Genomic DNA, 70,490 nt, shown 5'->3' with positions numbered 1-70,490 from the left:
TCTCCGGCTTTTCAGGTAACTGCAGGTTCCTTTGCCCCGAGTTCGAATCCGAAAACTCTGTCAATTGCTTGTCTGACACCGGGACCTTAGTAGGGGGATCCCGCCACGTCGCAGCGGAACCAGCTACGTGATGCGTCTCCATGGCGATTGGGGCGGGGCCGCTTTTCCGAGTGACACAAAGACGGAAGTCCCGCCCCTGGCTCCAGGATGCTTTGCGGCGGTAACGTAGCCGGAAGCTGGTGGCGGCGGGGTGGGCGGCCCGCGCGTCCTCAGTGTAGCGCGGATAGGTGCGACCCCCGCCCGACCCGTCCTACCCTCCTAGCCCGGCCCGCCGGATACGACCCGACCGGCGCGACCCTCTCCTGACGGGTAAGCGTCCCCGAAGCTGCGCTCTCCATACTCGGAGGCGCCCCCGTTGTCCCCGCTGGTCTGCGGGTCCCCTCTGCGGTCGCCCCCGCAGAGCCCCCGCTTCTCGGCTGCTCACTCCCGGCTCTACCCGTGCACGCCTCCCACTCTGCCGCACCCCCAGCTTCTCCAGCGCCAATGATGCACCCCTACTTAGGGTCCTGCATCCTCATCCCTCCGCGAGGCGAGCTTGCCCTGCAGCTCTTTCCCTCCAGAGCCCCCTGGGCCCAGACCAGCCTGGACGCAAGGTGCGGTCGTGTAAGGAGAGGGTTCCAATCAGGAGGGTTTTGGGGGGGGGGCTGTCTCACCAGAAACCATGTACTCAGCTTCAGTCACCTTCCTTCTCACCCTTTGACGTGGACAATATCCTGGGGAAGAAAAAACCCAGAGGCGACTTAACAGTGGTTCCCTGTGCACCCCCACCCCCATTGGTGTCGTTTTCGGGAGCACTGTCCTTTGTGATTGCCCCCTTAAACGGCTGAATTGCAAACCTCCAGTTTTTAAAAAATGTGCTCATTTAGTGTATAGGCCTAACATCACCGTTATCCCATCTATGACATGCCAGCAGGGGCTGCGATAATGGCCCAAGTAGTAGCGGTCCCCCCCCCCCCCTTCCTAAGACTACAGAAACCAGAGGTGATCTGTTCTTTGGGAGCGGGATACCGCCGACCTCTGAGTGCTTCACCTCATTTCTGAGAAAATCAGTTACTGTTTGTACCTGCCAATTGTATAATAGCCCTGGGGACTTTGGCCACCCCTTTTAATAACCTTAGGTGTAGAGAAAGCACTGGAGGGCTGGGAGACACCATAATGGTTATGCAAAGAGACTCATATCTGAAACTCCAAAGCCCTAGTACGCAGAGGTCGGGGGTACCTGGCATAACGGTCTACACACTAAATGAGCACATTTTTCAGTTCCCTGCACCACCATAAGCCAGAGCTGATCAGTGTTTTGGTAAATAAATAAATAAAAATAAAGACAAACCCTGGCTAGCAGTGGCTTAGTGAATCTAGAAGCAGCACCCTGCTGGGGTCAATATTGACTGGAAAATGTCATCCAAAGGTACTGCTTCTGACTGTGTTTTCGAGCGTTAACACAGGAGTTCTTGGACAAGTTGTCAAGATAAACCATACTTGCAGTTTTGAAAGTTAAGGCTTTGTTTTCAAGACTTAAGTATAGCGTTTCAGAGAACCACAAACTTCTCATATCCAAAAGTGCTCCAGGAGGGGAATTCCTTTTAAATCTTTTCACAGATTTCTTGGTGGATCTCCAGGTGTCCCCTCTGTTTCGTAGGCTTACTCTGTTTCTGACCCTTGTTTGTGTCTTGTTTCCTGAACTTGAACCTGTGCTGGCAGCTCAGTTCTTTCTTTAGCAGGACACAGGATTGCAGAAAAGCTCCAATGAGCTCCGCTTCCCCAGAGCCCTTCCCCACTAGGGAAAGAGAGAGACAGACAGGCTGGGAGTATGGATCAACCTGTCAATGCCCATGTTCAGTGGGGAAGCAATTACAGAAGCCAGACCTTCCACATTCTGCATCCCACAAAGGCCTTGGGTCCATACTCCCAGAGGGATAAAGAATAGGAAAGCTATCAGGGAGGGGAGGGGTTGGTATACAGAGGTCTGGTGGTGGGAATTGTGCAAAGCTGTACCCCTCTTATCCTATGGTTTTGTCATAGTTTCCTTTTTATAAATAGAAAATTTAAAAAAGAAAAGCTCCACTGGGGCAGGAGGTGGCTGTGAGCCCTTTGGCCTCATGACACAAGTATGTGAGCTTAGGACCACCTCTCAACCCCATGCCTCTCTAAAAGTATTTGTCTGCACACCATCTTCAGTACTGTGGGGCAGGAGATGTTCAGGGCAAGGACAGTCACTTGTGACAGGTGGTTTTTGTGTCTTCTCACTCAGTGCAGACAGCTCAGGGTGGGGGTGAGGGTAAGAACTCTTGGTTTTGTTTGTATTACTACAAAAGACAAAGACTTATTTCTGTAATTACAAGTATTGTAAATCAACATCTGCCCAGTAAAGTGATCTAAATAAAATAAAAACAGGCACTAGGGAAATGTTAGGAGCTAAGGACTTCAGGTTTACGAGGTGCTTCTTAGTAGGTCACTCAATTCTGCATGTAGGACTAAAGGTGACACTCAGGGCAGAGTCCTCTATAGGTTTGAACTACATCAGTTGCACCACTAAAACCAAAACTCATGGAAACAGTTTCTTAAGCACAGCAGTGAAGGTGCAAAGTGGGCAGTGTGGATGTGCCCCACAGAAGGGTGAGAGCCTCAGGTGTTCTCAGGGGACTCGTCTGCCATGTGAGTCAGGAAGTGCCTCATAAGAGGAGAGGAACAATGCTTAGTGCTTGGCTGGTAAGGGAGACCAGTCAGCAGTGGTGTGTTCAGAAATGAGGGAGTCACTCACGGCAGTGTCATAACTTGGCACTCACCCCTGCTCCAGCTTCAGTCATTATCTTCATCTTCCGGCCACACTGTGGCCATACTATTCTGTCACCTTCATCCTTCACATTGGTTCCACAAAGGACCTGCTGTGCCTGCAGACTTTTCCTCCGGTCTCTTCATACATCAGCCAGGGATCTCCCTTCACTGAACTGGGGACCAGGGAGTGGAGCCCTGGGAACACGAGTCCCTGTTTGTGGAGGTTTCCTGTCCACATCTGCTGTGGGGTCCTCTTGGGTGTCTGTTCTGTACAGTCCACTCCTTGTTCTGATTGCCATTAAAAGGACTTTTTCTAGATTTTGCAATCTGGGAGGTATGAAGTGCTTAAGTGAAGGACACCAGTAGTTACATATTACCCCTGTTAATTGTGTTGCCACTGGCCTGGGGACCCCAACCCTCTTGTTCTTAGAGTGGAGGATAGGCTGCAGTCAGCAACAGCACCATGTGTCTTCGAGCAACTCAGCAGATTGCTCGCAAACCTGACTTCTGCACATTCTCCTAAGGTGATTTTATGAAGTTTGTTTCCTCCTCTGCAGTACCATGGCCAGCCCAAGGACCAGGAAAGTTCTTAAGGAAGTCAGAGTGCAGGATGAAAACAATGTAAGCACTGTCGCTTGATACTTTTTGGTGAGGGGAGTGGGAGTTTCCTGGAGTTATATATTCCCCCTATCTCTGTGGGTCTCCCAGTAACTTCACCCCTGGGCACTACTCTGTGGGGCTCATCTGTCTGAGCTGTGTGTGGCCCTCTTTGCAGGTGTGCTTTGAATGCGGTGCCTTCAACCCCCAGTGGGTGAGTGTGACGTATGGCATCTGGATCTGCTTGGAATGCTCGGGAAAGCACCGTGGGCTTGGAGTACATCTCAGGTGAGTGCTGCTGTCCTGCCATGTGGCATGTGTGAGAGCATCCGGTTCACATTTGATGAGACACCACAGGTTCCTTGGTCTTCCAGACACCACACAGGTTCATTGGTCTGCTCCCTAACTTCTAGCTTTGTGCGGTCTGTTACCATGGACAAGTGGAAGGACATCGAGCTGGAGAAGATGAAAGCTGGTGGAAACGGCAAGTTCCGAGAGTTCCTAGAGTCCCAGGAGGACTATGATCCCTGCTGGTCTCTGCAGGACAAGTACAACAGCAAGGCTGCAGCCCTCTTTAGGGACCAGGTAGAGATGGGCCACCCCATCAAGATTCGTCTGTGGGTCCCAGTATACCCCTGAGGCTTGGAGCCCACCACAGTCAGGACATTCAACTCAATTGCATTCTGCCTGGAGGGAGACACGGTCTGTAGTTGACAGGAGTGAAGACTAGGCCTTTCTCCACAACCCAGGGAGAATGTGGAGTCCAAGCACTTCTAATACATCTTGTCAAAACACTCCTGAGAGCCACACCAAAAGAGGTGTCCTGTCTGAACCTACAGGTTCTCTGGCATTTGGAGTTGAGGCCACACTTGTCCAGGGGCTCACTGACACTACAGGTCACATGATCAGATTGGGACTTCTGAGCCAGGAGCTATGTGGGGATGTCCTGGAGCATGCTTGTAGATGGTCCCCACAACTGTGTCTCTGGCTCTTGTGTCCTTGAGACTCTTATTGCACTCTCACTTCTGCCCCTTTGCCAGGTAGCCACTTTGGCTGAAGGCAGAGAATGGTCTCTGGAGTCATCACCTGCACAGAACTGGACCCCACCCCAACCCAGGACTCTGACATCCACAGCCCACCGGTAGCTGCCCCTCCCATCTGTTCCTGCTGTGTACTCCCCAATTTTAGCTATAGCTCAGGGTCCTTGCACTCTTAGGTGCCAGCTCTAGTTGTGAATTGGTATCCAAAGTCATTTGGGAAAACATCTTTTTTACTTGCTGAAACAGTACAAACCTGAGACAGAAATTTATCTGGTAAGCATAGATGTGGGGTCGAGGGCTTGTCTCCCATATGAGACAGCCTGTGTACCCATGTCCAGCCAAGCCCCATATTAGATACTCTGTCCTACTGGGTGTTGCAGTGTGACAGCCATAGAGGAGGACTGTGTTAAATGTGGTGCCCAGCCACCTAGTCCTCATAGATCCCTACTGTTATTGCTTTGTCTGCGCCCCTAGACCACTGTCCACTATTCTTGTCTCAGCCTCCTGGGCTAGTGTGACACTCCTGTGACCTCCAAGAGGTGAAGGGTGTCTGTATGCTGGCTTCTGGGAGGAGCTACAGGCTAGTCTGGCCTCATCAGTTTTATACTGGAGGTGCCCAGATATGACAAGAAGTTACCTGAGGCCTACCCAGCTCCCTGGATCTCTGTTCCCTACACTGACCCTTGATTCTGTTTTAGGGCCTCTGGCCAGCCACAGAACTCTACTGCCTCCTCCGACAAGGCTTTTGAGGACTGGCTGAATGATGACCTGGGCTCCTACCAGGGGTGAGGCCTGGAGTGACCTGATGTATGGGGAGACAGTCCCTGAGGCAGGGTTGCCCAAGGAGTGGGGGACTGGGCCACCACCTCTCTGTGAGCAAATTCTGCAGAGCTGTGGGTGATCTGGAATAGGAATGTTGACTGGAGGGAAACCCTAATGCTCGGAAGAATATAGTCACCTTCCTAGAATCTGCCTGACCCATCAGTGCCTTTGTTTTACTTGTTCTGCGTAGGGCCTTGCAGTACATGGCTCCATCACTTTCAGGCTGACTTTCTCATTCATTTTTTAATTTCACATGGTGGGGTGCATCACCATTACACCATTCTACCATACATGGTACTGTCATGTTGTACCAGGACTCAGACCCATGGCCTTAGATATAATTAAGCACAGGCTCTACTGGGTGAGCTCTCTCCTGGCCCCTGTGAATGGCTTTTTGTCCCCAAAGCTCACATTAAACACTTGGAATGTTTCCTGCAGTAACCTATTGTTGGTTGCTGGGGGTCTTTGTCATGAGGACAAAGCCTGACCCTTTGCTGTGACCTCCCCCCCACCCTGTTCTTACTGTGTTCTGGCCTGTCCTAGAGGTTTTCTGAAGCTACTGCTTATATTTCCCCATTAGGGCCCAAGAGAACCGCTACATAGGGTTTGGGAATACTGTGCCACCTCAGAAGAGAGAGGACGACTTCCTCAACAACGCCATGTCGTCTCTTTACTCGGTGAGGGTTATCGCAAGGCTCCTGCAGGCAGGATTGGGGCTCTAGTGCCTCTACTTGCAGATGCTTTAAGTTTTCTTCACCCTGAGACACTCTGGGTCCAGTGCATTGAACAGATCTGGCACACCTGGTTAAGCACTCACATTACAGTGCACAAGGACCCAGGCTCAAGCCTCTGGTCCCCACCCGCAGAGGGAAAGCTTCACCAGTGGTGAGGCAGGGCTGCAGGTGTCTGTCTGTCTCTCTTCCTTCTCTGTCTCCCCTCTCAATTTCTCTGTCTCTGTCCAGAAATAAATAAATATTTTAAAAATCCAAATTTATATAAAAAAAGATCTAGTGAGCAAGGGTACATAGCGTAATGGTTATGCAAAGAGACAGTCACGTCTGAGGCTCCAAAGTCCCTGGTCCAATCCCTACACTACCGTAAACCAGAGCTAAGCAGGTTTCTGGTATGATAATGACAACAGTGACGATGACGATGATGATGATATTATCTGGTGAATGTGGGGAGGCTGCTCTCACTTCCTATTATTGAAGGGGTTTATTGTGACTCCTTCAGGGAGAAAAGCACAGTTTTAGCCTGAAGACTGCTGAATAGGAATTCATTTAGCTCCAAGTCCCCACTAGGAATGTGGTGTTTTCATGTCTTCATGTGCCCCCTTCTGCAACGTTCATTCTCAGCAAAAGGAGAAATTCTCACTGAGTCATTTCCAAAAGGACCTGATTCTGGTTTAGGTCCCCTGACCAATCAAATCAGAGTTTACATGGTGTCAGAGATCAGACTCAAGAGTCTCTAGCATATTTGCTCTCCTGTTGAACTACCTCCCTGGCTCTGTCTTTTATTTTACTCTTTCATGAGAGAGGAGAGAGAACATGCATAAGCACAAAGCATCATTCCACCAGTCACAGAGTTTTGACTCATTTTGCCTTTGTTGATTTCATGTAGTGCCTAGGATTGAGCCCAGGGCTTCATTGGTGGAAGATGGAAAGTCTACTACTGAGCCTGCACGGGGCCTTTTTCTTCCAAGATAGCTTTACCCCATGTTGGTGGCCGGGGGGGGGGGGGGGGGGATGGCAGCCTCTAGCTTAAGCTAGAGAGAAAGGCCCACCCACCCCAGCTAGCCAGCCTTGGTTCAGAGTGGGTGTCAGGCTCCAGATGGGAAGCAGGTTAGCAGGAGGACCAGACTGTGGTCCCAGCCTGCTACAGGTCTGACTCTTTTGAGTCCTGTGAGGGAGGTGGAACCAGCCTCCATGTGACAGGCACCCATTACAGGAACGAACATGCTAGAAAACAAGGTTATGGGCTTCAGAATGGGCCACTATAAAAATGTCTTTTCTTGGGAGTTGGGCGGTAGTGCAGCGGGTTAAGTGCATGTAGCATAAACCCCAAGGACTGGCGTAAGGATCCCAGTTCACGCCCCCAGCTCCTCACTTGCAGAGGAGTCACTTCACAAGTGGTGAAGCAGGCCTGCAGGTGTCTTATCTTTCTCTCCCCCTCTCTGTTTTCCCCTCCTCTCTCCATTGCTCTCTGTCCTATCTAACAACGACGACATCAATAACAACAGTAACAACTATAGCAACAATAAAAAACAAGGGTAACAAAAGGGAAAATAAATAAATATTAAAAAAAATATTTTTAAAAAATGTCTTTCCTTATGAACTTGGTGCAGAAGTAGATCTGAAAGCGCCTGAGTCTTCTGGCTGATGTAACCATTTCTCTGCTTCCTTCTAGGGCTGGAGCAGCTTCACTTCTGGAGCCAGCAAGTTTGCGTCTGCAGCCAAGGAGGGTGTAAGTTGCCTCCCTACCTGCACCTGCCAGGCTAAACTGTGGTCCAGAGAGGGTCCCAGCTACAGGGGCAGTGGGCCTACACAGACCAGGGGCTGCCCGCCCATGACCCAGGCCTTATCTTGTCTCTTTGGCATTCTGGATTTCCTCTTTCATGCCTGGATTTGGGGATTTTTGTCAGGACCTCCAGTGGAGAGTGGGAATGGGCTTGAGCTCCTGTTGGAGATTTGGGCAAGTGCCAGGGGAAAAAACAACAACAAAAACCATCCAGAACGAGGGGAGAGGTTGACCTGGGTGCTGGGGGGGAGGGTTGTGACTGCCAAAGCTCATGTGATAGAGGTTGTTTTGGGGCAGGCCATAGCTGGTATGGTGAGCACAAATGCTTTGCCGCATCAAGAGCCCACTTAGACCTGAGCATTCTTCTGCTCCCTTGAAGCACAGACTGGGCTGCAGGAAGGGCACTTATTTGAAAAGCCTTCTTTTTGTGTTTCAGGCAACGAAGTTTGGAACCCAAGCAAGTCAAAAGGTAACAGGCAACTTTTGGGTCCCCATGTTCTCACAGCCAGTCTGAGGCCAGGTGGGTGCTGGGATGGCCTGGATTGCCCTCTCATGTGGCCCTCCCTGTTGACAGGCCTGTCCTGAGCTCACATGTCAGCTATGTCTCTTCAGGTACTTCAGGTTTGGCAGGTGGGGTGAAAGGCAGCTGCCACTTAGGACCTCTAGGGAAGAATCGAGACGCCCCTAACCCAACAGTGGGGAGACTGTACAGCTGGTCCTCCTGCTGAGGGAGAGATGCCCAGCTGCTGGGAAGCTCAGTGTTGCTGAGGACCTGACACCTTTCTGCAGTGGGCTCTGGGTTCTGCCCCTGGTTGGTACTTCTCTCTTTATGGAGACAGTCTTGGACCTCAGGTGCCTTTCTTTCTTTAAACCAGGGTCAGAAGCCCCAGTAGGCCCATATGGTGTGAGTCTTCAGACAACTGTCCTGGTGCTGGAAGTGGAGACTCCTACAGGAGACAGTGCCACAGAGTTATCCCAGGCCAGGCTCATGCCCAGATGGGTGGTGGGGGGTGGGTAGGACGATGGGACACATTCACTGCCCAAGGGATGCTTCCTGCAGAAGTAATTTGCCCCTACCTTGGGGAGCTCTCTGTATTTGTTTTTAAATTCCTGTTTTGGAGTCCTGCCTCACATAGTTCTGAAAACGTAGTAAATTGGGAGTGGATAGTGGTCAGGTTCAGTGGCCCCAAGTCATTTCCAAGGGCTCCTGTCAGAATGGCATCATAAGAAAGGGCTAATTGATGTATCTCAGAGGCTTCTCTGTTGCCCAATGCTGCTCCTATGCCTTGCTCTCTCCTCTCTTCTCACCCATCTCCCTGTGCTGTCTGGATAAAGTTTTGGGGTTCCAAGCAGCAGCCAGAGATGGTAAGGCGTGTGTCTTGTTCCATGCATGCTTATCCTGTGCTGAGCACTGTGTCTGAGCTGCCCGTCTCGTGCTGGTGCATTTACATGCTCAGGGACCATCAGCACATCCATGGTGCTCTGTGGCTACCATGATCCTTCCACAGTGCTTGGGAGACCCTCTCATGGGTGCTCAGAGACCAGTGACCTGTCCAGACTGCTCAGTAACCTGGTCATGGTGCTCAGAGCCCCATACCTCAGCTGATCCGCCCATGATGCTCAGGGAACTGATCATGGTACTTGGTCCTTTGTGCACTCAGCTTGGGGACCACTCAGTGGGCACGAGGTGTGCAACCACAGCTTTCCTTTGTGATCTGGAACTTGAGGTGCTGTTCACCCAGGGCTGAACCCTAAATCTTAGTGCTATTTGACAAGATCTGCATTTCCTGGTTTAACTACCTTGGATCTAATGACCCAGAGGAACCTGTTCACAGTGGTCAAGTCCTTCCTGTGTTATGCAGCTGTTCCCTCAAACTATTCATTAGTGCTTGTCTTGTCTGTGGTAGCTCTGGCCTGAAGACTGTTACCATGACACTCCCTCATCCTACCTTGCTTCAATCTGAGTGCCATGTCCCTTCCTCTGAGCCAGCAGTTTATCTGCATCTGGGGATCAAGGGGGCACTCATTTGTGGCCTGTTGTCAGTACTGGAACTCGGGGCTCTGCTACAAGACCCTGGTGCTGACTGCTGGTCAGGTGGACTTGCTGCACACCTGGCCCTTCTTGTGAGCTTGCAGCCGGTGCAGCTGGCTTCGAGTTTCTGTGGGGACTCTGCAGTGCCGTTACCCTGGCGCAGGGCACCGTGTTCAGGTGGAGCTGTGCCTATCAGCCTGAGGACAAAGCTGGAGTTTGCATGTTGGCCTGTGTCCTGGGGTAGGAGTGCTGCCTAGGAATGCCCATTGACACCCCACTTCTTTCTCACACAGGCCTCTGAATTGGGCCACAGTCTGAATGAAAATGTCCTTAAACCTGCCCAGGAGAAGGTAATGTTGTGCCCCCTCCCCTGCCCATGGGACCTTCATACTGGGGAGCAGCCTTCACTCCTTGGCATCCCTGTCTCTAGCTGCTGCTACACCTTTCCCCCAGACCCTCATGGGCTGGGACTGGGGGGCAGTACTAGTTGTTCTTGAAAGGTGGGGGATGCAGTAATCACCAGGGAGGATCACACGTGGGACTAGCCTGGGTAGGATACCCTTACCATGCTCTCCCTAGCTTTGGGATGGGGGTCCTGGAGGGCTCAGGTCCTTCCTGCAGTGGCTCAGTGGGTCACTTGCCAGTGCTGGTGGCCATGGGTCTGCACCTCTGTCTGACGAGGCTGTTCCCTTCACGCAGGTGAAGGAGGGAAGAATTCTTGACGATGTGTCCACTGGGGTTTCTCAGTTGGCATTCAAGGTAGGGCAGGCTTCCTGTCACAGCCACACTGAAAGCCAGTCTCCATATTCCTGGCACTGGCACTGGAGTGGGCAGTGCCCCGCTGCCTCCTAGGCCTAAACCCAGCCATGACCCCCAAGACTGAGGGGCTCCAGTGAATGACAGTAAGGAATATGGAAACAGCTAGAAAGTAGACCTGTCTTGGCCACTAACCTGTCGTTTCTTTTCCTTCTGTTCTTGCGCCACTGACTGTCGTTGCTGGTGAGTGTCACCAATCTTGATGTGTGGGGCTGTTGTGGCTTAGAGCCAAGTGCGCGTGTGTGTTGCCTGCTCCCCAGCAGCGCGCACTCAGGGCAGGTGATGGGAGGGGTGGCACTGACAGAGGTGGGGCTCTGCTACTGTCTGGCCTCCATCTGCTCTTGGCTTTGCTGGTCTCCCTCAGGACCATGGTCAGTGCCTGTCTTTGCAGGTCCAGGGTGTTGGTAGTCGGGGATGGCGGGACGTTACCACCTTCTTTTCTGGAAGAGCAGAGGACCCCTCAGACAGGTATGTTGGTCCACTGTCCTGATGTGGACCCCTCCTTCCTGAAGCTCTTTGCACGACACTGGGGTGCGTGTGGGGTGGGCAGGCAGATCCAGCAGCAGGCTGCACTCAGGAGGGGAGAGGGATGAGTGGGCACAGCCCTTTTAGCCTTTTAAATGGTTGCCCCAAGGGTCACAATGCACAGACCTCCACAGCCCTAGAAAGGCAGTGGGTCCAAACCCTCTCATGGGCAGGTGGCACATTTGCTTGCTGCTTGGTGTTTTACCTGGTGACAGGTTTCAGCAGAGGTAGCTTGTCAAGGGACTCACTGGGGCAGCCACTGGTCTAGCCTTGTTGAACTAACTATCTGGTGGTCAGCAAGAGGCCTGATATGCTGAGTTTTCTTTTGTTCTCAGTCACGTGTTCTCTCCAAATGCCCCCATATGGGGGTGGCTGTAGGGGAGGCCTGGTAACAGCAGAGTGATGAGACTCCCTCCAACAGGTCTCCTGCTTGGCTCCAAGGTGGAGCCACTGAAACCATGTGTCTTCTGCTCTAGAGCAAAGTGGGATTGTGGGTAGGATAGTTGGAGGTCGCTAGGGGCATGTGGGGTGCTCAAGGGTAGGGGTAGGGTTCTGGCTTGGAGAAGGGCCAAGGACCATTCTTTGGAGATGCAGAAGGCCTCACCATGACCTTGGTTTTGTGAGCCCCTCAGAATCTCTTCTCTCTTGTAAAGACCCCCAGAGGGCCAGAGCTACCAGAACAGTGGTGGAGACAACTCCCAGAACAGCACCATCGACCAGAGCTTCTGGGAGACATTTGGGGGTACTGACCCCTCCAGGGCCCGCAAGTCCCCAAGCAGCGACAGCTGGACCTGTGCAGACGCTTCAGCTGAGAAGAGGAGCTCAGACAGCTGGGATGTATGGGGCTCGGGCTCTGCATCCAACAACAAGAACAGCGACCACAGTGATGGGGGAGAGGCCTGGGGTGGTGGTGGGGAGGGCAGAGCCAAGGCCACTAAGAAGTCAGCGCCACCACCTGCACCAGTCGATGACGGCTGGGATGCCCAGGACTGGTAACCAGAGCCCAGGCAGTATGTCTGCACTTTATCCTGGCTCTTCCACTTGACCTGAGAGACTCAGCTTACAGCATACAGGACAATGCTGGAGTGACCCTGGGATTGGGGGCATCTGCTCTCTAAGGCTTGTGGGTGGGTGGTGGCCCAGCTGCAGTTCTGGATTTTGGGCACAGGGGTGAGGTTCCCAGTGCTGTGAGAGCCACCCATCCCCATCCCCCCCCTCAATAAACACCCCAGACCCACCACAGCCCCAGTGACCAGTTTGTCCCCAAGTGTCATTCTGAGGTTTGGTGTCTTATTTCCTTTCTGAAGAAAACGGGGATTATGGGATGGTCCTGCTACAGGCCATATACTGGCTTCTCTGCAGGAACCAGGCCAGCAAGCAGCCGATACACTTGGGCTAGAGGTGAGAAGCTTAAGGTGACGAGAAGCCACAGTGTATATGGCCTAGCACCAGCCTGGGCACTGCCTTGCAGGTCAAACAGGAGTGGGACTGATGCTGCCTTCATTTGGTACTGGAGCCCTAGCCTTTTTAGAAGGGATATGGAGGGCATGGAGCGTAGAGCTGTATCCTTTGTTTCTGGCACAGGGCCCCCTGGGATGCCAAGTGCAGTAAGGACTGAGGTGGTGAGTGAGTTCTGGTGGGTACTGACCAGTGTGATTACTCCGGGCCATTTCTGGGCTGTGGATCAGGCCTGCAGGACATACGTACTGCACAGGAGGTGCTGATGAGTTGGTGCTGGTGCTTATGGGGTACTGTGTGCAGATCTGTCTGGGTCCCTTCTGCACAGGTCGCCCATTAGGTCACACAGGCCCAGGGTGGTCTGTGAAGTCCCAATGACCATTTCTAATGCATGTGCTGCTGGAGGACTGGTTAGGTACTTGGGCTTCTGGAGGCACAGAAGGGATGCCGGCAGGAAGGCCGAGCCCCAAGCTGGGCCAGCATCTCTACCACAACCTGGTGGCCTGCACAGGAAGGATGCTAGTGGGAGGAGGGATTTCTTCCTCTGCCAACTCAGGCCCAGACGCCAGCTGATCTTAGCTGGCCTTGCTGCCTGCTCATCCTGGACCCCTGCCCAAGGCACCTATTGCCCAAACCCCTCTACCTCTGCTCCCTCCTGGAACTTTTGGTCTGTTCTCTGCTTCTGCCCACCCCTCACCCACCTCCTCACCTTCATTGCCACCTTGCTCCTCACCTGTGAGCCCAGGTGGGTGGAGGGGGTGGCACGTAGTAACTAAGACAACAGAATTCACCCAGCAGGAGCTGGCGCCTTACTCTGCCCTGACCTTTCTCAGCCTTGAACCTGGGTGACTCAGCCACTCTGAGCCCCAACTGCAGGGGTTACAGCATCAAGCACAGCTGGTGCAGTGGGCATTTAGAGTGGACAGAGCAGCTCTAGCGCAGGATTCTGAGGACTTGACCTGGTGTTGGTTGGTGATGACACCTTCACCCTATTGTGAGTGTATTCACTGTGTCCCAAGTGTCTGAGTTGTGGACAGAATTCGTGTGGTTGTCTGCAGCCACCCGGCTGGCGCCCTCTGCCGGCTCCCATAGGATCTGCAAGGCCTGGGGTGTAGCACTGGCTGTGCCTGAGGCCCTTCTCGAGCCTCCTGAATATATTTTACTTATTCTAGTTGTGGGGAGGGGGCTGAGGCCTTTCCTGTCCACAGATGCCATCAGGGCACGAGCTGGGCTGGTAAGATAAGGTCTGCTTTCCTTCAAGGCTGGGACTTCGGGTGTCCCAGCAGCAGTGTCTTCAGGTCTCCTAGCTAGATCCGGTGAACTGGCTGGCAGGGCTGAAACAATGGTGTTGGCCCAGGGCCAGTTACTGAGAAGGCTGCCCTGCCCCGAGGGGTATCCAGCCCTCCTGCCTCCAGGCCTGAGAGTGTCCCTCCTCTGCCCTGCACTCTGGCTGCCAGACCCAGGGCCGGTGCTGTGCCCACCCCCATTGCACCCCTGAAGTTACTCTAAATAATCCCAGCAGTGGAACACTCACCCCTCCGGGGCTGCTGAAGCCAGGGCCTAGATCTGCCCACCTCTTTGCTACCTGATGGGGGCATTGCTGACTGGCCCTCCTGCAGGGAGCCTGGTGGGCCCTGTGGCTAGCAGAGAAGTGCAGAGAGCTTCAGGCTGACACTGTGTGAGCCTGGGCACTGGGACAGTTGGGTCAAGTTTGGGGTCCTGTGATCTCAGGGTGATGCAGGTAGGTGGGGGATAGCTTCCTTGGTCCAGTTGTGGTCTAGACCTCCCGACACCCCCCACCTTCAACACAGACAGCTGTCACCCACAGATAGCCCTGTCCCTGAGTGTGTGAGCCTCCCTTACTGTACAGTAAGGATGGCCGCCTCTCCCTGATGGGAGCTCCCACCTATGATGTGACAGGACCCTTCTTGTGAATCCCCCTAGAGATTTTTCTGAATAGTAGATGGGCAGTGGGGGCAGTGACACCCCCAGGAAGGGGCCTTTATAAGCTGGTCTTTCCTGTGACGGCAGCAGGAACTAAGGACCTAGGTAGAATGGGGACAAGGTGGAGACACCACCCTCAGCAGAAGCTGGTGAGGCCTGAGGCAGTAGACTGGGTGCAAGAAGGGCCCCAGGTCTGTGAGCTCAGTGACCCTGAGTCAGGTCAGGAAGAGGTGGGCTCCTGGGGGTCACAGGGGTGCAACAGTGGGGCATCTAAAACCACCCAGAGCAGGGAAGGGTATGTATGAGAAGCTTCTGGTGTGCGCCCAGACTTGAAGCAGTCTGCCACCACTTTGGTGCTCTGCTCTCCCTCTCCCAATTATTGACTTAGAGGGAGAAAGAGACCAGCGAATCACTGACACATGCAATGTTGCAGACTGAACCTGAGACCTCATGCCCTAGTGTTCAATGCTTTATCCACTGTGCCAGCTCCCAGGCCTCTGTATCACTGAAAAACAATGTCAGCCTAAGTAGTGAAGGCCTGGAGATATGTCCACAGCCAGACCTGTGTGGGCGTGCTCTAAGTCAGGCCATGTTTCTGATGACTCAGCATCACCCCTCCACTGCCCTGTGAGCCCAAGAGTTGCATGGAGTATGACTGAGTAGGGGTGTTGACAGCTTTACTGGCAAAAGATGTGGCAAAGGATCCAATGTCCCCTCTGAACTGTCAGTTGAGTCTCACGCTATGCAATGGGGTAAGGCTATAAAACAAGGCTGGGCTGGGTAGGCTGCTCACTGGTATTGCACAAACGTAAAAAAAAAAAAAAATCAGGAGTCGGGCGGTAGCGCAGCAGGTTAAGTGCACATGGTGCGAAGCGCAAGGACCAGCATAAGGATCCTGGTTCGAGCCCCCGGCTCCCCACCTGCAGGGGAGTTGCTTCACAGGTGGTGAAGCAGGTCTGCAGGTGTCTGTCTTTCTCTCCCCGTCTTCCCCTCCTCTCTCCATTTCTCTCCTAGCCAACAATGATGACATCAACAACAACAATAACTACAACAAAAAAAAGGGAAAAAATTTAATTGTATGGTTATACATATTAAGGCTTATAGACTATAAGAAAATACCAGGGTGGTCCTGGAAGTGGTACAGTGGCTTAAGCAAAGGATTGAAAATCATGAGGCCTGGGAGTCAGGTGGTAGGTAGCGCAGCGGGTTAAGCACATGTGGTGCAAAGCACAAGGATCAGCGTAATGATCCTGGTTTGAGCCCCCGGCTCCCCACATGTAGGGGAGTTGCTACACAGGTGGTGAAGCAGGTCTGCAGGTGTCTTTCTCTCTCCGTCTTCCCCTCCTCTCTCCATTTCTCTGTCCTATCCAACTACAACGACATCAATAACAATTATAACTACAAATAAAACAAGGGCAACAAAAGGGAAAATAATTATTAAAAAAAAATTTTTTTTTAAATCATGAGGCCCTAAATTTGACCCATGGCACTGTATACACTGCAGAAATGGCTGTGGTTCTCATAAAAAAATCTTTAAAAGAACACCAATTTCCTCCCTGCTTCCCCGTCCCATCTCTACACAAAGCCACTCACTTCCCCTATCAGTCCTACACCCTAGTCTACCCCACCCAGCCCAGTCAAATGGTCGACCTCTTTGGAGGAAATAAATGCCAGAGATACCTGGGCGGAGCGTGAGGATCAGGGGTTCTCTGCTCAGAGCAGGTGAGAGGCACCCATGCAGTGGAGTAAAGGGCAAGGGGAGGTGACTTGGAAATGTAACAAAATACCTGGTAAGGGCTGAGAGATAGCTCACCTTGTAAATGGAGTTAACTATAGCTTTTTTTTTTTTGCCTCCAGGGTTATCTGCTCCTGGAGCCTATTTTTCCCCTTTTGTTGCCCTTGTTATTATTTTGTTGTTGTTGTAGGATAGGACAGAGAGAAATCAAGAGAGGAGGGAAGATAGGGGTAGAGAAAGATAAGACACCTGCAGACCTGCTTCACTGCTTATGAAGCGACTCCCTGCAGGTGGGGAACTGGGGACTTGAACCGGGATCCTTATGCTGGTCTTTGTGCTTCACGCCTTGTGTGCTTAACCTGCTGTGCTACCGCCCAGCTCCCGAGTTAGCTATATTTTATCCTATCATGTATCTTAACTCTATTACCCTAGTGTATTGCATTTGCCCATGCTACAGTTGGACCCATGTCTTTCTCTGTAGGAGTAAGGTTGTGTCTTAACCTCCTAGCATATCTCTTGGCACTTTGACATATTTTCACTGGATTATAATTAATATTTACTATTTCCTCAATTAAAATTTTTATCACTGGGAGCCAGGTGGTGGTGCAACTGGCTAAGTGCACATAGTACAAAGTACAAGGATCTGAGTAAGGATCTCAGTTTGAGCCCCCAGCTACAGGAGGGAAGGTTCACAAGCATCGAAGCAGGTGTCTATCTTCTCTCTCTTTGTCTCTGCCAATAAAATAGAAAAATTGACCGCCAGAAGCAGTGGATTCATAGTGCCCCAGCAATAACTCTGGAGGCAAAAAATTAAAGTTTTTATCAGTTATTTATGTCACCAGGGCTTTGCAGGGGTTTCATGCCTGTGCAATTCCACTGTTGATGGCAGACTCCCTCCTCTCCCACCCCCACCCTCCAAATAGAGGTTGAGTAACAGAAAGAAGAAACACTAAGGTACTACTCCACTACCTGAAGCCCACATGTGGTGGCCAGGAGATGGAGCCCACTTCTGTCTTTCTTTCCCCATCACTGTCTTCCCCTCCTCTCTCGATTTCTCTCTGTCCTATCCAACAGCAACAAAAATGGAAAAAATGGCCTCCAGGAGCAGTGGATTCATACTGCAGGCACTGAGCCCCAGCAATAACCCTGAAGGCAATATGTATATATTTCATAAATTATATATATATATATCTTTCATAAATTACAATTTATTAATGATACATATATAGATATGTATATCTTTCATAAATTATAATTTATTAATGAGAGAAAGAAAAGAACCACATCATCACTCTGGAACATACAGCACCAGGAACTGAACTCAGGACCTTATACTTAAGCATACAATGCTTTGGGAGTCGGGCTGTAGCGCAGTGGGTTAAGCGCAGGTGGTGCAAAGCACAAGGACCAGCCTAAGGATCCTGGTTCGAGCCCCGGCTCCCCACCTGCAGGGGAGTTGCTTCACAGGTGGTGAAGCAGGTCTGCAGGTGTCTTTTTCTCGCCCTCTCTGTCTTCCCCTCTTCTCTCCATTTCTCTCTGTCCTATCCAGCAACAATGACAGCAATGATAACTACAACAATAAAAACAAGAACGGCAACAAAAGTGAATAAATATTTTTAAAAAAAGAATACAATGCTTTACCCACTTTCACATCACTCATAAAACAGTTCCACTTGATCTCAGGGCGGGGTGTTAGCACACCTTGTTAAGCACACACATTACCATGTGCAAGAAGCTGGTTTTGAGCCCTGTTCCCCACCTGCAGGGAGGATGCTTCACGAGTAATGAAAAAAGTTGGCAGGTGTCTTCCTCTCTGTGTTCCCCATCTCTCTCCATTTCTCTCTGTCCTGTCCAACAATGATGACAGTAATTACAACAATAAAACAATAAGAGCAACAAAAGGGAGTAAATATTTTTTTAAAAGGAAAAAAAGGGAGTCGGGCAGTAGCACAGCAGGTTAAGCACACGTGGTGCAAAGTGCAGAGACCGGTGTAAGGATCCCGGTTCGAGCCCCTGGTTCCCCACCTGCTTCACAGGCGGTGAAGCAGGTCTGCAGGTGTCTGTTTTTCCCTCCCCCTCTCTGTCTTCCCCTCCTCTCTCCATTTCTCTCTGTCCTATCCAGTAACGACGACATCAATAACTACAACAATAAAAACAAGGTCAATAAAAGGGAAAATAAATAAAATAAATATTTTAAAAAGGGAAAAACAACTAAAAACTTTTCATTGAGGGTATAATAAAAACCTGCAGACATAAAAAAAGTTCTGTGAATTTCATGCATATAAATATCTAGTTCCTGGCCATCCTATTCGCCACTTGAGAAAAACTGGTCCTGAAGTTGAATGCAGCCTAGAATGTTCCCGGCTGTGACCGTGAACTGCAAGCTCAGACTGACAAGGACTTGGAGGTTACACAGGCTCCTGTGCTAAATACGAATACATATGGGCCCTGGGTCAGATTGATGTGGTAAATAGTTCATTTTGTGTGTGTGTGTGTGTATTTTTTTCTTCAAGTTTGGGAGCTACTTTCTGCCCTGATCAACATTTCTAGTTTTTTTTTTTTTTTAATAATTTATTTATCTATGAGAAAGACAGGCAGAGAGAGAAAGAACCAGACATCACTCTGGTACATGTGCTGCCGGGGATTGAACTCAGGACCTCACGGTTGAGAAACCAGTGCTTTATCCACTGTGCCACTTCCCGAACCACAACATTTCTAGTTCTATTCTTAGATCTGACACCATCTTCCCAGACAATATTTTTACTTGCAGGTTAGCTATCAAGTTCCAGCAACAATTATCACAGCCATGGGTCCCTAAGAACATACCTAAAATAAATTTCCTAGCTTCTATCTACCCTAAAATTCCTATTCTCCTGTGCTCTATCCCTACTTTATGGCTCCTGTTTATTAAACATTTTGTCCTGCTTTGTATCTTATTGAATTTCAGCCACCAAGTTGCAGATGCTACTACGATTTCATTCTGAACTCCCTGGACAGACGACCTCACCAATGTGTCCTGGAAACTAACCTCTTCAGAGACCTGCTCCACTAGGGAAAGACAGAAACAGGATAGGGGTATGAATCGACCACCCAAGGCCCAAGTCTAGCAGAGAAGCAATTACAGAAACCAGGCCTCCCACGTTTTGCACCCCATAAAGAATTTTGGTTCATATTCCCAGAAGGTAAGTGTTAGGGGAGATGATCAGGGAAGCTTCGAACTCCAATTCCATCAGAACCCAGAGAGAGAAAACAAAAAACAAAGAATTTATCTGTGAAAGTTGATAAATTAGAAAACTGGTACCTTGGCTGTAGCACAGCGGGTTAAGCACAGGTGGCACTAAGCACAAGGACCGGCATAAGGATCCTGGTTCAAGCCCTGGCTCCCCACCTGCAGGGGTGTCGCTTCACAAGCGGTGAAACAGGTCTGCAGGTGTCTATCTTTCTCTCCCTCTCTCTGTCTTCCCCCTCCCCTCTCCATTTCTCTCTGTCCTATCCAACAACAATGACAACAATAATAACTACAACAATAAAACAAGAGCAACAAAAGGGAATAAATAAATATAAAAAAAAGAAAACTGGTACCTTAACATTAATAAAAGTAGATTTATCTACTACTAGTAATGCTAATCCATTTTCTTTCTTTTTTTGCCTCCATGGTTATCAGTGGGGCTTGGTGCGGGCATTATGACTCCACTGTTCCTAAAGGCCATTTTTCTTCATTTTATTGGCTAAGACAGAGAGAAATAGAGAGAGGAAGGGAAGATAGAGAAAGAGAAACAGAGACACCTGCAGATCTGCTTCACTGCTTGTGAAGTGACGCCCTTGTAGGTGGGGAGCCGGGGGCTTGAACAGAGAATAGTTGGGCTGAACTTGGTGGTATGCTACTGCGCAGCCCCTGATAATCTATTTTCTATGTGAAAGGTTTAGTGCTTATCAATAAAGAATATCAATTCATGTAAAAATGACATGTGAATCTCTCTTCTAAGTCAAAGAGCTGAATTTTGACACAATACTAAGTATATACAATGGACCAAGTATGACTGCAAGACAATTTTCAGCAACCTTTTCTTTTTCTTTCTTTCTTTTTTTTTGATTCTTTTTTTAAATATTTATTTATTCCCTTTTGTTGCCCTTGTTTTATTGTTTTTGTAGTTATTGTTATTGATGTTGTCATTGTTGGCTAGAACAGAGAGAAATGGAGAGAGGAGGGGAAGACAGAGAGGGGGAGAGAAAGTCAGACACCTGCAGACCTGCTTCACCGCCTGTGAAGTGACTCCCCTGCAGGTGGGGAGCCGGAGGCTCGAACTGGGATCCTTCAGCTGGTCCTTGCACTTTGCGCCACGTGCACTTAACCTGCTGCGCTACCACTGACTCCCTCTTTCTCTCTCTCTCTTTCTTTCTTTCTACCACATCCTTGTGCCTGTATGATCCCATTGCTCCCAGAGGACTTTTTTTTTCTTTCTCAATTTCAGTTCATTCAGTTTCATTCTATTTCAGTTAGAGGATATGAGAGCGATCTGGCCACCACATCTGCCACCCCATTGCTTGCCAGGGTTGATTCGACTGACTAGCTGGCTAGGCGTAGGCAGGTGTCCCCTTCCTCCCTCACTGTTCCATGTGCTTCCCCCCGAAAGCTGATGACTTTCTCCAGATAGAGGCAGACTGGTCTTTGATAGAGGGAATACGAATAACTGGGCTTCTCTGCTAAAATCTCCAAACTAGCTCTCAATTTTAGTTAGAAAGAGACAGAGAGAGGAAAAGGGAGAGGGGAAAAGAGACATCACAGCACTGTTCCACCATTCATGGAACTTCTCCTTGGCTCTGGGCACACTGCCCCCTGGGATCTTACCCACAACAAAGTGATAGTTCTGGGTGACCTATCTCCCAGTCCAATAACTTAAAAAATTATTTTAATTTATTACATATGAGAGAGAGAATTTCACATAAGGAGGAATGGGGAAGGGAGGAAAGGGACAAGCAGTAGCACCACTCTGGTTCATGTGGTGCTGGAGATCAGACCCTGAACCTCAGGCATGTAACGCTGATGCTTTGCCAGTTAAGCTATTTCCCCAGACAACCTGAAACAAGCTTTTGAAAAGTTTAATATTATTACACAGAATCTGAAATTGGTTTGATTTTTATTCAATTTCATACCCACATTAGAAGAAGAATATGAGAACTACACTTTACAAACACTATACTAATACTATGTTAGTGTGGTGTGGTTTAACATTGATTGTATATAAAGAAAAAAAATCACATTGGAATTAAGGCAATAACCACATGTGCAGACCAAGCACAATACCCTGACACAGTTCTTTAGTAAAAAATGCTATTGGTTTGATTAGATGGCTGACATTGCAGCATGCAGGTCAACCACTGCTTTGAAGGATAAGCTTTGAATACCTTCATTCATTTCAGAAATCCCTCCTACTGACCCACAATGGCCAGAAGCAGCCTTCGGTAATCTCCACTCGTGTCACTTGCAATCATTGTGCCCAGGGTCTTCTGATACATCTGATTGAATATCTGTTTTATTTGTACAAGATCAATCTGCATTCAAGAGATATTTTGGATGTAAGAAAAATGTTGTCAACAGAAAATTGGTTATCTACTTAAACCTTTTTTGAATTGCCACCAGGGTTATCACTTTTTTCTTTAAATTGCCATCAAGGTTATTGCTGGGACTTGGTGCAAGCACCGATACTCCACCACTCCTGGTGGCCTTTTTTTCTTTGTCTTTCTTTCTATTTTTATTAGGCTGCACAGAGAGAAATTGAGAAGGAAGGGGAAGATAAAGTGGGAGAGAGAAAGACCCCTGCAGATCTGCTTCACTTGTGAAGTGTCCCCCCCCCCTGCAGGTGGGGAAGAGGGCTCGAACCCGGGTCCTTGCACATGGCAACATGTGCAATTAACCAGGTGTACAACTGTCCAGCCCCTTAAACTATTATTTTTTTTTTTTTAAAGATTTTATGTATTGGGAAGGGGTAGATAGCATAATGGTTATGCAAAGAGATTCTCATGCCTGAGGCTCCGAAGTCCCAGGTTCAATCCCCTGTACCACCAAAAGCCAGAGCTGAACAGTGCTCTGGTGTAAAAAAAAAAAAAAAAAAAGATTTTATTTATTTATTCATGAAGAAGAAGAAAGAACCAGGCATAACTCTGGTGCATGTGCTGCCAGGGATTGAACTTGGAACCTTTTGCTTAAGAGTCCAATGCAGGGAGTCAGGTGGTAGCGCAGTGGGTTAAGTGCCCGAGTCGCAAAGCGCAAGGACCTGCATAAGGGTCCCGGGTCAAGTCTCCGGCTCCCCACCTGCAGGAGAGTCACTTTACAAGCAGTGAAGCAGGTCTGCAGGTGTCTGTCTTTCTCTCCCCTTCTCTGTCTTACACATCCTCTCTCCATTTCTCTCTGTCCTATCCAACAACGACGACATCAATAACTAGAACAATAAAACAAGGGCAACAATAGGGAATAAATAAATATTTTTTAAAAAGAGTCCAATTCTTTATTTATCCACTGCACCACCTCCCAGGCCATTTAAACTATTCTTTAATAGTGAAAATATCCTATCATAGTTAAAGAGGGTAAAAACATCAAGTGTTTATATTAAGAATTCATACCAGTGTCAGCATTACCCAAGGAAGGTCTGGTTCAATGTCCTGGTAAAACACTGGATAAAGGTAGTACTAGTTCACCTGCTCTTCCAAAATGATTATCATTTAAAAACCATTTGTTAGATCCTGTAAGCAGCTCACTTGAATAGTGTGCTGCTTTGTTACATATTTGACCCAAGCTTGAACTTGGCCTCCACTGTACTGAAGAAAGTTTCAATGTGGTTTCTTTATCTTTCTCTCTCTGCCTGTACCTGAAAAAGTCGGCCCTGAATGGAAAATCCTGAGATTACCAAAAAGAAAAGAAAAAAGAAAGAAAGAAAAAATTAAAACCACTTCTTAAAATGGCTATTATCAAAACCTATTATTATTATTATTATATTATTATTATTACTATTTACCAGAGCACTGTTTAGCTCTGACTTACAGTGGTGCTGGCAATTGAACCTGGGACCTTTGATGCTTCAGGCATGAAAGAATTTGTACATAACCACTATGCTATCTCCCCAGCCCGTGAGCTCTTTCTTGCTTTGCTTCTCTTCCTTCCTTCCTTCCTTTCCCTTTCTTCTTTCTTTCTCTTTCTCTCTTACCCCTTTCCTTCCTTCCTTCCTTCCTTCCTTCCTTCCTTCCTTCCTTCCTTCCTTTCTCTCCTTCTCTCTTCCTCCCTCCCTCCCTTTCTTTCTTTCAGACTGATTTAGAGCTAAAGAGCTAGCTCAGTCTGTTAAAGCAAAGAACTTTCTATGCCTGAGACCACAGGTTCAGTTTCCAGCACCACCTTACGCCAGAGCTGAATAGTGCTCTCTTTCTCTTCTCTCATCCTCTCTCGTAATAAGTAAGTAATTTTTTAAAGTAAAGGTTTCTTTATTTTATGAGAGGGAGGGGTGAGAGAGACCATGAAAGACCAGAGCTCTGCTCTAACATATGTGGTGCTGGAGAGCAAACCCAGGGCCTCACACTCTACTGATGACCTACCTCTCCTGCTGCAGCAGACTTTATTTATTCATAAAGATAGAAGGAGAGAGAGAAAGAACCAGACATCACTCTGTTACATGTGCTGCTGGGGATTGAACTCTCACGTTTGAGAGTCCAATGCTTTATCCACTGTGCCACCTCCCGGACTATGTGCAAAGTTTTCGTACCATCACTTCTGAGGGAATGACAATCAGCTGAGTGACTTATAAGAAACCAACATTCAAAATCAAGGTCAAACAGAGAAAAAGAAAGTCTCACCTCACTTCGAGTGACCACAATCCTGACCAGAGTGGAGTCATCTGTGCCAGCACCTTTCATAGAATAGTAGAGCTTCTCAGCGAAGAGGGCAGAGCGGTCCAGAGCACACTGCACTGCAGATGAGAGGTGTTTCAGACAGGGGACCATGACCTGGTGACATTTCACTACATATCTAGAATGTCACGATACCAGAAACAGGATTTTTAATTTTGTCTTGTTTTAAAAATTATATATTTTTAAATATTTATTTATTCCCTTTTGTTGCCCTTGTTGTTTTATTGTTGTAGTTATTATTGTTATTGTTGATGTTGTTGTTGTTGGATAGGACAGAGAGAAATGGAGAGAGGAGGGGAAGACAGAGAAGGGTAGAGAAAGATAGACACCTGCAGACCTGCTTCACCGCCTGTGAAGCGACTCCCTTGCAGAGGGGGAGTGAACCAGGACCCTTATGTGGGTCCTTGTGCTTTGCGCCATGTGCGCTTAACCTACTGCATTACCGCCCAACTCCCTTTAAAAATTATTTTTATTTATTTATTACTGGATAGAGACAGAAAGACATTGAGAGGGGAGATAGAGAGGGAGAGAGAGAGACACCTGCATCCCTGCTTCACCACTAGTGAAGCTTTCCCAGTACATGGGACCAAGGGCTTGAACTTGCATCCTTGCACACTATAATGTGTGCATTTAACCAGGTGTGCCAGCGCCAGGCCCCATATGATTTTTAATTTCAAAAGGAAAAGGGGTCTTACTTTGCTGTGCTTGAAAGGAATTTTTTTTTGTTGTTGTTCCAAACAATGCTCTATGTGGTACCACTTAGGGTTTTCCCATTGACTTTAATGGGAATGTTTCAATCTGCTGTGTACTGTTGCATAATACCAAGAAGGGCATATAGAATAAAGACCAAATTATTCCAGAACAACCATTTTTGTTCACACCACCAACCATTCACAGGGAAGGGCATATACAAGTACAAGATTAGTTCAGCCTCTGCCTCAGGAGACTGCAGGGAGGCTGTATTATCATCATTTAGTGGGAACAACTTTTTAAGTCACATTCATCTACTAATAAAACAAAGCAAAACACAAAATTATCTTACAGATGGTCTTCAAGCCACGTTCCACATTTCCAGAAAACTCACGATCAATACTACTCAAAAAATTTCGATTAGCTATCTGTAAACAGAAGGTATCAAGGTTAAAATGTTTTCATATCTTAAAACAGAATCCAGATCTTCAACAGAAACTGTCCTACCCTAGAATAAGCCTCCATGGTAGCTTTCAGCTGTGGAAAGCTTCTTGTGGCAAGAATCATGTTAAAGCAAGATTCATCGGTCCCAAGTTTCCCTTCACCAGCTTGATACAGACGCTGAGCATCTTCCTGAGCCAACTGATGGTTAACACTCTGGTTCTCATCACGATTCCCCTGCAAAAGAAGAAGGTGAGAACTGGAAGAAAGTGACAGAAGTTCTACTAAAATAATTTTTTTTCTAACCATGTCACTACTTTATTTTATTATTTTTTACCAGAGCACTGCTCAGCTCTGGCTTGTGGTGGTGCTGGGGATTGAAGCTAGTACGTCAGTCTCAGATACGAAAGACTTTTTGTATAACCATTATGCTATACCCCCCACCCCGCCCTTTATTTTAGTATTTATTTTTCTTTTATCAGAACCCTGTTCATCTCTGGCATATAGTGGTACTGGGGGTTGAACCTGAGACCTGGGAGTCTCAGGCTTAAAAGTCTTTCTATAGAATCAGATGCTATCTTCCTCAGTCCTCTAATCATGTCACTCTTATATTTAAAGGGGAAATTCAAAATGAAGGCATAGGGAGTCTGGTGGTAGCACAGCGGGTTAAGCGCACGTGGTGCAAAGCACAAGGATCGGCATAAGGATCCCAGTTTGAGGCCCTGGCTCCCCACCTGTAGGGGAGTTGCTTCACAGGTGGTGAAGCAGGTCTGCAGGTGCCTATCTCTCCCCCTCTCTGTCTTCTCCTCCTCTCTCCATTTCTCTCTGTGCTATCTAACAATGATGACATCAACAATAATAATAACTACAACAGCAAAAAAAAAAAAGGGGGCAGGGAGTCGGGTTGTAGCACTGTGGGTTAAGCGCAGGTGGAGTAAAGCACAAGGACCAGCATTAAGGATCCCAGTTCGAGCCCTGGCTCCCCACTTGCAGAGGAGTCGCTTCACAGGCGGTGAAGCAGGTCTGCAGGTGTCTGTCTTTCTCTCCCCCTCTCTGTCTTCCCCTCCTCTCTCCATTTCTGTCTGTCCTATCCAACAACAACGACAACAACAATAACCACAACAATAAAACAAGAAGGCAACAAAAGGGAATAAATAAATAAAATATTTAAAAAATATTTTAAAAAAACAAGGGCAACAAAAGGGAAAATAAATATAAAAAAATTAATGCATAAAATCTGTTATACATATATTTCATTTTCAAAGAAACTATATTACTTATTGTAACTCCTATTCTATTATACTGCTAGTTTGGGATTATATTATATGACCGTGGTTTAATAAAGTCCTGGGACTTTTTTGTTTGTTTTGTTTTGTTTTGCTATCACTGGGGCTTCACCACTCTGAGCTGATGTTTTCAATATAGCAAGAGGGAGACAGTGGCCTGGGAGGCGGTGCAATGGGAAAGGTGTTTTCAGGGTTTCAAGAGCTAATATAAACTAGACAAAGATTTCTATATACACATACACAGCGTAGAGAAAAATATCAGAGACACAAACTACCACTCAAATGAAGAAACTAAAATTCTCCTTGCTGGGATTTAATATTACACAGTAGACTGAGTTCTTTTTTGTAGTCATTCATGTTATTTAAAAGGTATAAAGAACTTTCTCTTTAAAATTTTTAAAATTATATTTATATATTTATTGGATAGAAACAGCCAGAAATTGAGAGGAAGGGGGAGGGAGAGAGTCAGAGAGACACCTGCAGTTCTGCTTCACCCTGCAGGTGGGGACCAGGGGCTTGAACCTGGGTCCTTGTGCACTGTAACATATGCACTCAACCATGTGTACCACTAACTGGTCCCAGTATGAAGAACTTTCTTTGAACTAAATCTGTATTAGCTGCTCATCTTAAATCACAGAGACTCAAGTAGACTTCCGATTCCGTAAAACCTTAAGGAGGTTAATTTCTGATGCCTTACAAAAAACAGATCTGCAGAAATAAATATGAGTAATTATAAAGAAATTTGTTCACTGAAAAGAAAAAAAATAAATAAATTTTGGGGGTCAGGTGGTAGCGCAGTGGGTTAAACGCAGGTGGCGCGAAGTGCATGGACCAGTATAAGGATCCTGGTTCAAGCCCTGGCTCCCCACCTGCAGGGGGGTTGCTTCATAAGCGATGAAACAGGTCTGCAGGTGTGTCTATCTTTCTCTTCCCCTCTCTGTCTTCCCCTCCTCTCTCCATTTCTCTCTGTCCAATCCAACAACAACTACAACAACAGTAACTACAACAATAAAAAACAACAAGGGCACCAAAAGGGAATAAATAAATATTTAAGAGAGAGAGAGAGAAAGGCCATTTGGGAAACAGCAAAGTTCACTGACTGGTGTGGAGAGAAGTTGAAGGAAGAGATAAGGATAGTAGGAAGAAAAGAAATCGTATATTGAATTCTGTATTGTCGCTCTTACCAATGACAAAATTTCAAGTGTGGCTAAATATTAAAAGGAATAAAGAATGCTCACTGAAAATGGGTGGTTAAGAATGGTCCCTGCACCAACACATTCACTCATACCATACTCACCTGACACATGGATACAAGTAAACGTTCAAAATGTCCTGATGTATCTGATCTAATGTCCTTCTCAAGGTCTCGTCCAAATTCTGATTGATAACATCTTACAATTTCTTGTATTTCTTTATTTGTTCTTGTGCACAAAATTTCAATCAACACACTTTCCTGAGTTCCTGCTCCCTACATAAAATGAAAAAAGGAAGAGTTATACATATTTTAATTTTACCTTACTTGTTTATTACTTATTGGAGAGACGGAAGAGAGAACCACAGCACTCCTCTGGCATCTATACTGCTGGGGACTGAACCTGGGACTTCCTGCTTGAGTCCAATGCCACATCTACTGGGTCACTTAGATGAATTAAAAAGCAAAGCAAAACAAAACAAAACAAAACAAAACAAAACAAACAAAAAATCTTCTGAAAGCAATGAAATCTTCCTGTCCCATGAAATAATTCTTTGGCTTCCACACCCAAAAAAGGTCTATAAATTCAAGATAACATGATGCAATGTACTGGGATTTAGCTGCCACTATAAATTCAGAACCACCATAAATCCTGAGGTTTTTATATTTAAAATAAAATAGTCAAGCTAGAGAAATAGCACAGCTGGCTGAGCAAAGGAATCGCATGGCAGAGGCTGCTGATTTGACCCCCAGCACTGCATACACCAGAGTGGCATTTTTGGATTCTCTCTTCTTCATGTGAAACTATCGATAAAATAAATAGATCTTAAAAATATAAGTAAATGAAACAGTGAAAGTAAATAGCACATAGTACCTTCATTGCATTCCGTAAACTCCAGGCATCATAATATGTAGGCGGCATAAACAGGGCAAGGATCAGTTCTTCCATATTTCCACTGAGCTCTGACTTGAGATCTTTGATTAAATCCTGTTTAATAGCAAAAACAAACTAAGTGTATGCACTCTCCAAATCTTGTTTAAAATTTTTAGAGACGCAAAGTGCAAGGACTGGCTTAAGGATTCCAGTTCGAGCCCCCGGCTCCCCACCTGCAGAGGAGTCGCTTCACAAGCGGTGAAGCAGGTCTGCAGGTGTCTATCTTTCTTTCTCACTCTCTGTCTTCCCCTCCTCTCTCCATTTCTTTCTGTCCTGTCCAACAACAATGACATTAATAACAACTACAAAAAAAAAACAAAAAACCCAAGGGCAACAAAAGGGAATAAATAAATATTTCAAAAAATTAGAGAAAACATGGTAAAATAAAATTGAATTACTTTATATAAAAAAAAAATCCCTAGGAAGTCAGGCGGTAGTAAAGCATGTTAAGTGCAAGGACAGGCTTAAGGATCCCGGTTCGAGCCCCTGGCTCCCCACCTGCAGGGGAGTCACTTTACAAGCAGTGAAGCAGGTCTGCAGGTGTCTATCTCTCCCCCTCTCTGTCTTCCCCTCCTCTCTCCATTTCTCTCTGTTCTATCCAACAATAATAACTACAACAATAAAACAAGAAGGGCAACAAAAGGGAATAAATATTTAAATAAATAAGATTTTTGTAAAAACCCTAAATTTCAAGTCTGAATATTACAATATTAAGTAATAAGTGAACATACATACTTAAAGTTTATTACATGGAATCAGGTTTTTTTTTTAAAGATTTTATTTATTATTAATGAGAAAGATAGGTGAGAGAGAAAGAACCAGACATCACTCTGGTACATGTGCTGCCAGGGATTGAACTCAGGACCTCATGCTTGAGAGTCTAGTGCTTTATCCACTGTGCCACCTCCCGGACCACGGGATCAGGTATATTTTATTCATTCTATCAATAGATGTTAATAATAAAATCCTACTAGAATTCTACTACTGTGCTAGGTACAAAGACATATACAAAATAGAGAATATGCAAATAAAGTGACACACAGATATGTTCTTGGTATAAGAGACCATTCTTGTTATAAGAGGAAGAGTCACCATCAATTTCTTAGATGAAGATAAGATAAACAACAGGCAGTCCGTGCTCCATCATCAGCTAAATAAGAAGCAAATAAATAAACAACAGGAACAGTTAAAACATGTTAGAGAGCTTATAGAAAGGGTTTAATCCAGATCTTGAAGAGTATGTAAAAAATTAGCAAACAGAAAAAACAAGATATTTAATGCAAGAAGGATCACAGCATAGAAGGGCAAGAGGTTCCCATTTATTAAAATCATCTGTGCGTAAGTCAGAAACAGAAGGATGAATATGGGATGATCTCACTCTCAGGCAGAAGTTGAAAAAAAAGATCAGAAAAGAAAACACAAGTAGAACCTGAACTGGAATTGGCGTATCGCACCAAAGTAAAAGACTCTGGGGTGGGTGGGTGGGTGGGGAGAATACAGGTCCATGAAGGATGATAAATGACATAGTGGGGGTTGTATTGTTAAATGGGAAACTGGGGAATGTTATGCATGTACAAACTATTGTATTTACTGTTGAATGTAAAACATTAATTCCCCAATAAAGAAATAAATTTTAAAAAAATCATCTGTGCGATTTTTCTTTAAAAAGATCGTTGCTCTTGAGCACAAATACACAGAGGTTTCTATGAGTGTGTATGTCTGTGTGGTGTAGGAGAATAAATACAGGGTCTTGTGCACCCCTGAATCAACTTTTTTCTTCTTTGCCTCCAGGGTTATCTCTGGGGCTTGGTGCCTGCACTGGGAATCCACTGCTCCTGGCAGCCATCTTTCTTTCCATTGTTATTGTTTCTGTTATTATTGTTGCTGGATCTGACAGAGAGAAACTGAGAGAGGAGGGGAAGGCAGAGAGGAGAGCAAGACACCCGCAGACCTGCTTCACTGCTTGTGAAGCAATTCCCCTGCAGGTGGGGAGCCGGGGCTGGAACCGAGATCCTTGCACAGGTCCTTGCACTACTGTGTGTGCTTAGCCCGGTGTGCTACCACCCGGTCCTCCCAACTTTTTTCATTCTCTTAATTTAGGAAGGCGGAAAAGAAGGCAGAGAGGTGGAGACAGACAGATGCCGGGATAGCCTGAGGGTACTTCTTCCCCAGCTAGTGCTCTCTGGGTTGGAGAGAACTCAACTGGAGCCGATCTAGGCTGCTGTGTGGGAGAGGGATCAGGAACTCGTGCTGCACTAACTTCGCAGGAGATACACTCTGGAACCCTCGGAGCCAGAAAGCAATTTCCAAGTGTCTTTAATCAGAAGAGCAGCTGTTTTTACACTCTCCAAGTAGGGTGGAAACAGGATGTGACATAGAGGGTGGAGCGAAAAGTGACTGGTGGAAGATCAGGGTGTGACAAGGAGAGGATCAGGGTGTGACAAGGAGAGGGGGTGGAGCAGGTGAGAATTCTACCACTAACCCACCAATGCCCTGGAGGGAGTGTGGTGCTTTATGTAAATGTAAAAGTGATTTATGTAAATAGACCAAAGCTTTGAATGGGATTAAATCTATCCCTATATAGGCATATGGTTAAGCAGAAGCCAGGGGGAGCTGGCATACTATCCAACATCTCCCCCTTTCTTTTTAACTATTTGCCATAGTATCAGGAGTGTGGGGCACTTTGTGAGGCAGGGAGACTGATAAGAGGCACACTTTTGGGGGTTCTACTGTCCCTCCTTGCTCAACCTCTCCATAGAGAGAGAGACTAACAGGATTGACACACCCCTCAGACTCAAGCCCTTCCAAGCTCAACCATATCCTCACAATTCCCCAACATCTCCCTCTTACTTAATGGCCATATATAACTGGGTCAATGTCTGTAAAAGGCTTCATCTCTGTCAGGGGAATAGCAGTGTAGGGGTGAACAGAAACCTGCTGGGAAGAAAGCAGAATGATAGCGTGTAAGTGTCTTCAAAAAGAACTAGCACAAGACAGGGAGGGATAAGTAAGAGTAGCAAGAGACAGAGTGAGCCTGGTGGGTGGAGGAGTGGGGGCCTGATAAGCCGAGGGGCTAGAGGGGTGATCTGGCATTGCAAAATCCCGAGTCAGCTGGCGGAAAGTTCTATGAACTGCTACAGTCATTCTTCAAGAAGTCCAGCAGTATAAAGGGAGTGTCCAGCAAGTTCTATAGAAGCATCAGTTCAATGTCAACGGCCAGGAAATAAATGCCACACGTCTATCTTGATGGAGGAGGACAGCCACTGGAACTTTTCTTCTCTGCAGAGAGTGACCTGGAACCGCCAAAACATGATGGGCGAAACAGAAGCAGGAAGAGCAGACACCGATGGTTGAGAGAAAGGCAGTAGGAAAGTCTTGTCCTTTGGAATCTGTGAATCAGGTTCTCCAGATCGTGTCAGGTCACATCATGGGTTTCGGGGGATGGCTGTAATTGTGGGTGATGTCAGAGGTCAAGGGTCCAAGATGGATTTCTGGGGATTCTATATGAGCAGATGCTTCTTTATGCGAAGGCTTGTCATAGCTGTAGTCAATTACTTATGAAAAAACTTTGTAACAAATTAGAAGTTTACTACAATTGATAACTCAATGATTATAATTGGTTTAGGTATCTTTATAATTTTGTGTAAAGGCCATCTTATGTGACCTCATGTAGCAGTCTCTATAGAGCAAAATTTTCATACCAAATTTAAGTCACGTATATTGATTCTTAACTATTTTTATATTGGGTTTTTAAGCAAACTCAGGTTACTAGAGTTAACACATTTTAGTGACAATTTTTTTTTTTTGGTACATTTATAATATCAGATTGATGCCAAATTTGTTGTGGATTAATTTCCACAAGATAGCTTACAGGACATTTTTAGGGGCCCTCCAAAAATGTCCTGTATAGAGGATTTGTATTTTAACTTAGGAGATGATGAATTGTCACATTAAATATTTAGAGTTTTACCTTAAACACTCAGTTACTTTAATGAATTGATTTTACCTCTTCTCGTAAGAATGTAGCTTCGAAGTTACAATTTAACCGTTAAGTTAATGTTTACCAAACTTGAAACACACATATTAAACATACAGTTTATAACACACAGGAGGAGAAAAACTTGTAAATAAGACATATCATTTCAAATGCGAATTTAGATCTACTGTCATAGTTGAACCATCTTTACTCACACAGTTTAAGACTAAAAATTTCATATTTATATCAAGACTTAAAAAAGAAATCAAAAAGGGAAATGAACAATTTTTGGACTGTTTCTGGACCTCTCCAGAAACCATGGCTGCGTCCAGCCGTTTTATATAAAGTCAGTTAACTTTCAGAGTACTCTGAGCACAATGGGTTGTACAAAAATTTTGGTCACTCAACTCACTCAATTTTTTTTTTTTTTTTTTTACTCACTCACTCACTCACAAAACACAACTGGCTAGTCATAGCATAAGACATTCAGGTGGGGGGGAAGAGTTCTGTGAATCATATATATATATATTTTTTGATTCTGCCATGCTGTATTATGGATCCTGGGGTGCATCCTATGGCCAGTCCTCTTGCAGCCAGTCTTCTTGCAGTGTTTCTTGTTCTTCAGGGATATCAGCGCCATCATGTGGGTATTGCCGGACATGGCGGGCAGGAACCCAAACAGGCTTGGAGTAATTTTGTGGAAAAATGCATGCTAAACCCCTCCCCATAGTCAACAGGGGGTCAGGTCCTTTCCAGATTTTTATCAAGTGGGTCTTTCCATTTGACTTTAATAGCTGAGAGGGTGGGTGGTGTTTGCCAATGAAGAATAATAGGAGGTTGGTCTGAGTTTTTGTAAATATTAAAGAGATTTAATGTAGTTAAGGCTTTTGCCAGCTGGATATTGGGGGGGTACATTTCCCCTTTTTCTTTATTTAATTGAGCCTTAAGAGTTTGATGGGCCCTCTCAACAATGCCTTGTCCCTGTGGATTATACGGAATGCCTGTAGTATGAGTAATGTTCCAGAGGGAACAAAAATCTTTAAATTGTTTGCTGGTAAAAGCAGGTCAATTATCTGTTTTAAGAAGAGGTAAGCCCATTACAGCAAAACAGGAGAGCATATGGCTTATAAGCTTTTTTGAGTTTTCTCCAGTCTGAGCTGTAGCCCACATAAACTTAGAGAAGGTATCAATTGAGACAAACACATATTTTTGTTTGCCAAAGTTGGGTATGTGGGTAACATCAATTTGCCAAAGAGCGTTGGCTTTTAAACCTCGAGGATTAACCCCCAGAGTTTGAATAGCAGGTGTTTTGATTAGACCAGAATGATGTCTGGTTCTTTCTCCCTCTCAGCCTGTCTTTCTCATGAATAAATAAATAAATTCTTAAAAAAAAAAAAAAAAAAAACAGAAGAAGAAGAAATGGAGTGGGCATAAGTGGAATCTAGAGATCTGATTTACATGAACTTGCCAAAAAAAAAAAAAAAACAAACAGGAGCAAGCAAACTGTCAGACTTATAAGAACTCTGGTGGTGATCTCTGGGAGGTGGGGGGTGGGGACACATAACTTTGGTGGTGGGTGTGGTGTGGAACTGTATTTTGTAATTTTACAATTGTACCAAACTATTAGTAACAACAACAACAACAACAACAAACAGAAGAAAAAGTGGAGTGGGAAATGATACTAAGTACCAAGAATAAGCAGGAGCTATAGTAAGTCCTAGAATTCATTTTTTAAATCTTTTTTTAAATATTTATTTATTCCTTTTTGTTGCCCATGTTGTTGTTGTTGTTGGATAGGACAGAGAGAAATGGAGAGAGATGGGGAAGATGCAGAGGAGGAGAAAAAGATAGACACCTGCAGACCTGCTTCACTGCCTGTGAAGCAACTCCCCTGCAGGTGGGGAGCCGGGGGCTTGAACTGGGATCCTTCAGTTGGTCCTTGCGCTTTGCGCCACGTGTGCTTAACCCGCTGTGCTACTGCCCAATCTTTTTTTAAAATATTTATTTCAACAAGGGCAACAAAAGGGAATAAATAAATAAAATTTAAAAAAATCTTTATTTATTGGATAGAGACAGCCAGAAATTGAGAGAAGAGGGAGAGATGGAAAGGGGGAGAGACAGAGAGACCCCTGCAGTCCTGCTTCACCACTCGTGAAGCTTTCCCCCAGCAGGTGGGGACCAGGGGCTTGAACTCGAGTCCTTGTGCACTGTAATGTGTGCACTCAACCAGGTGTGCCACTGCCTGGCCCCAAATTCTTTTTTTTTTTCAATTGGAGGATTAATGGTTTACAGTAAGTACAGTTGTTGATACATGTGCAAAATTTCTGTTTTTTGCAAAACGTTTTCACCCCCAACCTAGGTCCCCCTCTCCCATCATGCACCAGGACCTGAACACTACCCCCACCCCCAGCCGGGTCCTTTAATTCTACTGTAAGGAACATAAGACTTAGAACAAAGCATTATTAATCATGACTACACCAAATCTACTTTTTACTAAAAATCTATCACTTGCCAAACATAGTATAAAGACAACTCTAAGATTAAAAAGGGTTTTAGTGAATAAATAGTGAGGATTACAGCTCCTAAAGTCTGGTTGCCTCTACTTTGTATCACTAGAACAACTAAAAAGTTAGTCTCCAACTTGACATGGATGTTGAGTCTACAGGCCACTCATTATAGTCATACCTGAAAAAGAAAAACAACAATAAAACCCAAAACATACCTTGCCATACATGGTCTTAAAAGCTGCTTTAATTTGTTGCCTTTGATCATTGGAACGGGTGGACACAACATCCACTATTGCCTGCTCATCTGTCCCTGGAAGAAGCATCCAAACATATGTAAGTTAAGCCTGTGCGAGATGCTTCTTGGAGATAATGCTTAGATACTAACATGGTGCATGATGCCAAATTAAATGGAAGTATGTGCACAAAAGCTGAAATACAAACTTAATTTGTGACAAACAGATCCTTTATTTTTACTTTAGACTCAATCATTTGAATTAATTAATTAATTACCCTTTAGGATTATTGCTGGGGCTTGGTGCCAGCACAACAAACCCACTCCTTCTGGCAGATGTTTTTCCCTTTCCTCCCCTTATTTTATTTGCTAGAACAGAGAGAAATTGAGATGGGAGGGGAAGACAGAGAGGGAGAAAGACAGAAACCTGTAAATCTGCTTCACTACTTGTGAAGCAGGGGCTCGAACCCAGGTCCCTGCTCATGGTACTATGTGCACTTAACCAGGTGTACCACCACCCGGCCCCCTTCACTTTAATTTATCATAAGACAAAAAATCTGTTTTTCTTACCAAAACCCTTCATTGCTTTACGAAGAATTTCTGCATCTCTTGAGGCATTAAAATTGGAAGCTGGTCGAATTGTCCCTTGTGTTCCCTGAGTCACTGCAGCAGGCTGCGAACAAGAGGTTTAAAATACAAGTCAAGGGGGCTGGGTGGTGGTGCACCTGGTTGAGCGCACATGTTACAATGCATAAGGACCCAGGTTTGAGCCCCCAAGCCCCACCTGCAGGGGGAAAGCTTTATAAGTGGTGAAGCAGTGCTGCAGGTATCTCTCTGTCTCTCTATCTTCCCCTCCCCTCTTGATTTCTAATGGTCTCTATCCAACAAACAAATAAAGATAATTAGAGAATAAATAAATAAATAAACCTAAATAAATAAATAAAATACAAGTTAGTCTTGTGGCTATCATTTTGCAATTGCACACACATCAGAACATCATATTGTATACCTAAAAGTAACATAACATTATATGCCAATTATATTTTAATAAAACTTGGAACAAATATGAAAAAAATGTTTAACTTCAATTAAAAAAATACAATGCTAGAGTATTACTATAACATACTGGAGTATTGGGAAAATCATGCTGCATTTTTGCATAGAAAAACAGAAAAATACATTAAGACTTTTCTGACAACCTAATACCCTCCCCTTCTATACTTTTCAAAGTATCCTAGGTCTGTTAATAAACGAAATACAGCCAATCTGACTTCCCTGGGCAGAGGACCTCACCAATGTGTGTTGGAACCCCACCTCTCCAGAGCCCTGTCCCACTAGGGAAAGATAGAAACAGGCAGGAAGTATGGATCGACCTGCCAATGCCCATCTCCAGCAGGTAAGCAATTACAGAAGCCAGACCTTCCACCCTCTGCACCCCATAATGATTTTGGGTCCACAGTCCCAGAGGGATAAAGAATAAGAAAGATGAGGGCTGGGCAATAGTGTGCCGGGTTAACTGCACATAATATGAAGCACAAGGACCCGCACAAGACCCTGTTCAAGCTCATGGCTCCCCACCAGCAGGGGATGGGGTTCCTTTGCAAGCAGTAAAGCAGGTCTGCAGGTATCTTTCTCTCCCTCTCTCTATCTCCCCGACCTCTCAATTTCTCTCTGTCATATACAATAAATAAATAAATAAATAAATAAATAAATAAATAAATAAATAAATGCCTTCTTGGAGCAGTGGATTCGTAGCGCTGGCACCAACCTTTGTGATAACCCTGGAGGCCAAAAAAAAAGAAAGAACGAAAAAAAAAAGAATAGGAAAGCTTCCAATGGAGGGGATGGGATGGAGAACTCTGGTGGTGGGAATTGTGTGGAATTGTCCTCCTCTTTTTTTTTTTTTTTTATCTTTGTGCACTACCTTTATAGAATAAATTCCATATCACATTTAGATGATATACACTGTTCTATTTTTAGTTTGCAGTTCTACCAAAGGGGCTACAGACTGAAAGGCAGAAAACCTGAATCCCAGTTTTGCCTGTGCTCTCAAGCAAATCAGAGCGAGGCAGGAAAGATTTTGTACTTGATGACTCATTCTATAATCAAAGAAACTAAGTTAGGCAACTTCTGATCTCCCTTATAATTTAAATTGAAGGCTGCTTTAAATAGCCAGTGCTCTGCAGATATGATCTAAAAGTACAAAGTGCTGTTCAGCTCTTAGATGCTGCCATTTTTTTTAAGGGGGTGACAATGCTTTTACTTTTCTTTTTTTGTAATTCCTCATTGGGGGATTAATGGTTTGCAGTCAACAGTAAATAGTCTGTACATGTGTAACATTTCTGTTTTTCACATTTCCATTCAGTCCCCACTAGGTCCTCCTCTGCCATCATGTTCCAGGACCTGAACCCTCCCCTCCACCCCAGTCTTACTTTGGTGCAATACATCAGTTTGTACCACTCTTATCCTACTGTCTAGTCGATCATTATTAAATCAATAAAAAAGAAGGGTCAGGTGGTGGTGCATCTGGTTGAGCGCACATGTTACAATGTGCAAAGACCTGGGTTCAAGCTCCTTGTCCCCACCTGCAGGGGGAAAGCTTTGCAAATGGTGCAGTGCCACAGGTGTCTCTCTGTCTGTCTGTCTGTCTCTCTCTCTATATATATCAGCCCCTTCCCTCTAGATTTCTGGCTGTCTCTATCCAATAAATAAAGATAATTAAGAATTTAAAAAGAAAGGAAGGAAGGAAGGAAGGAGAAAGGAAAGAAGGAAGGAAGGAAAGAAGGAAGGGAGGAAGGAAGGAAGGGAGGAAGGAAGGAAGGGAGGAAGAAAGAAAGAAAGAAAGAAAGAAAGAAAGAAAGAAAGAAAGAAAGAAAGAAAGAAAGAAAATGGGGCCAGGTGGTGGCATACCTGGTTGAGCACACATGTTAAAATGCACAAAGAACCAGGTTTGAGCCCCCAGCTCCCACCTGCAGGGGAAAGCTTTATGAGTGGCAAAGCAGTGTTGCAGGTGTCTCTCTGTCTCTATCCCTATCACCCCTTTCCCTCTCAATTTCTGGCTGTCTCTATCCAATAAATAAAGATAATAAATAATTATAAAAGAAAGAAGTAAATACAAAGTAAAAAAGATCCTGGGAAGCGGGGCAGTGGAAATAAATATGTTTTTTTTTTTAAAAAAAACCTATTCTGGGAGTCGGACGGTGGCTCAGCGGGTTAAGTGCACGTGGTGCAAAGCGCAAAGACCGGCATAAGGATCCCGGTTCGAGCCCCCGGCTCCCCACCTGCAGGGGAGTCACTTCACAGGCGGTGAAGCAGGTCTGCAGGTGTCTGTCTTTCTCTCTCCCTCTCTGTCTTCCCCTCCTCTCTCCATTTCTCTCTGTCCTGTCATCAATAATTATATCAATGTTAAACAACAAGGGCAATGAAAGGGAAAACAAACAAAGAAATAAGAAAAAAAGATAAATTTAAAAAAAACTATTCCATTTTTCATCTAGGGAAAATAGTTTGGTGTTATTATTTGTTGAGGTCTAAGTTTGAAGAGAATCTTTATCATAAACACTATCATTCCCTAGGCATTCTAATGAATTCAAAGAAACCAGTCTGTGTTCTTAAAGCCAAAACTAGGGGAAAATTCTCAGTAAAACAAGTTCTATACTATCTGCTACCAAAGTGCTACTCTTGTCATTTGATTCCAATCTTTCTATTGAAAAACTGCCATAAGTTAAGAGTTGGGTCAATCAGAAGGACCTCCCTAGCCCAGCTGCCTACACAAGACAGACATTTTCATTCTACACTTCACACACACACACACACACACACACACACACACACACACACACACACACACACTGACTGTCACTCTCTATCAGAGGATGCTCAGTGAGAGTTCACTTAGCACAAGCCCATCTATTTCACTTCGATCTAAAAACTCTGACATTCTATCGCTTTTTTAATGTCCACTTACTGGTTTCTATTTTATTTAAGGGTGGTAACTGTTATACAAAATAATGTGTGTGTATATCTTCTCTTTAGGACTTAATGTTTAAGACTATTTTATATTCAGCAGTCTTGGAGGTGGTACATTAGATGAAGTACTCAACTCCCAGAAGTGGAGTCCCGAGTTCAATCCCTAGCATCACATATACCAGAGTCATGTTCTCTCTTTCACTAATAAATGTATTTATTATTTTTTAATTTATTCATTTATACCAAAGCACTGCTTAGCTCTAGCTTACGATGATAACGGGAATGAACCTGGGAATTTCTGAGTCTCAGGCATGAAAATCATTTTTACATAATCATTATGGTATTTTTCCACCCAAATAAATCTTTTTGAGGGATATCTTTAAAAAAATTTTTTTTAAATATTTATTTATTTATTTATTTATTCCCTTTTGTTGCCCTTGTTGTTTTATTGGTGCAGTTATTACTGTTGTTGTTATTGATGTCATCATTGTTGGATAGGACAGAGAGAAATGGAGAGAGGAAGGGAAGACAGAGGGGGGGAAAGAAAGATAGACACCTGCAGACCTGCTTCACCACCTGTGAAGCGACTCCCTTGCAGGTAGGGAGCCGGAGGCTCGAACCGGGATCCTTACGCCGGTCCTTGCACTTTGTACCACCTGTGCCTAACCTGCTGCCCTACCTCCCGACTCCCAAGGGATATCTTATATTCAACCATAAAATGATTGTTTCCAAATTATAGGTATGTTCAATATAAACTAAAATAAAAGTTCTCAAAATTATATAAATAGCTACCGTTTTGTAATGACTAAAAATCAATTTCAACAATACAAAAAGATTGTAGCAAAGTCTTACTGCCTTGGAGGAATAGCATTTATTCTACCAGCAAAACAGCACTGTGGAGTCGGGAGAACTGGGACTACTCACAACTCAGCCTTTCACAACTCAGCCTTTCACTGTGTGACCTTAGACAAGTTATTTAATTTCCTTGAGTCTAAGTTCATCAAATAAAGTAGCCCTTTCTTTTTGTTTTAACTTATTATTTATTTATTATTGGATAGAAACAAAGAGAAATTGAGAAGGGAGGGGGAGACAGAAAGATAAAGAGACAGGGAGACACCTGCAGCCCTACTTCACTACTTATAAAGCTTTCCCCCAGGAGGTGGGTACCAGGGGCTTGAACCTAGGTCCTTGTGCACTGTAATGTGCACATTTAACCAAGTGCACCACCCCTGGCCCCAAGTAATGCTTTCTTTTCCAATATTATAATCCTTCTCCACCCCAGCCTAGTAAAAAGTCTGAACATTTTAGATCTTGGTGGGGGAGGTCACATAATGCTTTTGCAAATATATATATATATATATATATATATATATATATATATTTTTTTTTTTTTTTTTTTTTTTTTCAAGCTTGAGGCTTCAAAATCCCAGGTTCAATCCCTTCCACCAGAGTTAAGCAGAGCTAGGCAGTGTTCTGGTGAAGAAAAGAAAAAAAAGGAGGGCCAGGTGGTGGCACACTTGGTTAAGTGCATATAGCACTATGCACAGGGATGCGCACAAGGATACGGGTTCAAGCCCCCACTCCCCATCTGCAGAGGAGACACTTCACAAGCTGCAAAGCAAGTCTGCAGGTGTCTTTCTCTCTCCCTCTATCTGCCTCTCCTCTCTCAAGTTTTCTCTGTCCTATCTAATAAAATGGGAAAAAGAAGGCCACCAGGAGCAGTGGATTCACAGTGCCAGCACTGAGCTCCAGTGATAACCCTGGAGGCAAAAAAAGAAAAGAAAAAAAAAAAAGAATAGAAAGTGAAGAGATCTTGGGGCCGGGTGGTGGCGCACCTGGTTGAGCGCACATGTTACAATTCGAAAAGACCCAGGTTCGAGTCCCCAGTCCCCACCTGCAGGGGAAAAGTGTCACGAGTGGTGAAGCAGTGCTGCAGGTGTCTCTCTCTCTCTCTCTCTCTCTCTCTCTTCCTCTCTATCCCTACCCCCTTCCCTCTTGATTTCTGGCTGTCTCTATCAAATAAATAAAGATAATAATAAAAAAATTTTAATAATAAAAAAGAAAGTAAAGAGATCTTTATGAATAGACAGCATGAAAATAAATGAGAAAATTGAAATAAAGGTAAGCATAAAAATATGTTGCTTATGTTTCAAGTTGCGGGCATAGAAAAGAATTAACAAAAAATGTAAATTAAAACAAAAGCAACATTAAAATAAGGAGCTATACAGCTGGGAGATACACATGAGGCTCCCAGCTTGATTCCTGGCACCACATGTACCACAGGAATAGTGCTTTGGTTTCTCATATGAAATAAACAAACTAAATCTTCAAATAAATAGCATATGGAATATACATTGACAAAGCAAAGATTTGACATATGGGAAGAATCAATTTAACAGATATGATTTGGTTACCATGCTTTTAGCCCTGCCAACAACTACTGGAACACAAAGATAAAACAGAAACAGCTGAGTCCTCAAGAAATTGTTGAGAGACAAATATCTGAGAATCATAAACAAATGAAGGCACACATAGAGGACCTAGTGACTACTGAACATTAGAAAACCTTACTCACTTCACTGCTACACTCCACAGAAAAAGGAGAGAAAACAGGATAGGAGGGAGAGGATTCTGTATCAATCTGAAAGAAGAGTGGAAAGTTATAAAGGTAAAAATGGAAAGCAAAACCACATTTCTTAAGACAGTGTCAGAAGTACCAATCACCCAGTCCCCCAAGTTCACTGGTAACTGCCACTAAAGGGGAGGGAAAAGAACTACACTAAATCTAGAAGCTCTAGTGGGCCTTCTGGAAAAGTTAGGGAGACCATCACCAGTGAGAAAAGACCTCACGCTTGTCTGATCAAAGTCATCAGGACACTACTAAAGCAAATGGACCAAAGAGGACAGGGAGTGATAAAAAGCTAAAATGCAGGCTGTGCAAACCGAGGGCCCCAGGTTTGATCATCAGCACCACATAATGGTGCTCTGTTCTCCCTCTCTCATTAAGTAAGTCAATCTTCACTTTAAAAAAGTGTAAGAGTACAGCTAGAGAGGAGGTATAGCTCAGGGCAGTACAGCTCAGGGCTCGCGTGCAGGAGACTCTGGCTTTAAACCCCAGGCACTGTGTATGTGAACATGAAGTTCTGGCTCTCTCTCTCATTAAGAAATATTTATCTTAATCTTGTCTGTATCTTTTTTTTCTTTTTTTTTTAAGGTAAGAACAAAAATACCTGACTAGGGTAAGGAACTTGTCCCCCAGAATACTGTGAAGGCATCTGTCCTCCAGGATAGCCACCTACATGTTAAAGAAAACAAATAGGAAACAGATCTTACATGATTCATATTTTTCAAAACAGCATTATTATGAGTGAGAACATTCAGTATGATAAATTTTAATATTATAATTTACTGAACCTAACTTTGGTCAAGAAAATCTTTAATATTTCATATCTTACATAATTTCTTAACAAAAACTACTTCTTCCCCCCATGCACTTTTTTTTTTTCTTAATACTTGAACCAGATTACATTCTGAAACCATCTGGAAAGAATGTCAGCACAGTTCTGGGGGTTGTTTCATTTGTGATAAAAGGCCAGAGAACTTCCTGAAGACTTTGCTTTTGAATTTATTTCCATATTACTGATTAGACTTTTTCACCAAATTAATACATTTCACAAAACATATATTTAAAATTACTTATGGAAGTACTTACAGAATGTTTACTCTATGAGAAGTACTTATGTAAAGCTTATAAAACTATAAATGCTCCCCCCCCCCCCCCCCAGAGCTCTGCTCAGCTCTGGCTAATGGTTGTGCTGGGGATTGAACCTGGGACTTTTGGTATCCCAGGCATGAAAGGCTTTTTGCATAATTGTTACACTATCTTCCATGCCCTAGATGTTTACTTAAGACCATCTGAAGCAGTGGTAAGTGAAACATTTAAACTATCCTGCTACTGAATGGATGAACAGTGGGTACCTACCAGGTAGTGGGACCTGTGCCGGGCCACCACCATAAGTTTGTGAGGGTGGCTGTGGATACCCACCAAATCCTGCTCCACCTGGTGGGGCTCCAAATGGTTGTCCTGGAGAAGCAAGAGAAAAGGAAAAATAAGCCATATTGACAGTTCTCATGACTGAAAACTTTGGAAAGGTATCTACTAATAGTGGGGAAATGTGCTACTAATGCTGTAACAACCGTTCTTTCTCATATAAATCCAGTCGCTCATCAACTCTTTCCCCATTATTCTTTGCTTTATTCATCTTGCTTGACAACCTGCAAGTTACACAAGTGCCTTTTTTTTTTCCTCCAGGGTTATCTCTGGGGCTCACTGCCTGCACTACAAATCCACTGCTCCTGGAGGCCATTTTCCCCATTTTGTTGCCCTTATTATTATTGTTATTGTTGCCATTGCTGTTGTTGGATAGGACAGAGACAAATAGGGGGGGGAATTGGGGGGAGGAGAAAGACAGACACCTGCAGATCTGCTTCACCACTTATGAAGCAACCTCCCTGCAGGTGGGGAACCGGGAGCTCAAACCAGGATCCTTATGCCGGTCTTTGAGCTTTGCTCCATGTGTGCTTAACTCACTGCGCTACCGCCCAGCCCCCAGAAGTGCAATTTTTTTTTAACCTTTAGACAAAGATATCTTGAAAATTATAGTCATGCCTATTAAAGTATATTAGTCAGTTGTTAAAATTACAAAAAATTCAAGCAAACTATTATATATTGATCCTTTATTACCATTTGATTTATTCTAGTCCCTTTCACAACAAAATTTTGCAAGTGCCGCCAGCTTTCAAGACCCCCTGAGAAGCTTCATCCCTCTACCTGGCTAGCTAGGTCCACACTACTTAAGGTAGAGGGTAGCCTAAAAGCAACTCTAGTCTCACAGAAAACAAGAAGAAAAAGTCCTACAGCAGCCCTAAATCATCACCAACTAACTCCGAGACCCATAACTCACCTCCAGGGTAGGATGGAGCGCCCCCTGGTGGTGGAGCACCAGGATAGCCTCCAGGGGCTGGATAACCTCCTGGGGCTGGGTAGCCCCCAGCTCCAGGATAGCCACTTGGTGCAGGCGGGTAGGCACCTCCTCCCATTGGAGGAAAGCCAGTTGGATAAGGATACTGACCAGGAGGGGGGAAAGATGACTCCTGACCTGCAGGCTGAAAAACCAGTGACATTTTCAAATGAATGTGATTATAGAGAAATATGACCCATTTTAAATAATGAACAGTGATCACTGTTAAAAGTCTAGCTTGGGGGAGTCCGGCGGTAGCGCAGCGGGTTAAGCGCACGTGGTGCAAAGCACAGAGACTGGAGTAAGGATCCTGGTTCCAGCCCCGGCTCCCCACCTGCAGGGGAGTTGCTTCACAAGCGGTGAAGCAGGTCTGCAGGTGTCTATCTTTCTCTCCCCCTCTGTTTTCCCCTCCTCTCTCCATTTCTCTCTGTCCTGTCCAACAACAACATCAATAATAACTACAACAATAAAAAACGAGGGCAACAAAAGGGAATAAAAAAAAAAGTCTAGCTTGTTCTTTTACATTTTAAAAGTCCCATTAGTCTTGGCATCTTATACTAGGCTGTTAACATACTAGTTTGTCAGGACAGTTGTCTCTCAAAACTCACTGATGTTTAACACTGACTTAGCGTGATGCAAGAGGGGGTGGCTTCTCTGTTTGGAAGTTAAGAACCAGACTCTTTGCAAACCTTGGGCTTTAAAAACAACTAATAAGAATCTTTAGTTCCATGGTCCAGGAGATGGTGCAATGGATAAAAGTATTGGACTCTCAAGCATGAGGTCCCAAGTTCAATCCCTGGCAGCACATGTACCAGAGTGATGTCTGGTTCTTTTCCTCTCTCCTCCTATCAATTCTCATGAATAAATAAATCTTTTTTTAAAAAAAGAATCTTTAGGGGAGTTGGGTGGTAGCACAGTGGGTTAAGTGCATGTGGAGCAAAGCACAAGGACCAGCATAAGGATCTTGGTTCAAATCCCAGCTCCCCACCTGTAGGGGAGTCTCTTCACAGGTGGTGAAGCAGGTCTGCAGGTGTCTCTTTCTCTTCCCCTCTGTCTTCCCCTCCTCTCTCCATTTCTCTCTGTTCTATCCAACAAAGACGACATCAATAATAACTGTAACAATAAAAAAACAAGGGCAACAAAAGGGAAAATAAATTTTAAAAAAAAAAGAATCTTTAGATCCTTCATCTTCCTAGAATCCAGAAGTATGAGAAAGACCCTTCTCTCCATCTTAAAGAGAGGAATTCATGGCTCTCTTGCAACACACCCAAACTTGTTGCATAATAGGGGGAAAAGGGTAACTGAATCCCTCATGGATGTGACATTTTTGGACTACAGTTCAGATGAGATAGTGTCTAAGCGTAGCAGATATTGTTGTATGTTCAGTGAACTCTTCCTCCTCTGTCTACAACATCTCAGTCTCCCCTGCAGTTAAGTAGGGTCAGATGACTGGACACTGGTGAGTGAATGTGAACAAAAGTAAGGTACACTACTTCTAGTCAATCCCTAAAAACCTCTTCAACCTTCAACCTCTTTTTCTTGATCTGCTGGCTGGAAGCAGAGGGTTCAATGGAGGATTCCAAGGTACTTGAGGATAGTAGCAACAATATGTGGGAGGAGGCTGAGAACCTGAAACATCACATGGAATTAAGACACTCCCCACTTCTACCCCATCAACTTCCAGCAAGAAATGAGGTTTTTGTTGTATCAAACCATAGGAAGATTGGGTTTATCTGCTTCAGCAATTACCCTACACTGACTGAAATGGCTGCTCGAGTCCATTTTAGTATAAAAGAACTTGGGAAGATAGTCACAGTTTAAGAATAAAGCATACTCATTTTACATCACTAACCTTTAGTCTCTTTTTCGGACCTCCTAAAGTCAGAATGAAGCCACTGAGTATTAATACTGAATTGCTTAATTTTTTCTCTCTTTTTTTTAATTCTTTTTTTTAAACTAGTTTTTTTTTTTTTTTTGCCTCCAGGGTTATTGCTGGGGCTCAGTGCCTGCACCGAATCCACTGCTCCTGGAGGCTATTTTTGCCCCTTTTGTTGCCCTTGTTGTTTTATCTTTGTTGTGATTATTATTGTTATTGGATAGGACCGAGAGAAATGGAGAGAGGAGGGGAAGACAGAGAGGGGGAGAGAAAGATAAACACCTGCAAACCTGCTTCACCACTTGTGAAGCAACCCCCCTGCAAGTGGGGAGCTGGGGGCTCAAAGCGGGATTCTTATGCCGGTCCTTGCGCTTTGAGCCATGCATGCTTAACTCAATGCACTACACCCAACTCCCCCCCCCCCTTTTAGCTCTGGCTTATGGTAGTGCAGGGGATTGAACCTGGGACTTTGGAGTCTCAGGCATAAGAATCTCTTTGTATAACCATTATGCTACCTACTCCCGCCTTAAATGCTTAATTCTAAATTAAGCCTCAGCTATGAATTTAGTCCCCATGAATATTTCAGACATCAATAAGCCAGGAATTCATAGCACATTCATAAAATGTACTCCAAGTAGTACAGATGTCAGAACTACAAGTCCAAGACCTTGTAACTCTGCAATTTGTTATCTCTGAGTGAAGTCCTTTTAAATTACTTTTAAAACTAACAAAGGTTAAAAATCGGACCCCCATAGGATGGGCTTAGCTTACACATATTTTACTGGCTAACAGAGAATTTAGCATATGAAAAATTGATTTCTGAGGCCGGGTGGTAGCACACCTGGTTGAGTGCACATGTTACAATGCACAAGAATCTGGGTTCGAGCCCCTGGTCCTCACTTGCAGGGGGAAAGCTTTTTAAGTGGTGAAGCAGTGCTGCAGGTGTCTGTCTCTCTCCCTCTCTCACACCCCCTTTCCTCTCAATTTCTGGCTGTCTCTATCCAATAACTAAATAAAGATAATCAAAGGGGAGGCACGTGTTCTCCCACACCTGACAGCACTCATTCTACTCAGTACCCCTGGACCTTTGGGTTTACAACCCCTGCTCTCACATAGCTGTAAGATCTATGACAGGATAACTTACATAACTCCTGTTCTGAGGACATGAGCTATTTTAGTGTTAAAGGAGGCAATACTTACAGGGTATCCAGGGAAGGGTGGGTAGCCTGTGGGAGGATAGCCCGGGTATGACATTCTGTAACAAAATAATAATAATAATAGTAAAATGTCTTCTGTAATTCCTATAAGGGTTAACTCGTTAGATAGACTGTCTTAGGGTTTTATACAAAACATACCTTATTTTTTCAGAGTCTGGGTGGTGGCTCACCTGGCTGAATGCTCATTACCATGCAAAGGACCTGGGTTCAAACCTCTGCTTCCCCACCTATAGTGAGGAAGCCTCATGAGCTGAAGTAGGATTGCAGGACTCTCTCTCCCCTCCTCAATTTCTCTCTGTCCTATCAAGTAATAATAATAAAAAACACCTTCTTTTTTTAAAACTTTATTTATGAATGAGAGAGAGAAGAGGGAAGGAGATGTTACTCCGGGATACAGGATACTGGGCATTAAATCTTGACCTCACTTTTAGCAAGTCTTGTACTCTACATGTGTACCAGCCATCCCTGGGCTGCCAAAATCTGCTTTTCAAAAGTCTGGCAGGCATTCAAATGTGGACGTGAGGGTTAGTATAAAGCTTATGAACTACTTCATTCCATCATTTCACTATTGTACCAATGCAGTAAGTCTAGTAAGATATATTCCCCTTATACCAATCAAATTTCCATGTTTTCATACTAATACTGTAATCTATGAAACTGATTTATTTGACCAGAGCACTGCTCAGCTTTGGCCTTAGGGTGGTGCTTCAGATTGAACCTGAGACTTCAGAGTGCCTTGAGCACAAAGGTCTTTTGCATAGCTATTAAGTTATCTTCCCGTCCTTATTTCTATATAAGTCAATAGACTTTTTATTTATTTTGTAAAATACAGGCTATTCATTCATTTTGCAGAAAATGCATAAGGAAAATGTGAAAAGGCACTCACTGTAGGGGGCCAGAGGTCCACTGAAATGCATTTCCTCCTTCGCAGGTACATGAGGATATATGTTCAAGTTTTAGCTCTTTTTTTTCCCCCCTCATCACTGGGGCTTCACTGCTCCAGGCCATTTTTTTTTATTTTACTTCTTTTTACCAGAGCATTTCTCAGCTCTGGCTCATGGTGCTTAGGACTGAACCTGGAAGCTCAGAGCCACAGGCACGAAAGCCTTTTGCAGAAACTGCTTTGCTATCTCCCCAGCCCAGTTTTAGTCTTTCTGACATTATTTTATTTATTCAAGCTTGATATTGACAGAGGGGAAGTTCAAAATACATAAAAACAATGTATACGTTCAAATTAAATGAAGAAAATATCCTTTAATTAGAAAGCAGTTGAGTACACATGCTATAACATACAAGGAACCAGGTTCAAGCCCCCTACCCCCATCTTACGGGGGAAAGCTTTGCAAGTGGTGAATCAGGTCTCTCTGTCTCTCTCCAATCTCTCCACTCCCCTCTTGACTTCGCTCTGTCTACACCCAAATAAATAAATAAATAAATAAACTATTAAAAAGAGAGACAGAGAGATGAGACATACAAAGGGAAAGAAGGAAAGATACACCAGCACCAAATCTTGCTCCAGCGCAGTGGGGGCAAGCTCAGATGTGTATACATGACAAAGTAGGAACACTGCACGTGAGTCATCCTGACAGCCCGACTTTCATTCTTTCTAAGATTCATTTATTAGAAAAAGATTCATTCACTCACTTTCATAACGGAGAGAAATAAAACCATCACTCAACTCTGGCACATGCATTACCAGGAATGGGACCTGGGATCACCAGCTTGCAAATCCTATGCTCTATTGCTAAGATATCTCCTCACCCTTTAAATTTATTTTAAAAGTATGCTTAAATGGTGTGGGTGGTGGTGCACTTGCTAGAATATGTTACAATCAGGAGTGGGGCGGTAGCACAGCAGGTTAAGCGCACGTGGCACAAAGCGCAAGGACGGGCATAAGGATCCTGGTTTGAGCCCCCGCCTCCCCACCTGCAGGGGCGTCGCTTCACAAGCGGTGAAGCAGGTCTGCAGGTGTCTGTCTTTCTCTCCCCCTCTGTCTTCCCCTCCTCTCTCCATTTCTCTCTGTCCTATCCAACAATGACGACATCAATAACAATAATAACTACATTAAAACAAGGGTAACAAAAGGGAAAATAAATATTTAAAAAAGAAAAAAAATTTTTTTTAATGTCATATACTCGGGAGTCAGGCTGTAGCGCAGCGGGTTAAGCGCAGGTGGCGCAAAGCAAAAGGACCGGCATAAGGATCCCGGTTCGAACCCCGGCTCCCCACCTGCAGGGGAGTCGCTTCACAGGCGGTGAAGCAGGTCTGCAGGTGTCTATCTTTCTCTCCTCCTCTCTGTCTTCCCCTCCTCTCTCCATTTCTCTCTGTCCTATCCAACAACGACAACTACAACAATAAAAACAACAAGGGCAACAAAAGGGAATAAATAAATAAAATAAAATATTTTTAAAAAATGTCATATACTCATTAACCAGTAGTTACCATTACTAACTACTGCAGTAATTACTATTTTATGGTTATTGTTTTTTCAACACTTTCACTTTTTAACACTTCTCTGGGCTATTCTGAGGCAAATCTCAGACACTATCATATGTAAGTTAGTTTCTATCTTTAAAATACAAGGACTTAAAAAATACTAAGGAGGGAACTGGGCTGTGGCACACTCGATTAAGCACACATATCGCCATGCGCAAGGATCCGGGTTTGAGCCTCCACTTCCCATCTGCAGGGAGGATGTTTCATTTCAATAATGACTTATAGGGGGCCAGGTGGTGGCACACCTGGTTAAGTATGCATATTACCACGCGTAAGGACCCAGGTTTAAGCTCCCACTCTCCACCTACAGGAGGGTGCTTCACAAGTGGTGAAGAAGGTCTGGAGATGTCTGTCTCTCTCTGTCTTTACCTTCCCCTCCCCTCTCAACTTCTCTCTGTCCTATCCAATAAAATACAAAAAAAAGAAGTGGTTACCAGGAGGTGTGGATTTATTCTGTCAGCACTGAACCGCAACAATAAAACCCTGGTGGCAAAAAAAGGGTGCCTTTTTGTTTTTAATTTTCTTATATTTATTTATTTTCCTTTTTTGTTGCCCTTGTTTTTTTTATCGTTGTTGTAGTTATTGTTGTTATTGATGTCGCTGTTAGATAGGACAACAAGAAATGGAGAGAGGAGGGGAAGGCTGAGAGGAGGAGAGAAAGATAGACAATTACAGACCTGCTTCACTGCCTGTTAAGTGACTCCTCTGCAGCTGGGGAGCTGGTGGCTTGAACTGGGATCCTTAAGCCGGTCCTTGAGCTTTGCGCCACGTGCACTTAACCTGCTGCGCTACCGCCCGACTCCCTAACATATATTTTTTAAGAATGAATGAGCAGGCCTGGCAAAACAGCTCACTTACATGGTCCAATGCTTTGCCGGTTGCAACTCAGGCTCAAGTTCAGCCCTACTTCACTGAAGGAAAAAAAAAGTTGGCTGGAAAAGTGGCTCAGTGGTAATGTACATGTGTGAGACTAGGCTTGATTTCTGGCAACCATATATGTAGAGGATATCACTGAAAGAACACTAAAAAAAAAGTAGGGCCAGGGAGGTGATTCAGAGATAGGACATGTGACTTCTATGTGTAGAGAGCTAGGTTTCAATCTCAGCAAGAAAGACTGATGCTGTATGTTCTTCCTCTGATAAAAGGAGAGAGAGAGAGAGAGAGAAAGAAAGAAAGAAAAGAGAGAGGACAGTGACTGGGAGGATAATTAGAAAGAGGCTTACTTTTTTTTATTTTATTTTATTTTATTTTATTTGCCTCCAGGGCTGTTGGTTGGGGCTCGGTGACTGCACTAAGAATCCACTGCTCCTGGAGGCCTTTTTTTTCCCCCTTTTCTTGCCATTATTATTTACCATTGTTGTTGTTGTTGGATAGGACAGTGAGAAATCGAGAGAGGACAGGAAAACAAAGAGGGGGAGAGAAAGAATAGACACCAGCATACCCAAGTGGTGAAGCGACTACCCTGCAGGTGGGGAGCCGGGGGCTCAAACCGCCATGTGCGCTTAACCCGCTGCGCTACTGCCCGCCCCCTCTCAGCCTTACTTTTGTTTAATTTTTATTTATTTATTTATTGCTGCTAGGGTTATCGCTGGAGCTTGATCCCCACAAAATGACACTGTTTCTGGTAGCCTTGTTGTTGTTGATAGAGGATGAGAGACAGAGGTAGAAAGGGAGAGAGGAGGCAGAGAGGTGAGATCCTTGCAGCACTGCAGGTGGGGGGCGGGAGTTTATTACATCACATGGTAATGTGTTGTTGTTCTACCAGATGAGTCAGCACCAGGCCCTGAGAGGTACTTTTCACTGTACACTGAATTCTTTAGGAATTGTGCACATATCATGTAGTATGTTAATGGAAAGTCTAGGATGACTCAACAAATTCAACTTTGCCCAAGAAATAAGACTAGTGGTGAGCCTGAACTTTGGTTTTCTTTTTAACATTCACGATCAGCAATTCCTATTAAAAGATTAGGAATCATTCTTGGTTGCCAAAGCCATCCCCACCCAGTGAGTCAGCAACTAAAAGGGCTGGGTCTCATGATGGGAGTTTTAAGATGGCATAAAGCCCAGAACACAAGAGGCAAATTTTATGCACATTTATGAAGTGAAAAGTAAACAGGGAGAGTGAAGATGGCCTTCATCAGGTACTACAATTTCCCCAAACCTGCCTTTTGGGGGGAGAAGAACTATTTTAATTAGCCGAGCAGGTCCTTTTGATCAACAACTAGAGGCATTTCCGGGCTCTGCAAGGACAGGATAGGAAGGCATCTCTGCTGAAGACCAAAAGGCAGTTTAATTTTGTCTAGTGACAACTTACTACTAGATAGTGCCTGAAATTCTTTCCTGCCCTAGAGGTAACTTATTACACCCTTTATCAAATTGGAATCGACTGCTTTATCAGGTCAGTCGGCCGAGCAGAAATCTGAGAACATAAAGGCAACTGGCTTCTTTTCACTTTGTCACTTTCAGGTGGACACTAGCCATCACCTGTGCGAGATGGGCTAATATCAGCACATGTTCGCCGATGCTGGGATAGGAGCCAAATCTGGAAAGCTATTTCCGGGCCGGGTGGTAGCACTTGGTCGAGTGCACATATCACAATGCGCAAGGCCCTGGGTTCGAGCCCCCGGTCCCCACCTGCGGCGGGCAAACTTCACGAGTGGTGAAGCAGTGCTGCAGGTGTCTGTCTGTCTGACTCCCTATCACTCCCTTGCCTCTGATTTCTGGCTGTCTCTGTGGAAGGAAGGAAGGAAGCTAGATTGAAGAAAGAAAGAAAGAAAGAAAGAAAGAAAGAAAGAAAGAAAGAAAGAAAGAAAGAAAGAAAGAAAGAAAGAAAGAAAGAGACAGATTTCAGCCCCAGGCGGAGTACAATCTCCAGCTTACGTATTTGCCCTAGTGTCCAAGTGCTGTACAACCGCCTCCAAGTTCCCCTAAATCTGCTATGTCATAGCCATGTCCAGTCACCCCTCAAACTGAAGTCACCAGCCAAGTCTCGTCACCTCAGGTTTAGCTTTCGCAGCTGTGGTCGCCCTTTCCTGCTCAGCCTCCACGAGTTCGCTCCCACAGGCCCCGCTCCGGCCTCAGCCCCTCGGGTGGAGGGAGGCCACAGGCCCTGCCCGCGCGGGGAGTCCCCGGAAGCCCCAGGAGCGAACACCCGGCGGACTGGGACGTCGCGACCTCGCAGCTCCCCGCCCCCAGCCCCCCACGACTCCCCTCGGCCCGCACGCCCCCGCCCCGCCCGGGGCCCCGGAGGCCACGCGAGCCGCCCGCCGCCGCCGGGTCACCTCCGGGACAGAGCCGGGCGCGGCGAAGGGAAGGCGAGGGTGGGGGGCGCCGCTCCTCACCTGAGGCCGCAGAGCAGCGTCGCCGCCCGACCCAGACGCCGGCAAGATGGAGCTGGGGGCGGGCTCCGGGAGGGCGGGCCGCAGGGCCCCAGCCCGTTACTGTCGCCTCGGCAGCCGGGAACGCCCCAGGACAGCGGGGCGGCGCCTGGCCCGGCAGGCCCGGGCTGTGCCCTGGAAGCCCCGAGCCTGGCTTGCCTTCCTTCCGCCCCTCCCGGGACGTCCTCCTACAGGTGCACCAGCTGGTTTGATCACCTTTCTCGGACCCCGAGAGCCTGTCCCCCGTCCCTCTTGTGCACACTCTCGAGTCACTGAGGAGGATGCAGTGGTCCCCAGGCCACCCCGGGGCGGGCTGCAAAGAAGGGCTGAGAGCAGGAGCTGGTGCAATCCCAAATCTGCCATGCAGTACCTCTACCTCTTGCTGTCTTCTCAGGATACGACCAGTATCATTTATTAGCCTCGCACGCCCCCGGTGAAATGAGTTAGTATTTTCCCTTTTGTTGCCCTTGTTTTTTTTTTATTGTTGTTGTCATTTATGTCGTTGTTAGATAGGACAAAGAGAAATGCAGAAAGGAGGGGAGACAGAGGGGGAGAGAAAGATAGACACCTGTAGATCTGATTCACGCTTGTGAAGCGACTCCCCTGCAGGTGGAGAGCCGGGGGCTTAAACCGGGATCCTTATGCCGGTCCTAGAATTTGTGCCACATGCGCTTAACCTGCCCGACCCCCAGATGCCTGCTTTTAAAATATATAGATATATATATATATATTTTAAATTTATTCATTTATGAAAAAGATGGGAGAGAGGGAGAGAGAGAGAAAGAACACTCTGGTACATGTGATGCCAGGGACTGAACTTGGAACCTCAAGCTTCAGGGTCACATGCTTTATCCACTGTCTCACCTCCCAGACCTCCCAGACAAGCCTGATTTTTTTAAGTTCAGTACTTTTCCGTACTTGTGTTTTTGGTGTTTTATTTAGGACGACTGCTTAACACTTCTTCATGAAAATGTATTCATATATCTTCTTCTGATTTATAAAGTTAGGCTTTTGATCCATTTTGAGTTAATTTTCATAAATTGTGGGAGGTCTGGGGCCAGTCTTCATTCTTTCTCTCTCTCTCTCTCTCTCTCTCTCTTCTGCATCTTTTTCTTCTTTCTGAGAGGCAGACAGAGAGAGAAACAAACATCTCAGCACCAAAGTTTCCTTCAATGAAGTGGAGACTGGGCTCAAACCTGGTATGTGGCAAAGCCGTACACTATCTAAATGAGCTATTTCATTAGCCCCAAATTTTATTCTTTTGTATGTGGGTATCCAGTTGTCCCGGTACCATTTATTGAGTAGTTTATTTTTTCCCTTGAATTGTTTTGGCACTCTCAAAAAATTAACTGACCATAAAGTCAAGATTTATTTCTGTTCCCTTTTATATTTGTCAATGACTTTCTCACAGTCTCAGTTATTGTTGCTTTGTAATAAATCTTAGAATTGGGGGCCAGACGGTAGCGCAGCGGGTTAAGGGCAGCTGGCACAAAGCGCAAGGACCCAACTAAGAATCCTGGTTTGAGCCCCCGGCTCCCCACCTGCAGGGGAGTCGCTTCACAAGGCGGTGAAGCAGGTCTGCAGGTGTCTATCTTTCTCTCCCCCCCCCCCCGTCTTCCCCTCCTCTCTCCATTTCTCTCTGTCCTATCCAACAACAACGACAACAATAATATTAACAACAACGATAGACAACAAGGGCAACAAAAGGAAAAGGGAGGCCCCCAGGAGCAGTGGATTTATGGTGCAGGCACCGAGCCCCAGCAATAACCCTAGAAGCAAATAATAATAATAAATCTTAGAATTGGGACATGTAAATCTTCCAACCGTGCACAAATTCTCATTTAACTTTGTTTTTTAAATATTTATTTATTTCCTTTTGTTGCCCTTGTTATTTTTTATTGTTGTAGCTATTATTGTTGCTGTTATTGATGTCGTTGTTGCTGGATAGGACAAAGAGAAATGGAGGGGGGGGAAACAGAGAGGGGGAGAGAAAGACACCTCTTGTGAAGCGACTCCCCTGCAGGTGGGGAGCCGGGGGCTCGAACCCGGATTCTTACGCTGGTCCTTGCACTTTGCACCACATGCGCTTAACCCGCTGCGCTACTGCCGGATTCCCCTCATTTAACTTTTTTTCCTCATTAATAGCTTAGTTATTGAGGTAACGACAACTTACAAGACTCTAAGTGTCTACTCTTCAAATTGTGTCATTAGAGGGTGGGTGATGGCACACCTGGTTAAGCGCACATATTATTTTTTTTAATTTAAACATTTAAATGTTTATTCCATTTCTTTGAATTGATGTAACTATTTTTCATTTTTAAATTTAATTTTTAAAAAATTTTTTATTTAAGAAAGGATTAATGAACAAAAACATAAGGTAGGAGGGGTACAACTCCACACAATTCCCACCACCCAATCTCCATAACCCACCCCCTCCCCTGATAGCTTTCCCATTCTCTAGCCCTCTGGGAGCATGGACCCAGGGTCGTTGAGGGTTGCAGAAGGTGGAAGGTCTGGCTTCTGTAATTGCTTCCCCGCTGAACATGGGCATTGACTGGTCGGTCCATACTCCCAGCCTGCCTCTCTCTTTCCCTAGTAAGGTGTGTCTCTGGGGAAGCAGAGCTCCAGGACACATTGGTGGGGTCAAGCGCACATATTATAATGCACAAGGACTCAGGCTTAAGTCCCCAGTCCACACCTGCAGGGGGAAAGCTTTGCAAGTGGTGAAGCAGGGCTGCAGGTGTTTCTCTCTCTTCCTCTCTACCCCTTACCTCTCAATTTCTGGCTGTGTCTAATATATATATATACACATACACACACACACACACACACACACACATATATATATATATATATATATGTAATTTTAAAATGTGTCACTACACCACATCCCTCATCAAAGGCCCAATGTCCACTGAGGTCCCTCCACTCCCCATTCCGTGTTCCTCTTGATAAACTCAGTTCTGCACTTCTAGGCCAAAGCTTTGTCATCTGACTTTACTTGTTCCCTTGCTTTGCTTCTTCATTTCCCCCACATGAGAAGGGTATTTTCTTTTCATAAAACTCCCTTCAGTATTTCTTATAAGACTTATTTAGTGGAAGTTAGTTCCCTTCTGTTGCTCATCTGAAAATCTCTTCATTGCACCTTCAAACTTGATTGATAACTTAGCCTGATAAAGTCTTCTTCTTTCTTACTAGTGCACTGCTCAGCTCTGGCTTATGGTAGCACAGGAGATTGAACCTGGGAACTGGGAGCCTCAGGCATGAGAGTCTGTTTGCATAACCGTTATGCTGGTGTTCGGTGCCTGCATCACGAATCCACTGTTCCTGGAGGCTTCCCCCCCTTTTGTTTTATCGTTATTGTGGTTATTATTCTTGTCGTTGTTGTTGGATAGGACCTGCAGACCTGCTTGACCAGTTGCTTATGAAGCGACTTCCCTGCAGGTGGGAAGCCTGGGGCTCCAACCAGGATGCTTACGTTGGCCCTTGCACTTTGTGCCACATGCGCTTAACCTGCTGTGCTATGCCCAACTCCCAGTTTATTTATTTTTTAAATATTTTATTTATTTTGGATAGAGATAGAGAAATCAAGAGACGTGGGGAAGGTGGAGAGGGAGAGGGACTTGCGGACACTCCTTTATTCACTACATATGAAGCTTCCTGCTGTGGGTAGGGACTAGGGGTTTGAACAAACCTTGTGCACTACAGTGTGTATACTCAACCAGGTGCGCCACCACCGAGTCCAGATTTTTGCTATTTTAATTACTGTGTGCCTTATGGAACTTAGGTTTGGATTTACTATTTTTTAAATATTTTTTTAAATTTATTATTTATTCCCTTTTGTTGCCCTTGTTGTTTTTTTATTGATGTAGTTATGATTGATGTCGTTGTTGTTGGATAGGACAGAGAGAAATGGAGAGAGGAGGGGAAGACAGAGAGGGGGACAGAAAGATAGACACCTGAAGACCTGCTTGGCCGCTTGTGAAGCGACTCCCCTGCAGGTGGGGAGCCGGGGCCTTGAACCAGAATCCTTATGCCAGTCCTTGCGCTTTGTGTCACCTGCGCTTAACCCGATGCCCAACTTCCTTGGATTTATTTTTTTGTGGAGCTATTAGAGTTTCTTGAATATGTGAGTCTATCTCCTTCAATTTGGGAGAAATTGTTTATTTGTTTGTTTTGCCACCAGGGTTATCGCTGGGACTCAGTGGCGACACTATGAATCCACTGCTCCTGGTGGCCTTTATTTATTTATTTTTTTTTTTGGATAGGACAGAGAGAAATTAAGAGAGGAGGGGGAGATGGAAAGGGAGAGAGAAAGATAGACACCTGCAGACCTGCTTCATGGCTTCTGAAGCAACCCTCCTGCAGGTGGGGAGTGGTGGCTTGAACCTGGGTCCTTGAATTTAGTACTATGTGTGCTTAACCAGATGTGCCACTGCCTGGCCCATCATTTCTTTAAAAAGAATTATGCCCTGTATTATATTAAAGCAAAAGACTGGGGGAGGAGAAGCTGGGAGGGGAGGAGAAGGCATTGGGGTCCCAGTACATGATGGTGGACAAGGAGCTAAGTATTCTGCATTGGGAGATGAGAGCTTGTACGATGTATCAACAACTGCATTGTAAACCATAAACCACTCCTCCCCCAAAAAATAAATAAATAAAAAGGAAAAAAATTCTATGCATTTCATTTCTCCTTCTGGCATCCCCATGATACAAATAGCCCTCTTCTTTATATTGTTCCATTATGCTTACTGCCTTCATTTGTGTTAGTTTTTTCTTTTTGTGGGTTTTTAGGGTGGCTTCCTCTGCCTAATCTTCCTGCTCACCACTTTGACTGCTGGATTCTGCCTATCTCTGGGTACATCTCTCCACTAAGGTGTGGTTTTTGGTTTTGTCACCAGGGTTGTCACTGGAGCTCGGTGCCTACAGGATGAATCCACTGCTCCTGGCAGCCATTTTGTTCTTTCCTTTTTCTCTTTCTTTGTTTGATAGAAGAGAGAGAAATTGAGCTCATTTCACTCTTTCTTAATGTAATTCTGGATACTAGGCATTCTTCCTAATATACAGGTAAGGAAACTTCTGGGGGAAAATGAGTTGTTCACTTTTCCCATGGACACTAAATATTTGGTACTTAGCCCAAGATTCATTCTCAGATTTTCAGTAAATATGTTCCTTCTATAATCTGGTTCCAAATTATTTTCCAGACTTAGTACAAAATCCCCCAATGTACCTTAAAATATTTCCATTGTTTTTGTGCCTCCAAACTTATGCTTCTGGTGTCCTTTTCATGTGAAATAGTTTGTCCTTGGTTTCATATAATTCATATTCACAAAACCTATCACTTAGCACAGTGACCTCTTCAGTTTACTTAAAAAAAAATTTAATATTTATTTATTTTCCCTTTTGTTGCCCTTGTTGTCTTTTTAAAATTTTTTAATATTTATTTATTTTCCCTTTTGTTGCCCTTGTTGTTTTTTATTGTTGTAGTTATTGTTCCTATTGATGTTGTCGTTGTTGGATAGGACAGAGAGAAATGGAGAGAAGAGGGGAAGACAGAGAGGGGGAGTGAAAGACACCTGCAGACCTGCTTCACCGCCTGTGAAGCGACTCCCCAGCAGGTGGGGAGGCATGGGCTTGAGGTAGGGGCTTGAACCGGGATCCTTATGCCAGTCCTTGCACTTTGCGCCACCTGCGGTTAACCCACTGTGCTACTGCCCGACTCCCTCATTCAGTTTACTTAAAAGTGCGAGCCTCTCATGGTTTATTTTATCATTATTATTTGTTTTTTAGGCAGTGTCTAGGAATGAACTCAGAGCCTTCCTTGCACATGTACAGTACTGCTGAGCAGCCTTCCATGCCCAACTTTTTCATTTTTTTAGAGAGATGGGGTGGTGGGGAGGCATAGAGTGAGAGAAACATGTTAGCATTGCTCAGTCACCCATGTAGCTTCCCCAGTGTCATCTGTGGTGTTCCCATGTGGTGCCAGATCTTGAACCCAGGACTTCCTGCATGGGAAGGAACACACTCTATCTGGTAATCTATTTTCCAGTTCTTCAAGGATCTTATTCCACATTATACCTTGTAATACCTATATGTTATTTCATTCCCTAAGTTAAGAAATGAGGATTATTCCAGTTACAATTATTTTTCTCAAGGCCCTGTGTACCTCTCACATGGTAAATACTGTTTTAATGAATAAATCAATTCTTTTTTTAAAAATACTTTATTTATTTTTCCCTTTTGTTGCCCTTGTTGTTTTATTGTTGTTGTTGTTGTTATTGATGTCGTAGTTGTTGGGTAGGACAGAGAGAAGTGGAGAGAGGAGGGGAAGACAGAGGGGGGAGAGAAAGATAGACACCTGCAGACATGCTTCACTGCCTGTGAAGTGACTCCCCTGCAGGTGGGGAGCCAAGGACTCCAACTGGGATGCTTACCATGGTCCTTGCGCTTCGTGCCACCTGCGTTTAACCTGCTGCTCTACCGCCCGACTCCTTGAATAAATCAATTCTAACACTACTCCTATCAAAGTGGGCAATATGAATGTATGTGTGGTGACCCAAGAGGTAGCACAGTGGATAAAGTGTTGGACTCGCAAGTATGAAGTTGAGAATCCAGTCTCTGGCATCATATGTGAGTAATGCTTGGGGGTTCTCTCTGTGTCTCATAAACAAACAAACAAACAAATATATAAGACTTGGGAGATAACATATCGTTATGCAAAAGGTTTTCATGCCTAGGACTCTAAGATGCCAGGTTCAATTTCCAGTACCACCATAAGCCAGAGCTGAACAATGCTCTGGTCTCATTCTCTCTTTCTCTCTAATAAAACAAATAAAAATATTTTTAAAAGGGGACCAGGCATTGGTACACCTGGTTAAGTGCACACATTACAGTGCACAGGAAACAGGTTCAAGCCCCTGGTCCCCACCGGCTTTATGAGTTGTGAAGCATGGCTGAAGATGTCTGTCGCTTTCCTTCTCTATCTCCCCCTCCCCTCTCAATTTCTCTGTCTGTATCCAATAATATTTAAAAAACAAGAACAACAACAAAATATATATATATATATATATTTTGCCTCCAGGGTTATTGCTGGGGCCCGGTGCCTGCACCATGAATCCACTGCTCCTGGAGGCTTCCCCCCTTTTTTTATTTTAATTTTTTTTTAATATTTATTTATTTATTCCCTTTTGTTGCCCTTGTTGTTCTATTGTTGTAGTTATTATTGTTGTTGTCGTTGTTGGATAGGACAGAGAGAAATGGAGAGAGGAGGGGAAGACAGAGGGGGGAGAGAAAGATAGACACCTGCAGACCTGCTTCACCGCCTGTGAAGCGACTCCCCTGCAGGTGGGGAGCCGGGGTTCGAACCGGGATCCTTATGCCGGTCCTTGTGCTTTGCGCCACCTGCGCTTAACCCACTGCGCTACAGCCCGACTCCCTTCCCCCCCCCTTTTGTTACCTTGGTTTGTGGGACTATGTGAAAGCTTGGTAGAGCTTAGGGGAGATCTCCCGTCCTTGGATGGAGGTCTGGATAGACACCCAGCTTGTTAGCCTCTCTCGTCATAGAGATGAGCCAAGAGGGAAAAAGTCTCCCAGACTAAGCTTGCCTTGTTAGCCTCTCAAGCCCACAGAAATCTCACAGTTTCTCCCTGCTAGCAGCAGGCCACATGGATGCCTGCTTTAAGGTTCATTTACTAAAAGTTCACCTCACCTTCTTTTTTTTTAAATTTCTTTATTGGGGAATTAATGTTTTACATTCAACAGTAAATACAATATTTTGTACATGCATAACATTCCCCAGTTTCCCATATAACAGTACAACCCCACTATGTCCTCTGTCATCCTTCTTGGACCTGTATTCTCTCCACCTACCTACCACCACCCCAGAGTCTTTTATTTTGGTGTGATACACCAATTCCTGTTCAGGTTCTACTTGTGTTTTTTTTTTTTTTTTTTCTGATCTTGTTTTTCCACTTCTGCCTGAGAGTGAGATCATCCCATATTCATCCTTCTGTTTCTCACTTATTTCACTAACATGCATTTTTCAAGGCCCATCCAAGATCAGCTGAAAACGGTGAAATCACCATTTTTTACAGCTGAGTAGTATTCCATTGTGTATATATACCACAACTTGCTCAGCCACTCATCTGTTGTTGGACACCTGGGTTGCTTCCAGGTTTTGGCTATTACAAATTGTGCTGCTAAGAACATATGTGTACACAGATCTTTTTGGATGGATATGTTGGGTTCCTTAGGATATATCCCCAGGAGAGGAATTGCAGGATCATAGGGTAGGTCCATTTCTAGCCTTCTGAGAGTTCTCCAGACCGTTCTCCACAGAGGTTGGACCAACTGACATTCCCACCAGCAGAGTAGGAGGGATCCTTTGACCCCACACCCTCTCCAGCATTTGCTGCTGTTACCTTTTCTGATGTATGACATTTTCACAGGAGTGAAAAAAAGAATTCATTGCCAGCACTTTTTAAAAAAATATTTATTTATTTATTTATCCCCTTTTGTTGCCCTTGTTTTATTGTTGCAATCATTACTATTATTGATGTAATTGTTGTTGGATAGGACAGAGAGAAAATGGAGAGAGGAGGGGAAGACAGACAGGGGGAGAGAAAGATAGACACCTGCAGACCTGTTTCACCGCTTGTGAAGCGGCTCCCCTGCTTCCTGTGGGGAGCCGGGGAATCTCAAACCGGGATCTTTACGTCGGTTGTTGTGCTTTGCGCCACGTGCGCTTAACCAATATATAATATTTTAAAAGATTTTGTTACATATGAGAGAGTTTCACATGGGACAGAGAGGAGAGAGATAAATAAGCCAGAGCACCTGTCTAATGCATGTGACACTGGAGATTAAGCTGGAAATCTCAGGCAGGTGCAGGTAAGTTCAATGAACTACTAGTTGAATTATTTTCCTGGCCACTATACTAACAACTTTTTTTTTAGTAATTTAGGAAATTTAACCGGGATCCGTATGCGGGTCCTTGCGCTTTGCGCCACTTGCACTTAACCTGCTGCGCTACCGCCTGACTCCCCATTGCCTGCACTTTTACCTGGTACATTATATTACATTTCATTTCTCAGAGACTTGACATTTACAAGAATGGGCTATACTCTCTGCATGTTCTTTTTGTTTTGTTTTTAAAGATTTTATTTATGAGAAAGCTAGGAGGAGAGAGAAAGAATCAGACATCACTCTGGCACATGTGCTGCCGGGGATCGAACTCGCGACTTCATGCTTGGGAGTCCAAAGCTTTACCACTACGCCAACTCCCGGACCACTCTCTGCATGTTCTTTATAACTTTTTACATTGCATTATTTATAAATAGGAAAGGGGTAAATACTATAATACATTTTAACACTAGCACACTTACTATCACAAGTAGGTATAATAAATTAACAATTAATTCTTTACCTTGTTTAAAAACTGGTAAAGCCATCAGAAATGAATATGTTATATCTACTTTCATTCATTTTTCTGATTTTTGTGAAATCTTCTGTAGATCAGATTTAGTTAAGATGTAATAGCTGTTGGGGCTGGGCGGTGGTGGGCCCAGCAGAGTGTACACGTTATCATGAACTAAGACCCAGGTTTAAGCCCCTGCTTCCCATCTGTGGGGGCTAGAGGAGGGTGAGGTTTCATGAATGGTGAAACAGTGCTGTAGGTGTTTCTCTTTCTCTCCCTCTTTCCATGTCTTCTTTCCCTCTCAATTTCTATCTGCTCCTATCAAAAAGGGGAAAGAAAAAAAAAAAGAAAAGGAAATAAATGTCCACCAGAAGCAATAGATTCATCGTGCAAGCAGTAAGCCCCAGCAGTAACTCTAGTGGCCAATATATATTAGTTGTCATGATAGGTACAAACTCCCCAGTTTTAATTGTGTAATTGTATATTCAAAGAAAGTTTAGGAGATTCAGAAGACAAATTTCCCATAAAGATTCATGAAATTATTAACTCCTGCTAAATATAACAAAATAACTTAAATTCAAGCAGTGCTGAATTGCTAAATATTTATTTTCAAGTATGTATTCTGTTTATGATATTGATAAAACTGTGATAGAGAAATGTGCTGCTAAAGGATATAATAATAAATGCTCACCCTCAGTAGTGAGAAAAGTTATAAGAAATATATAACTACTAAAATATAATCAATGTCCATGCATTAAGTCAAATAAAGTTGTTTTGTTTTTAAAATGCAAAAAAAAAAAAAAAAAAGGGAGGTTGGTCACAGGTTGTAAGACCTCTAATTCAACTTAGAATCTTTTCCTGGACAGGTGAATAGGGTTTAGGATAAAGTAGGCTTCAAAGTTGGCAATGGTGCCAGGGAGACAGGGTAACAGTTATGCAAAATAGTCTCATGCTTGAGGTTTTAAGGTCTCAGATTCAATCCCCAGTACCATACAGCTAGAGCTGAGCAGTGCTCTGGTGAGGGGGAAAAAAGTTGGCAACCATCTGGTATCAGGTTACTCTCATTACAACTTGTCCATTTTCTAGACACTCAAGTCAGCAATTTAATCTAAACCCTACCATCTACTTTCTCATCCAACTTCTTTTTATCCAGCTGGCAGGAGCTCCCATGAAACATGATATAGTAGGCACTGCAGTATATTGGTTGTTTGTTGGGGTTGGAATAAACTTGTTCAGGTTTAAGGGATGCAAAAGGGTTAGCTCCATAGGCAGTGATATGTGTATCCAGGTCCACCAGAATCTGCAAAGATGCCTCCAACTCCTGATGGCTATGGGAGACAGATAAAAATGTCTTTGCTGATTATGAGAGACAGGAAAGAAATGGTTCAGAAGTTGACATTTCTAGATTCATCAATCATCAAAATTACTTATACCTCGACTAAGCAAAGGCCTCCCAAATGTTTAACCATCCAATTAACTAGCAGCACAGGACTTTGTTCTAAGAGGATAAGAAAGTATGAAAAGGAGGATATCTTTGCCAGAAAGCAGAAGATGAGTGCTGGCAGAGGGTGGGAAGGCAAGTGAGCTAGTCTATATCAAGAGACATGTGAGTGTGGGAAATATCAAAATACGAACAGGTCTAACCTGTAAAGAGTAATCAATGTAGGGATGCCATAATCACGAAGTAGCAGGAGGGTAGGAAGCCAAGCTTCTACTAAGTCTAGAGAAGCATGGAAACCTGTAGAACAAAATGAAATTGGGAGAAGGGAAGAGAAAGGTCGAAGTAGATCTTAAGCAAGATTTTTGTGTTCACCCCACTTCTCACCGTACCTTTAACACCCATTTACCACCATCACCAACTCTGGGTTCTTCAATGGAAAATCCGAACCCAGGTGTGGTCATATAGTTAATGTTCAACCAAGGTTATTATGTTGTGGCCAAACTTAAAAAATGAATGACGTTCCAAAGATAGGAGATGAATGAATCAGAACAAGAAAAATCACAGTGAAGCCAGCCAGTATTCCCCTGTTCTGATGACTCTTACCTGGATGGAATGCCACCACCAAATCTGGACGAGCTGTCTTCCCAGTTTCTACTTGCTCCTCCCAGAAGTCATGATAGAAGCCCCGTTGGCCAGTAAGTTGAGCTTTGCCAGGCTCCGGGGGTGAAGAACTACTCTGTGAAAAACCAGCAGCCACGTCTACACCCACCATGATCACACGGAGGCCAAGGTGTCCAGGAAACATGTAGCTAAGCTCATCATAGTCCCCAGGGCGAGTGAGGAATGTTTCTACATGGGAAGCACCAACCACATGCACAGCAACTCCCCCACTCTTCCCAGCCTCTATCCCCAAGGCCCGCAGCCCTAGGCCCACTGTTAAGGGTCGTGACAGGGCATCTGTCAGCAGCCGCTTCAAAGAGCCCTGCAGGATATCTGGATCTGGTCTTGGCCGTCCTGCATTGGTCCACAGGGTGGTCATGGCATGACTACCTAGCACAGCACTCAGTGTAGCATCTAGCTGTAAACCTCGCATAGAAAACCAGGTTTCCCAGTTCTGTACAACTTCAGCCAGACATGGCCAAGGTCCTGAAGGTAGAACAAAATCACCTGCAGGAAAAAAGGAATAGGGTGTGATCTAAGCCTTTCCTGATTTAATATTCCCTCCATGTTCAATTCCAGTTTGTGACCAGGAGTGCCCACCCCCTCCTGACTACACAGTTCCTCATTCTTTACTCACAAAACATGCTGCTTATCTTTCCCCAAGTGTGAGTAATTATGACTACTACGACAGAGTTCCCTCATCTCACCACTCCACCTGTTACCAGAAGCCATTCCATGAGACGGTCCACAGCTACAAGACTCAACTCTTAACAAACCCTCCTGTGTACTGGCCAGTCTGACCTCTGGCACTCTGGATCACAGTAATAGACATTTCTGCATCTGAAAGAATGAATTCCAGAAATAGATGCTCCATATCTCAAAGATGATCAGGGGCGTCTGGGGAAGGGAACTGAACATTCTACACCTAGGAAGAGTGCTCACTGAATAAGGAAGAGAGAGAAAGGAGTACATTTGGTAGGGAAGGAAGGAAGGAGAGACTGGGAATGTAATTACTCTTAGGTCAAAGTCACAACCTAAATTATTTATTTATTTGTTTTTTGGATAGAGACAGAGAAATTGAGAGGGAAGGGAGACACCTGCAGCCCTGCTTCACCTCTTGTGAATCTTTCACTTGCAGGTAGGGTCCAGGGGCTTGAACCCAGGTCTTTGTGCATTGTAACATGCTGCTCTACTGGGTGTGCCACCGCCTGGCCCCTAGAATGACTTTTTAACATCTCTTGCAAAAAAACAAAACACAAGGAATTTGTGACTGCCCTCTAAGTACAAGTACAGTTTGACTCCAACCTCCCCAGAACAGTCAGTCTCACTCTGTAAATCCCCAAGAAGAGGTGGGTAGAGAAGTTTACACTTTTAACACTAAAAATAAGATTTGATATATTCTGCTTTCTCTGTGGAATAGATCATAGAAAATCAGGCATGGAGCTGTAAACTCTGAGGCCTTTATTCCTGTAATCAGGACTTAGAAAAAGGCTATTTTACTTTTGTATGTGTTTTTTACTAGTCACCTTTTACAGTGCCGCAGGACCTTGGAGTCTGAGAGGCCACTAGGGAGTACGCTACAGTAAGCACAGAATTTGAAAGTGTCCTCCATCTTCTGGAACATTTCTCGAGGGCATTGAAATCCAAAGCCTGATCCAGGAATGCCCCCATCTATCACCAACCTGCAGAGACAGCATGGCAAAGTGACAACAGAAAAAGACCAAATCTCTGAAACCTTTCATGATGCCCCCCTTGCCTCCTGTTTATTTCCACCTACTACCACATCTTTTATTCTTATCATTTCCCAAGCAAATTGTATTTCTTCTACAGTAGTAAAACTGGCAAAAATGAGGATGATCATTTTTTTCTTTTTAAAAAAAATTTATTCCCATGTTATGCATGTACAAACTATTGTATTTACTGTTGAATGTAAAACATTAATTCACCAATAAAGAAATAAAAAAAATTATTACCTTTTGTTGCCCAAGTTTCTCTATTGTTGTAGTTACTGATGATGTTGTTGTTAGATAGGACAGAGAGAAATGGAGAGAAGAGGGAAAGATAGAGAGGGGGAGAGAAAGATAGACACCTGTGAAGCGACTCCCCTGCAGGTGGGAAGGCGGAGGCTCAAACCGGGATCCTGATGCTGGTCCTTGCAAAATTCTTTTTTCTTTTTTGATTTAATAATGGTCAACCAGATTGTAAGACAACATGGGTACAATTCCACACAATTCCCACCACCAGAGTTTTGTAGCCCATCCCCTCCACTGGAAGTTTCCCTATTTTTTATCCCTCAGGGAGTATAGACCCAGGGCCATTATGGGGTACAGAAGGTGAGAGGCCTGGCTTCTTTACAGATTCTTTTATTTATTTTATTTTCATAGAGACAGAGAGAAATTGAAAGGGGAAGGGTAGAGAGGGAGATAGAGGGAGAGAGACAGAGAGACACCTGGAGCTCTACTTCACCATTGGTGAAGCTTTCCCCTACAGGTGGGACCAGGGGGCTTGAACCCAGCTCCCTGAGCACTGTAGGGTGTATGTTTAACCAGGTGGGCCACCACCTGGACCCAATGATCAAATTCTTCACCGCAAATGACCCCATATTCCCCAAACCATACCCCTCTGTACTATCTGAAATCACTGCTACAGAAACAGTGTGTTGTTCTACAGCACTGGTCACTCACTTGTATTCTTCATAACTTTTCATGTTCAGTTTTTCAAGGATTAGCTGGGGTAGTCCAGGGACATTATTCTCCAAGGACAAGAAGCCAAGTGCATGGATACTAGGGCCAGGTTTTGAGAGTGTCAGAGGCACAGGAGTCACAACTGCAGGTGAGGTTACAACCATGGGAGCCACCAGTGAGGGGGGTTTCTTGTATCTTCGTCTCCGTGACTTTGGACAAAGACAAGACTTTGGCTTGTTCACTGACACCTAGGAACCGTATGTTGAAGAGATATAGAATTTTGCAAGTAGGGCAAACAGAATGTATTTTCATATGTTAGATCTTTTACTTTTCATGTAGTTCCTCAGATCCATGTATTAGTAAGATTTACTTAGGATCTAATGATTATTGATCACCACAGGCACTACTGATTGATGTGAAAAACAGAAGAAAAATAATTGTGTAGGAATATAATTACATGTACATGTGTTATTTATGAAATTATACCCACATATGGAATGCATAGAAAAAGTTCTAACAGGGTTCATATAAAACAGCAATGTTTCACTCTCTTCAGAGACTAGGATGGAAACTCAGTTGGTCAGAGGAAACTTTAGATTTCTCTGTAGCAGCTGACTTTTGCTTTTTAAAAATTGCTGGGAGTTGGGCAGTAGCGCAAAGCACACGTGGCGCAAAGCACAAGGATCGGTTTAAGGATCCCAGTTCGAGCCCCCAACTCCCACCTGTAAGGGAGTCACTTTACAGGTGGTGAAGCAGCTCTGCAGATGTCTATCTTTCTCTCCCCCTCGCTGTCTGCTAACAATAACTATCCATTGTCTTCTTGAACCCTAAGACAACAGGAACCTCACATTTCCACTATAGAGCCTATATTTCCCCCAGTCCTGGAACCTTAGGGTGGGGCCCACTTTTCTGCATGCTTCTCTCAATTCATACCAAATAATATTGCATCCGAGGATCGCAAGCAAATCAACGCAATGAGTGCCACACCAGCAGGCTTCACTTCAGACTGTGACCAGAGACTTCAGGTGTGGAATGACAACCCTTCAGCCGCATCACTCGGGTGAGACCTTTCCTTTCATAGTATTCTCTAATTCCATTCCAGGTGGTCCACTCCCCAATAAAGTCCCCAAACCTAGGTATAGTCCAGGTCCCCTGAGATAGAGCATAGGTTCACATGTGCCCATAAACTAGGGGAAAAATATATACCTGAAAGTAGAAGTACACAAGAGCCTGTAGGGAATACCCCCCAACACTTCATCTGCACTATTCCAGTCTTTGGGTCCATGATTGTTCAACAATTTGTTTGGCTCTGTATGTTAACTCTCTTTTCAGCCACCAGGCTCCGGATGCCAGCAAGATGCTGACCAGACTTCCCTGGACAGACAACCCCATCAATGTGTACTGGAGCTCCGCTTCCTCAGAGCCCCACCCTACTAGGGAAAGGGAGAGGCAGACTGGGAGTATGTATCGACCAGCCAACGCCCATGTTCAGTGGGGAAGCAGTTACAGAAGCCAGACCTTCCACCCTCTGCAACCCACAACAACCCTGGATCCATACTCCCAGAGAAATAGAGAATGGGAAGGCTATCAGGGGAGGGGATGGGATATGAAGATTGGGTTATGGGAATTGTGCGGAATTGTACCCCTCTTATTCTATGGTTTTGTTAATGTCTCCTTTCTTAAATAAAAATAAATAAATAAATAAATAAAAACAAGGACGGGAGTCGGGCTATAGCGCAGCAGGCTAAGCGCAGGTGGCGCAAAGCACAAGGACCGGCATAAGGATCCCGGTTCGAACCCCGGCTCCCCACCTGCAGGGGAGTCACTTCACAGGCGGTGAAGCAGGTCTGCAGGTGTCTATCTTTCTCTCCTCCTCTCTGTCTTCCCCTCCTCTCTCCATTTCTCTCTGTCCTATCCAACAACAATAATAACTACAACAATAAAACAACAAGGGCAACAAAAGGGAATAAATAAATAAAATAAAATATTTAAAAAAGGGCAACAAAAGGGAAAATAAATAAATATAAAAATAATAATAATTAGATGTAAGCAAATATATAAGGCAATATGTGGATCCTAAGGAAAAATGATAACAGATGAGAAGTTTTGTTTTAAACAGGAATTGTGAAAAATATTTTCACTTATTATTGGATAGAGACAAAGAGAAATTGAGAGGGGGGAAAGGAGATAAGAGGGTCAGAGACAGACACCTGAAGCCCTTCTTAACACTTGTGAAACTTTCCCCATATAGGTGGTGACCAGGGGCTTGAACTTGGGTCCTTGTGCACTGTAATGTGTGCTTAACTAGGTGTGCCACTGTCTGACCCCCAGAAAAGTTTCTTCAGATGGTGAGCTGTAGGAAAATTATGAAGTAAGTAGTAATCAGAAAAGCAGTACAGTCTGAATATAGAGAGATAGAAAAAAGGAATTCTAAGAATAGAGAAGAGCATGAGCAAAGAAATATATATGGGCACATTTTGAAAACTAATGAAATAGAATGCTTTGAGTTTGGTGAGTCTGAACACCTAAATTGTAAAAGATTAAAATATATATTTTAGAAGAACACACATGGAAGAAACTTCATGATGTTAGTTTTGGCAATGACATTTTGGATATGACTCTAAATAGACATCAAAAAACACAAGCTTGGGAGTCAGGCAGTAGCGCAGTGGGCTAAGCGCACGTGGGGCAAAGTGCAAGGACCGGCATCAGGATCCCAGTTCGAGCCCCTGGCTCCCCACCTGCAGAGGAGTCACTTCACAGGTGGTGAAGCAGGTCTGTAGGTGTCTATCTTTCTCTCCTCATCTCTGTCTTCCCTTCCTCTCTCCATTTCTCTCTGTCCTCTCCATCAATAACAACTAC

At 44.6% G+C, this 70,490-nt stretch overlaps 3 protein-coding genes across 12 annotated transcripts; 1 reads left to right on the top strand and 2 right to left on the bottom strand.

The window, feature by feature from the left end:
* Positions 1–212: 212 nt before the first annotated feature.
* Positions 213–12,423, top strand: ARFGAP1 (ADP ribosylation factor GTPase activating protein 1). Of its 8 annotated transcripts, none has more exons than XM_060176085.1 (15): positions 215–369; positions 1,469–1,555; positions 3,394–3,456; positions 3,611–3,720; positions 3,846–4,017; positions 4,473–4,573; positions 5,171–5,257; positions 5,875–5,971; positions 7,701–7,757; positions 8,248–8,280; positions 9,147–9,176; positions 10,137–10,193; positions 10,543–10,602; positions 11,057–11,127; positions 11,838–12,423. In XM_060176085.1, exons 3-15 carry the CDS (start codon positions 3,397–3,399, stop codon positions 12,178–12,180), a joined length of 1,278 nt encoding a protein of 425 aa, XP_060032068.1. In that variant the 5' UTR covers positions 215–369; positions 1,469–1,555; positions 3,394–3,396; the 3' UTR covers positions 12,181–12,423. The 8 variants fall into 8 exon arrangements, with proteins under 8 accessions (XP_016042434.1, XP_060032068.1, XP_060031942.1 ...); XM_060175959.1 differs by having other exon boundaries at positions 11,051–11,127; XM_016186948.2 differs by lacking the exon at positions 1,469–1,555 and having other exon boundaries at positions 213–369; positions 3,393–3,456; positions 11,051–11,127.
* Positions 12,424–21,442: 9,019 nt separating this feature from the next.
* Positions 21,443–53,525, bottom strand: ANXA7 (annexin A7). 3 transcript variants are annotated; one of them, XM_060175796.1, is made up of 14 exons: positions 53,393–53,525; positions 47,539–47,593; positions 44,406–44,607; positions 43,424–43,525; positions 42,672–42,736; positions 42,017–42,082; positions 36,046–36,148; positions 35,459–35,553; positions 28,701–28,814; positions 27,932–28,102; positions 25,415–25,585; positions 25,260–25,335; positions 24,164–24,276; positions 21,443–21,874 (listed from the first exon to the last, which is right to left on the bottom strand). In XM_060175796.1, exons 2-14 carry the CDS (start codon positions 47,590–47,592, stop codon positions 21,752–21,754), a joined length of 1,455 nt encoding a protein of 484 aa, XP_060031779.1. In that variant the 5' UTR covers position 47,593; positions 53,393–53,525; the 3' UTR covers positions 21,443–21,751. The 3 variants fall into 3 exon arrangements, with proteins under 3 accessions (XP_060031779.1, XP_060031797.1, XP_060031848.1); XM_060175814.1 differs by lacking the exon at positions 53,393–53,525 and adding an exon at positions 53,048–53,235; XM_060175865.1 differs by lacking the exon at positions 42,017–42,082.
* An 8,694-nt stretch (positions 53,526–62,219) lies between these two features.
* MSS51 (MSS51 mitochondrial translational activator) lies at positions 62,220–68,576 on the bottom strand. Its single transcript, XM_060204687.1, is given in 7 exon segments — positions 62,220–64,171; positions 64,488–64,581; positions 64,888–65,451; positions 65,660–65,784; positions 66,471–66,626; positions 67,629–67,876; positions 68,562–68,576. Coding segments are annotated over 7 exon segments (1,422 nt in total). The 3' UTR covers positions 62,220–63,951.
* Positions 68,577–70,490: the final 1,914 nt, after the last annotated feature.

The sequence above is a fragment of the Erinaceus europaeus genome, chromosome 1 (assembly GCF_950295315.1).
Source record: "Erinaceus europaeus chromosome 1, mEriEur2.1, whole genome shotgun sequence".
Classification (NCBI taxonomy): domain Eukaryota; kingdom Metazoa; phylum Chordata; class Mammalia; order Eulipotyphla; family Erinaceidae; genus Erinaceus; species Erinaceus europaeus.
This window is presented reverse-complemented; position numbering and strand designations above follow the sequence as displayed.

Coding starts and splice junctions, on each gene's coding strand:
- ARFGAP1 (XM_016186948.2), top strand. CDS start 3,397: ATGGCCAGCCCAAGGACCAGGAAAGTTCTTAAGGAAGTCAGAGTGCAG. Junction 4,018..4,472: donor CAGCCCTCTTTAGGGACCAG/GTAGAGATGGGC, acceptor CCCCTTTGCCAG/GTAGCCACTTTGGCTGAAGG. Junction 4,574..5,170: donor CTGACATCCACAGCCCACCG/GTAGCTGCCCCT, acceptor ATTCTGTTTTAG/GGCCTCTGGCCAGCCACAGA.
- ANXA7 (XM_060175796.1), bottom strand. CDS start 47,592: ATGTCATACCCGGGCTATCCTCCCACAGGCTACCCACCCTTCCCTGGA. Junction 42,083..42,671: donor AAGTTCCTTACCCTAGTCAG/GTATTTTTGTTC, acceptor CTCTTCTTTCAG/ATTGATACAGAATCCTCTCC. Junction 25,586..27,931: donor TACTTGTATCCATGTGTCAG/GTGAGTATGGTA, acceptor CTTCTTTTGCAG/GGGAATCGTGATGAGAACCA.